A 68667-nucleotide genomic window follows, 5' to 3' on the forward strand; every position below is an offset into this window, starting at 1 on the left:
GCTATGGAAGGCTTTTTACTGGCTTAAACGATAATCAAGAAAACAAAAATTACACTTGATAACGTTTTTGAATAGCTGCCTCTTTCACCACATAACGCCAAAGCGAAGCGGCGCAGAAACACATGATCCTGTTCTTTTTCCAGCATTTTCTTTGTGCTGCGTGTTCAACAAATGTCTCACAGCTGAAGGGCTGAAACACACTGACTGAGCTCACACCAGGAACAGCCATATGTAGGAATCCAAGGTTACGACTTGAGCTGTTCTACATGATTATTGTGACCTATTTCTGGCTGAGCTGCAGGTGCTGAGTGTTTGAATTTATTGTAAGGGGCTTTAAATCCCTTCATGCCCTTTTCACCCCCAATTCTCCTTATTCCTTTTGCAAAATCTCTCACTGCTCTCGTCAAACGTGAAGAATTGCTGTTGGGTTGAGTTAAAAACAATCGAATCTGCAAAAAGGAATACAATATTGCCATCAGCTGACTGCTCTGTGCCATTGCACACAGCCCTGATGAAACCTCAGGATTGTGCTACGCTTGGTGGTATTTTAGATATCTGCTGCTGTGAACCTTTAACTTCACTTTCCCCCCACAGAGTCTTTAAGGCGAAATCATTAAATTCAGATGCTGGGGTGCTGCTCTGTCTGTGTGTGCAGGTCGTGCATTAGTGTGTGTGGCTGCTTGATGAGCAGAGATGAACTCTGGGTTCATCTGGAGGTGAATGCTCCGTGAGCAATCGGAGCAGACAGGCCGAGTCCTGGCAGGTGATCCCCGCTCGGCTCGTCTCCTCAGACCGTCTCAGACGTCCGTCCGTGAAGCTCTCTGACTATCTGCGCTGATCAGAAAGCATGTGCAGATGTGTGGGATAGGTGGAGGCCGGTGCATGTGGATGCTGAACATGAGGACGGATTGCTCTGGCTCTGTGTGTGAGTGGGCTGCAGTTATTTCGAGATGAAGCCACTGTTGTTGTCTCGAAACGAGGGTGTCCTGTCTGTTTACTTCGCCTCAGGGCTTCTCAGCGTGTTGCCAAACAGGAACCCTTTGAATGAACATTTAGCATGACAGACAGCTGAAAGAATAATACACAGCGTATGCTCCTATCCGCCATCCTCCGTCCTTCACTCTGGAGCATTTCATCAGTGTTTGAGCGCATGCATGCTTGAGTGCATGTGTGTTATTGTGATGGGATGCACAAAGATGAAGCACATTGAACATCCATATATGTATGAAATGTACCTTTTAAATGAAGCTTGACCTGACTTGACTGCTCTGTTATTCAGTGGCTGACATCGCTGAACTCGGTGACTTGTGATACTGTGACGTGAGGAACTATAGGGCCTCAGAGACTTCTGTGTGGTGGGGCTCTGAACGCCAGTTGTAGCCCCCACTGAGGAGTTCAGGTCTTGAGACAAAAGCAGACAAAAGGCCTAATGGATTTATGGGGCCGCTGCCAGGACCGCGTGACACCAGAGGCAAACTGGGCCTCGGCATCCACCTGGCCGTCTGGCAGCAGAATCAGGTAATAGCCTGGTCCTGCGATGCTGTAGCTGCTATAGGTCACTGCACTCTCTGCGCACAAGGGCTCAACGTCCCGGGGCAGAATTGGATTTGCAGCTGACTTTTGGTGCAGATATATCAAAACTTTTCACTTTTACAGAGTGTCAGAGCAAAGATTTGTTTTTGCTGCTTGACCCTGCGCGCGTGGTCGCTGCGTAATGATGTGAGCTCACAGTCACAGATAGCATCGGCTGCTGTGAGTTCCTGTAGATGTGCTCTGCTCGCGAGGTGCAGGCTGGCCGGGGAAACGCTGTTATTCTGCATGGAGAGCTTTCACCTGAAGAAACACAGACGTGACAGCAGTGGTGATAATGCACATGATCACAGAATCCGTCTTCTTCGGGTGAGTTAGGGTTAGCACATTTATATCCAGTCTAACATCTCATTTCCAGGTTGTGATGCATGAGGAAGGATGTGCCCTGAGGCTCTCCCATTTGTCTCCATCTGACTCAGTGAAGCATCCTTTGTGCCCCTGTAGTGGGCACATAAGGCCATCTGAAAGCCGTGGCTGTGTGTACACCAGGAGCAGCCAGAGTCTATTTTTAGAGTGCCACATCTTTAAATGAAATAGGCTCTGTCTGCTGTCTTCAGGCCGGTGCAATGGCTCATTCGGCGGGGCCTTTTAATTAGGTGATTCTCCCAGATCAGCAGAGGGAGCCACAACTCTTATCTAAGACTTCCTTTTATTTGTGGAGACAAAGCGTGGCCATGTGACAACAAAGCGGCAGACTGCAGCGTGACCGCCCTCGCTGTCTGGACCGGGCCTGAGCCGTCTGAGAGGCCTACGCACCCCCACCCCCAATTTAAAATCATAATCTGGATGACAAATGCTTCTGTCAAGGTGAGAATATCATCGTTCCAAAGGCGGGGAAAACATTAACTCTGGCTTTTGATGTTATTCTCTCACTATTCATCGACAGGCTGAATGTAAATGGATGTTTTTGTTGTGGGTGAAGTCCAGCGTTTCACCTCAGCATCAGCTCGGTTGTAAACTGTCAAGGTTATCATGGCGGCCTGAGTGGAAAAGCAGATAACAAGCAGTGCTGCTGCTCTGGAGATTAGATTTCTGACACTGAGTCCAAAACAGTATATCACTGTGTTTTGTGTCCTCCTGAAATGTAATATGCATCTGTTGTAATGGAAAGCTGATATTCTTTTCCTCGTGTAGACAATGTTTCATGATCCTGCCTTTAGACAGTGTGCTGTTATACTCCAGCAAGACATGAATGCCAGTTTTTTTCCATTTGCCTCCACCTGTTAAACACACCTGTAACAAAACTGTCAAACTTAGGTGTGATTATTTAATCCGGACACGTGTAACCACTAAAACGTGTGACGCAGAAACTTTTCTTTGGAAACAGTCATGTTTATTCTGTCCAACACTGATACCTACTTCTCTTACCTGTTCACAGGAAACCAGCAGCTGCTGATGTCTCCTGCTGCACCTTCAGCTCTTTGTTTTCCATCAAAGGATGGGGGTCTCAGAGGGCCTCAGTGATGGGCCCCCGCCCCTCTGATGCAGTGTATGCCCACATGAGGGAGAGCTGTGAGATTTATGTCCTGGTCCAAACGTGACGGATGAAACTCAATATCTGAGAGATGAAATGTGATAAAAATAATACAGCTTTGCCTTGATATGCTGCATTCACAGGGGATCAGTGTCCCACCGTGACCTGAGACGCACCACCACACACACACACACACACACACACACACACACACACACACACACACACACACGCACACACACACACACACACACACACACACACACACACACACACACACACACACACACACACACGCGCAGCATTGCAAGCCCAGAGCTGCATGAAACATGAGTGATACATGTGAGCACCTGAGGGAGTTTTCATGCATCCTGCTGCTGGTCTATCACGGCTTCAGCACTCTGTCTGCAGCGCTGTGTATTAAAACCCAGCCGGTCGTATATCATTAGTGCACTTTTAATCAATAAGGAAACATTAACAGTATTGCTATCTCTTTGAGTGCTGAAAGGTGTGCGTAAGCGAAGCCAAAGTAGACTTTCTGATGATTAAACTGAGTGCTCCTTTGGACTGGCTGCGCTCTTACTGTAGCAGCAGAAGGAGGAAGGTGGTGTAGCTGAGCTCAGGGTGGGGTAAACTGAGGACAAGGATGGAGCAGAGCGGAGACGGAGACTGCAAACAGACTGGGGCTTCGCTCTGACACATGCAACACGAGCACAGGCATGCACCACATGGACAAAAGGTGCAGCAGTGTGCACATGTTATTGCTATACTGTAGGATAAGAGCACACTATTTCAAAGTGTGCTTCAGATGCATGACACAGGAGCACACTGACTGTGTGTTTGTGTAAATGCACGAGCAGACGGAGTGTGTGTGAGCGTGATATAAGAATTGTGTCTCTGCAGACGCCTGAAGGAAGCTCCTGGTCTTTCAGTCTCAGGAAAACACTCTGTCCTCTGTCAACATTTAGTGCAGTGAGATATTTCTCCTCTCTCTCTCCCTGATTCCTCCTTAATCTCCCTCCCCGGTGAAATAATGAAATTGCTCTCCCTCACTCTGGCTGTCCTGCGTGAGTTGACACTTGGCCAGATTCTTTGGTGCAGCAGACTCGCTGAGTCATAAAGGTTTCAGAGCGCCCTGATTTATGGACAGTGATGAGGATGAGGGTGAGGCAGCAGGAAAAACACTGGTGTCAGCTCGCCGATCACACGGAGACTGTAGGCACAGGACAGACACGAGCTGCTGACTTGAGATAAAGACAAAAACATCGCTGTAACTCATTCTTATGTGTTAGACTTCAGTGTTGCCAAGTTAAGAGAGATCTGTTGAGGCTTTGTTAGCAGATCGTGTTGAAGATGTGAAGCTTAATGCTGTTTGAAGGTTTTGTTTAATACCTTATTTTCATGCTTTGGTGTCTTCTGCAGGAGACCTTAAAGAGCTCAGACTCGCTGAGCTGCTGCTGGTCTGCAGCCGCCCTCCCTCCCAGTCAACGGCAGACTGATTTATCAGTGTGGACAGAAGCAAAGGCTCCTTGGCTGCCGTCAGTGTACTCTTTAAATTAACCTCCATTAACATTCTGCTGAAAAAGGAACATTTTGTTTTAAACCCTGAATGAAAATGGAGCCGCGGGCTATTTACCAGCTGAAGCTGTCGATCCTTTCAGGGGACAGTGAGTCAGCTGGGACGTAGAATATGATTTCTGCTAATCTGCTTATTTATGCTAAATGTTATTTGATTTAATTGAGCTGTTCCACATATAAAGCCTGGGGCCAGATTTAGGTTGACAAGGCTTCAAGGCTTTATTCAAGTTCAATGCAGCACATCATGGACTTAAAGGCCTCAGCGAGGACTTGCAGTAAGGCATTTCAGACGGCGTGTTGCACATACAGACAGGTGTTCAGGCATGTATTGGTGACAGTAAAGCACACAGGTGTTTGCAAACAAATCTCCACAAAGCAGAATTTCTACTGGTCACATCGTCCCATCGTAAGTGATTAGCTTTCATGTTTTTTAACATCTTTGCGGGTAGGATGTGCGCATGCTGCGAGTCACTCGAGCCGACATGTTGTCTTCTGATTTTCGTTTTCTTTGGGTGAGAGAAACATCTCTGTTCAGAGCACCACAGAAGACGCCCTTCAGCTACAATGCTAGCAGGTATTTTTAAAGCATTCACATTTAAACTTTTTTATCTGAGGTCTTTCCATCTTTCTCTTCAGCCTCCGCCTCCTCTTGTTCTTCAGCTCCTTCCTCGCCCTTCTCGCCCTCTTCATCGCCCCCTTCCTCTTTCTGCTCAGCGTCCTCCTCCTCCTCTTGAGCTGCGCTCTCCTCTCCTCCCTCCACCTCCTCTGCTTCCTCTCCGTCCTCTGCTTCACCCTCTTCATTTGCAAAACCATGTGAGGAGGGAGAGAAGAATTAATTTACTGCCACACACACACACACACACACACACACACACACACACACACACACACACACACACACACACACACACACACACGGACACACACATATCAATCAAACAGAATCATACACTCACCTTCTCCGTCTGCTTCTTCCTCTCCCTCTTCTTGTTTTTCCTCCTCCTTTTCTTCTGCTTCCTCTTCCTCTTCCTCCCCCTGATCTCCCTCTGCCTCCCCCTCTTTCTCTTCTCCCTTCTCCTCCTCCTCTTCTTCCTCCTTCTCTTCCTCTTCAACCTGCTCCTGCTCCTGCTCCTCCTCCTCCTCCTCCTCTTGAGGAGGGCCTGCCTCTGCCTGCTGTGCTTGGCTTGCAGATACCGTCTCCTCCGTGGAGAGTGATGAAGTGTACAGACGGGAGCTCAGCAGGTACGGAGCTGCGGCGCTCAGCGGAGGCTGCATGGAGAGCAGAGATCTCCCATAGGACGGAGCGGCGTACATGGCCTGGGAGTAAACGCTGACAGAGCCCGGTCCCACCACACTCAGACGGTTCTCCTCCCCTTCAAGGAGCTTCCTAACAGAATAAGACACACATCCCAAGTTATTAGTGTCAATGGCATTCATTTAACTCCCCCAATTACAACACAGAACACAAAACACTCACCTGTAGGCTGCGATTTCAATGTCCAAGGCCATCTTCACATTCAGGAGATCCTGGTAGTCTTTCAAGTAGCGAGCCATGTCGTTCTTGTTAGCCCTCAGCTCGTCCTCCAGCTGACTTATTGTGTCCTGTATTGAAAAGGTGAAGTCACAGTGCAGTTACCATCTCAGGCTCCTCTCCTGTATGTAAACATGTACTTTCATATATTTTATTTTCTCATTCACAGGACACTGAGATATTTGCAGGCCTGTTGCTTTACTCTCGTTACTCACCTGCAGTGCAGAGATCTCAGCACTCTGCTTCTCCTCCACTTCCTGTAGTTGGTTTTCCAGAGCTTGATTCATCTGACAGCAGGCATCGATCTCCAGCGTCCTGGACTTGAGGAGCCGGCGGTATTCTCCTGCCTCATCTTTGGCATTTCGTGCGCTCTCTGTGTCGCGAGCAGAGCCGACTGTCATCAGATTCATCTTGCTGCAGAACCATTCTTCGGCCGATTGACGGTTGTCTTGCGCCAGTTTCTCATACTGGGCTCGGATGTCACGCAGAGCAGCCGATAGGTCAGGTTTGGTGACCTCCATCTCCACTGACACCTCCGCACTGTACTGTATTTGGGCCTGCAGCTCTGCAATCTCACTCTCACAGAGGCGCTTCAGGAAGGCCAGCTCATCCAGCAGGGTCTCAACTCTTTTCTCGAGCTCAGCCTGGCCCAGTGCAGCCTCGTCTGCTCCCTTCCTGGCATCCATGAGCCTGCACTCTGCTTCCTCTCTGCCGAGCACTTCGTCCTCATAGCGCTTTTGCATGTTCTTCAGCACATCTTCCATCTCATCCCTGTGGCTCTGGGCCGCTTGCTTCTCATGGCGGGCCTCTTCCACAGCAGCACGGAGCTGACGGATCTCATGGTCGTACAGGGCCCGAAGGTTGGATGGCTCCGTCTGCCTCTGCCTGAGCAGCAGGAGTTCGGTCTCCAGCAACTTGTTCTGCTGTTCCAGTTCATGGACCCTCTCAATGAAGCTTGCAAAGCGGTCGTTCAGGTCCTGCAGCTCAGCCTTCTCCTGGGTCCTTATTGCTTTGAACTCAGAGCTGACCTGGGCTGCTTGGTCCAGGCGTAGCTCAGTGGCAGCTGCAGACACTGGAGCAGAACGCACGGAGGAGTAGCTGGAAATAGCTCGGGCGTGTGTTGGATAGCTTCTTCGTGAAGATGCATAGGAAGTTATTGGAGCAGAATGGCTGAAGTAGGCAGACCTGGATCCTATTCCTCCGCCAGCTCCATATCCTGCACTGCGCACAACTACTCTCCTCTTGTAAGTAGAAGGGAAGTAAGGGTCAAAGCCGGTGGATGTCATGACTCGAGAGACGGGCTGCTCTGCGCCTGGGTTGACTGCACTGTGAATCTGCATTACCCCGGCTTTTATAGAGCCAGTAATGACTATGACGTAAGCTACTTTTTGCAGGCATGCTGACAGAAGGAATTGATAATGGTGCCAGCGAGCCACTCTCAGCCAAGGGAGAGATGGGGCAGGATGAGGAAGAGTGTGGGGGGTGGAGGGGGCGGGGATAAGCAGTGGAGCAACAAGGGACTGCAACAGACAGGGTCACTGAGGACAAGTCAGTATACTGTTACTCCTAAAAACTGCAGAAGTTGGTGCAATTTTCCCCATAAATCCTGACAAGGACATAACGTATCTGTCATGTAACTGGACAAAACCTGCCTGATGGAAAAGCGTCTTTTGTAAAAGATGACGCTGCTTTGCACTCTTTTGTATCATCTGTCTGCTGTGTTGAAAAAAATATTAACAACATCATCATGATGATCCAAGTAGTTTGGAAGATCCTGTGATTAGAAAAAAACACCACATCAACCTCAGAGAAAACCTTTTACACAATGAGAAAATAAAGGTTTGCCCTCTAGTGGTTGTCTGTTTGCCATGCAGGGTACGAATACTGTGCAAGACACACAGGAGGACATCGATATGAGATGATTATCTTTTTTAGTAATTATTAGTATAATAAATTATTTACATGCACCCTTCCTCGTTCTTCCCTGATTTAGTCTACATAAACTGCATATTTAATTAACCTAATTCCTCAGACACTAAAGCAAAGCTGGGCCCTGCTGTAGAAATGGTGCAGGCTGTTGGATGTGGTGGCTTACTCAAAATAACATCCACAAATAAATATAAGTTAATAATTGTACTTTAAGCAAAGCTTTAACATAATGTTGACAGGTTTGAAACTTCGTTCAACGAATCAAGTTAGACTAATATTGTTGTCCATACAATAATAATAATAATAGTTTTAAGTTTTAAAATTAAAAATAAATAAATTAAATTAAACTCAAGTAGGTTCTAAAAATAATTTTTTAAAGAATGACGATGTCAGAAATGTCACAAATTTGGCAAATAATTATAAATGTATTAAATGAAGGAATTTAGTGGTAATTTCTTTCGGCTAATTATTACAGTCTCTCTCTCTTTGTGACATTTCCGTCCTGTACGTGATGACGATGTGACTTCTCCAAATATCACGACATACGATTGGTCACATGAATACACCCACAGCTGATTGACCAATGAGTGACGACTTTACTAATTGGCGGGTAGCCAACGTCACGCTGTGACACAAGCGCTCCCAGCGTTACCAATAACAAAGGATGATGAATAAATGAAGTTTGAAACTTGCTTCGGGCTTCGTGTCCACTCATGGCCGCAGTGTTTTTTCACAGTTCGCTGCTTCGCTGTCGTAACAGCGACGTTGCAAAGGCAGTTGAAGCGGGAATGAACGGTAAGACAGCCGGCTTTGGAAGCGACGGTCACCCGGTGAAACGGCAGCTAACGTTAGCTCTAATAGCGTGTTTGCTAACAGTAGCTAGCTGAGGCAGTAATGTGAAATGTAAACTAACTAGCTGGATTTCCTAGCTCGTCAGGGAGATGTATTGATCAGCTGCTGTTCGTGTTGTTCGCCGGTGAAGTTAAACGCCAGCTCGGGACAAACTGCAGCAGCTCCAATCCGCAGAGCTAAGCTAACCAGGCTAAGTTTTGAGTGGAAAGGTTAGCCAGTCAATGCCTAGCTCCTCTCGATTAGCAATTTCGCAAAGTGACTAAGTTAAACCAGGTCCGTTTCTCTTCTCTCTGTCGAGTTCGGGTTTATTTTGCCTGGTTTATCGCACTAACTGACTGAATTATCTTTGTACTTGATCCAAAAACGGCCAGCCTCGGTGGACCGAGCCTCTGTCGTTAGCTGTCTGGCGATGGGACATAACGTTACGACACAGCTTCCTCTCTGTGTTTTTCATCTAACTGCTCTGATCTTTGTCTCTTTGCTCGGCCTTCACACATTTCTACAGATCCAAACAAAAGCTGCAGAGTGTGAAGGTGGAAAGTCTGCGTCCCACATCGTAACATGGTAAGACTGTAAACCGGTGGCTGCATCCTCCTCGGTGGTTGTTTCCTATTAAAACACCTTGCGGTTGTGCAGACTGCTCCACCCCGATGTGCATATGTGCTTACCAAAGGGGTTTACCTCTTTTTCTGTGTTGCTCTTCACAGATTCGCATAGCAGCACTAAATGCTGCTTCGACAGCTGCAGATGAGTCTCAGGACCCCTTACGAAGTAGTAAGAGTCAGACGAAAGAGGCCCAGGTACAGACTGCACGCAGATGAGTCAGCAGCGTTCAGCCTCTGCAGATCTGAATAAGATGTCTGATGTCTTTTCTTTGTGTCCACAGGAAGCCGAGGCTTTTGCTTTGTACCACAAAGCTTTAGATCTGCAAAAGCATGATAAGTTTGAGGAGTCTGCCAAAGCTTATCATGAGCTTCTCAAAACTCCTCTGCTCAAAGAGGTATGTGATCACACAGCGTGGCGTCCTGATGTAGCTGAGACCATCTCTCACACAATCGCCCCAATACACCTCATTTAGCCAGCGAGGATAATTGCTTGTTACAGCACAGATCTAATTCTGCGTGATATCCAGATAAGGCCGAGATTTATGATGCGAAATGATCTAATTTATCTTCATTATCACAAAATTCAGATTTGTAAGCTTTAGTGAAAACTCATCCAGAGCAATTAGAGCACAGATAGTCGTCACAGTTCAGATATATCACACACATTTCTGCAGTCGTTTGGTTTTTAAGTCCATTGACTGATCACATGCATTCATTTCATGAACTGAGTCCTCACTTCACACTGAAGTCGCTCTTTGGTTTGTGATCGGTCTGTTACAGATGTTCGTTCATTGTCAGTTTAATGGTATTAAGATACTGTTAGCTGTCATGTGCCAAATGTTTCTCTATGTTCTCTGCACCAACACCAACGTCCTTGTCCAAAAATGTAGATTCAGTTTCTCTGATTTAAATTCACAATCTGAGTTGGTCATGGAAGCACGGACCCTGCCCACATAGAGGAGAGTTAACTGCGTTTTACTGTGTGTGTCGTGTCAAACGTGTCCTCTGATGTTGTAGGCAATGCCCTCGGATGATCAGAGAGTGGGTCTCAAGCATCCCGGGCTGATGCTGAAGTACTCTACTTTTAAAAACTTGGCTAGTATGGCTGCAACGCGGGATGACCTGGAGACCGCCATGGAGTTTTACCTGGAGGTAAAGCAGTGAAGCAGCATCAGTTTGTCTCCATGCTTGGCACTGCGGTGCTGGGTGCAGTTCAGCGTGTCCTACATGCACATGGATACCACTGTGGTGAGTGTTCATGTGCTTTCTGCTCTCTTCTCAGGCAGTTATGTTGGACTCCACCGATGTGAACATGTGGTACAAAATCGGTCAGGTGGCTGTGCGGCTCGTGCGCATTCCTCTGGCCCGACATGCCTTTGAGGAGGGATTGAACTGTAACCCAGACCACTGGCCCTGCCTGGACAACCTCATAACTATCCTCTACACACTCAGTGACTACACCTGTACGTAACACCTCAGCAGAGGCTCTGCCCTCTGTGTCCTCTTTCATTACCACTGCAGGAGCTACAGTGCAGAAAGAAAAGTAACTCGTCTGTGCACATTTTTCCAGGCTGTTTGTACTTCATCGCCAAAGCCCTGGAGAGGGATCACTGTTACACTAAAGGCCTGGTGCTGAAGGAGAAGATCTTTGAGGAGCAGCCCTGTCTGAAAAGAGACACGATGCAGATGTTCATGAAATGGTGACGCTGCCTCGCGTTTTATCCCTCCACCTCTTTAACACTGTGCTCCGGCTTGCAGCTCTGTACTTGCCCATCGCTGACGCTCTGTGCTGTGGTTTGCAGTGACATGTCTATCCACTATGTGGAAGTGGAGAAGGAGGAGCGGGAATCCATTGTGGAAGAAGCTCTGGAGATGCGGAAGCGCAGACAGGCTCTCTCTCTCTGCGAACCTAAACCTGACCTCGTCCTCATCCAGCCCATCCGCTGCCTCTCGTGAGTCCTGTGAATGCTTTGGTTTTCCTGTCTGAGTGGTTGGATTTTGAATATGCTCGTTGCTTTCATTTAAACAAGAGCAGCAGTTTTGAGCGTGTTATTTCTTTTTGAGGATTGAGCAGTTAATGCCCAGAGCTGCTCCTGCTTTGAGGCTCCTGGGCTGAGTTTTGTGACTGTGGGTTGTAACATCTGGTTTGGCTTCTGTTTGTTCTTTGCAGTGAATCTGCTTTAAAACCATCTGAACTAATGTTAACAAGCTGTTTTTGTATCACAGATGGAAACATGTGGGCGAAAGCCTGATTGCAATGTACAGACATCAGACCACGTGTGAGCCCCCTCGCCCGAGCCTCGGCCGCAGAGTTGACCTGTCAGAGTACCGCGACCCGAACTTCCTGCAGAATCTCCCCCTGCCCAGCAGCCCGGTCAGCATGGGCCAGACCACCGTGCTGAGCAGCAGCCCCAGCTCCTCCCTGCCGCCGGTGACCCTCCCTGAGCCGGCAGCTCTGCCCCCGCCCGGCGCTCAGCCTCAGATTACCCCGAGCCAGACCACCGTGGAGGTGACCACCTCTGCTCCCCCCGTCGGTTAGTTGTTATCACAGAGAAAACTCTCTTTCTAAAAGCCTCTTTTTTAACTGCTGTGTAACTAATAAGGTTTCCTGGTTTGTTTTCTCGCTGTGTGCTCACAGCCACGGCGATGGAGGTCTCACTGACAGATAAAGTTAAGAAAGCTCCGAAGAGGAAACGCGTGGTGGAAGACAGCGGGGAGACGGCCAAGCGCCGCTCGGCACGAGTTCGAAACACAAAGTGCAAGAAAGAAGAGAAGATTGATTTTCAAGAACTGCTTTTTAAGTACCTGCCCTCCAGGTAGCTGCCACTAAACCAGACATACAGTACATGAATAAATAGGTCGTTATCGGCCTGTAGTTAAAGAGTCTCTGTGGGTTTGTCTCAGGCTGAAGAAGTTTGATCCTGATAATGATGACGAGAGTCTGAGTAACCTTGAGACGCAGTGTGACGGGAAGGAGGACATGCAGCCTCTGCATGGGAGCTGCGTGCCAGTCGTCGAGTACATGGAGTCTGGTGCGTAGTTCATCGTGGACACGTGTTTTCCAGTACACTGTCAGGCCTTGTTGCCACATCTGTCACATTAAACTGTGCGTGTCCTTCTGCAGAGCAACAGGATGTCCACAATTTCCTGCTCAGTAACATGAGCAATGGCGGTATACTGGACCTGATGATGCGCTACCTGAAGGCAGTGGGTCAGAAGTTCCTGGAGGAGTGGCCTCGGGGGCTCTCTGCTGTGGTGCTGGAGGTCTATCAGGCCTGGAGGAAGCACAGCAGCGGTCTTCCTAACCCTCTGCTTCGGGACTGCAGCGACCAGCACATCCGGGTAAATGAAAGCTGCCTGATTTCCTGTTCACTGAATTCCTCTAAGCCAGAGACACACCAGACAAAATGTCACTGCAGTATGTCATTTATGAAATGTCCTTCACTGTTAGAATTTCAAAAGGTTCACTGTGGTGTGATATTAAATGGTAAATCTTTGTTTTTGTGTTGTGATTGTATTAAAATCCCGCGCTGTCTCTAGACTCTGGACCCAGTTTTGGAAAAGTCTACAGACTGATAGTCTAATAGAGCTGAACTGAGGGACGTACCTGTAGTTTGTCATCAGAATGAGCCTCATATCTTGCACACGTTGACCTGTAATAAGTGTCTGTATCTGCTGCGTCTACAGGAAATGTTGGCGATGAGCTTAGCGTGTATGGAGCTGCAGCTGGAACAATGGTCTCACAACAAAGGGAAGACTGGTGAGACCCTCATTTCTGATTTTAGCCAAACTGGGTCGACTGATGCTTCACAGCGCTGAGCTGCAGTGTTTGTTGGTTTGTCCATGTGTCACATCTCAGAGCTGCTCACAACATGTTGGCCAAACATAGACGCTTTCTTGGATTTTAATACTCAGACTGATTGGCCAAAAGGGGGCACTTCAGTTCCACATCTAAAGCTGATGACGTGCGGGATTTGTTAAATATTAGCCGGCCATCTCTGGAGAACAGCGTGTTTGCTCTTGGCTTGTTATAATATCGTTTTCCTCGTTTAGTGTCTCCCAGAAGAGGCAGCATTGGCCCCTGCAGCGACGCAGCCGACTCTGAATTCCCTGGGCAGCACTTCCAGGGTGATTTGTTACTCCTGGCTTTAGGTTCATCCCAGAAGGATCTGTTTGAGGATGCGTGGCTGGATGTCATGGTGCGTGTCTACTGGCTCAAGGCTCGCTTCCTGGCCCTGCAGGTACAGTCGACGTCTTGTCTTTCCTCCACTTTTGATCCTTTCTGCTCAGCTCAGCCGGATGTGACATGTTAGTCTTGTCTTTTGTCAGGGAGACATGGAGCTGGCCCTGGAGAGTTATGATGTCTGTATAGGCCTTTTGCAGAGCAAACCAAAGGCACCTGAAGGGAAACATTACACCATCAACCTGCCTAACCTGCGTGTAGATGCAGCGATCTCTGTGGAGGAGGTCAGCGCTCTGCCTTATTTCTGTTCTCAGTATGACGTAATAGTTCATTTTTAAAATGAAGTTCATGAGTTATGAAAATAAAATGCTGCCAGTCCCTTCTTTGAGATAGCATTGTTTTAAAAATCGAGCTCCCCTGTAGAGCTTGTGGCTGTGTTGACTGTGGCTTTCTTTTGGATTTCATCCATCCCCGTGGACAGATTGACAAGCGGCTGAAGTCTCTGGAGCGTTGTCAGTCTCTGGAGGAGATCCAGCGTCTCTTCGAGTCTGCAGACTTTGAGTCTGTCGTGCGCCTGCTGCAGCCCACTCTTAATTACGGCGGCAGGAGTAAAGCTCTGGAGTTTGTGAGCTCGGCACCGGAGCGGCCTGCTCAGCTGATGCTGCTGCAGGTTAGATACGCTACAACGTTATCGGCTCGTGTGTCTTTTGAAAGCGTGATGGCTGACACTTCTCACTCTCTGAATTTAACTCTGGTCTAGAACTCGCTGCTGAAGATGCAGGACTACCAGCAGTGTTTGGAGTGCAGCGAGCTGGCTCTGAACGAAGCCCTGCAGCAGCTCAACTCTGCCTCCAGCAGCTCTCCCCCGAGCAAGGAGGAGTGGGTCAGCACCATTGGAAAGCTGCTGGAGGGCATCGAGGCCTGCTTCACCAAAGACCTGGTGCTTCTGAGCAGCGTCCCGCACTTCTCCAGTATGGCTCGACTGGCAAACAACCTCATCCAGGTGAGACGGCGCTGGCTTTCCTAATGAAGCGCTTAAAGGAAGGAGCTGACGCAGGTTTATGGGATTTTAATTCAGCGTGCGGTTGCTGTTGTGCTTTCAGCTGATTGATCTCAGCATGACCACCTCCGACGATCCCAAGGAGCCTTATTTCTTCTCGGTTCTGCCTTGGATCATCCTGTATCGCATCATCAAACACGAGGAGGCTGCTTTCGACTGCATGCTTCGACAGCATATGTCTGTCGGAGATGATGAAGGTTTGTTGATTTCTTGTTTTGGTGCGTTCACTTTTCCCTTGGTGTCCATGCCATGGTAGCTGTTACACCGAGTGACCCTGTCAAGTCTCACTTTCAGATGACTCAGACACTCCCATGCTGCCCTCCTCCCTGATGCTTCTGAACACAGCCCATGAGTATCTTGGCCGCCGCTCCTTGTGCTGCAGCTCAGACGGCGCACTCCTCAAATTCTACGTAAGTCTGTCGAATTTTCTCTGCGAATGCTGCGTTTTTGTACGTGTGCTGCCTGCATGTATGCCTTTTAAATTGAAGAGAAAGAGAAAGATTTTGATATTTTGTGTCCATTATACATCCTTGTAACTGCAGACCTGACGTGCACTGCATTTCTTTGTCCTGGTGTGACTAAATGAATCTGTTTGGGACATTTGAACCGTGTGACAGGGCTTTATCCTCATCTTCATTGTAGGTTCAAGTCTTGGAGAAAGAGCTCACCGCCTCTTCCAAAAACGACTCTCACCCGTACAAAGAGGAGCTGGAGATGTCTTTGGAGCAGTGCTTTTTCTGCCTGTATGCCTACCCCAGCAAGAAGAGCAAGGCCCGCTACCTGGAGGACCACTCATCTCCACAGGTCAGACACTTTCAAAGCTTCAGTAAAACAAAAAACTCTGCAGTGAGGTGAAGATGCCTCGAGGCTTTCACTGATTGGTCTGATTTCTCACCTGTATTAGCAAACTTACATAAACAGTGTTTGAAGAGGAGCAGACCAGTGACGCACACATGTTCCCTCACAACACGGAGGAAGTCTGCTCTCTCCATTAACGTTGTTTTGTTGCAGGCTACACGTCCGGTCTCGCTGAGATAAATTGAGGCTGTGAAACAGCATTAATGGCATAATGGCATTAATTTACTGGGTGAGAAATGTGTACAGGTTTAGATGAACCGCAAACAACATGCCTGCACAATCAGTCCTGCAGCGCTTCAGTCACTGTTGTTCAGCTGGTTGTGTCTCCACCTTCCTTCCTCTTTGACAGCAGGGATTCTTTGTGGATAACTAGATTTGTTCTGAAGTCAGAGACCATCATAACTCTTATGATACTGTGAGGATTTCACCACTAGGGCGACTCATAGCACTGTGAAGCTTTGTGGATACGTCCTCTGGTCTCTTGTGTTTTTGTAATGCACAGTCCAGCCACCAGGGGGGTGTCATTCCCACAGCTGTGTGTCAGCATGTTCAGATGCCCGACATTCTGCTGTAATTAACACCACAGTGCAGGAGGAGAGTCCTCAGGAGACCTCGGAGCTCTAATTTGGTCTGGTGCTGTGTGTTACACTCTAATGAACTATGATTCTGATGTTTCCTGTGGAACTAATCTGTGTGTGCAGGTGGAGCTGCTGTGGGCTGACGCCCTCTTCATGTTCCAGTACTTCAAACCAAAGTCGCTGCCCGAGTTTGACAGCTACAAGACGAGCACGGTGTCTGCAGAGCTGGCCAATCTGCTGAGGAGGTTCGCTGGCATCGCCCCCTCAAGTGACACCCCGGTCCTGACCATGGATGAAGTGGCGGCCTACATCGAGGGCATGACAGAAAAGGTCAGCTGGTGGACTGCTGGTGCAAAGCAGCAGTGAGTCAGACGTGCTGAACAGCTTTAAGTCTGACTTTACGTCACAGCCTGAACGCTCCTGTGGTCTCTTTCAGGCTCCGTGCCTTCCTGAGGGCAGTGCTCCTGCACCTCCAATCACAGATGAGATCTACTACCTGCTGGCCGATTATCATTTCAAGAACAAGGAGCAGTCCAAAGCCATCAAGTTCTACATGCACGACATATGCGTGTGTCCCAACAGGTGGCTCATCCCTCTGCACTGACGCACATCTCAGTCATCTGATTTGTTTTTTGAATGTTTAAAGCTAACATTGGACCCTGGCTGTGCTGTAAGTGTAGATGTGTAGGCTCTGTTTTACTGCAGTGACTGAAAGCTTCATCCTTCCTCAGGTTTGACTCCTGGGCAGGTATGGCTTTAGCTCGGGCCAGCCGTATCCAGGAAAAGCTCAACTCCAATGAGCTGAAGAGCGACGTTCCTATATGGAAACACTCCCAGGCGGTGCTGAACTGCTTTAAGAGGGCCCTGGAGATCGACAGCTCCAACCTGTCCCTGTGGATCGAGTACGGCACCATCTCTTACGCGCTGCACTCGTTTGCTTCGCGGCAGCTCAAGCAGTGGCGCAGTGAGCTCCCGCCCGAGGTGGTTAAACAGGTGAGACGCACGTGAACGTGAGCGGAGTCTGCTCAGCGTTCCCCGTCAGGTGATGTCAGGTCCGCTCTCGTGCCAGATGTTCTGTGTGGGAACCAAACAGGCGTCGCATCCCGTCACTTCTCACTGTAGAGTAAACTGATCTGTTGTTTGCTTCAGATGGAGGAGAGGAGGGACGCCATGCTGGACACGGCGCTCCAGTGTTTCCAGGGGGCTTCCCGTTGTGAGTGTGACAGCGATGAAGAGGAGTGGCTCATTCACTACATGCTGGGGAAGATCGCAGAGAAACGCAAACAGACTCCTGTGGAGTATCTGCAGCTTTACAAAAAGGTAAAGAGCTTCAGGTCACAATGACCTCATTTTTTAGCCAAATGAAAAACGAATACTTCTGAGTACTTCAGTGTAATGAACACACGTTTACAGACGTCAGTGAGGTAAACTGGGAAATGTTCAATTGTCATGATGATAAAAACCAGGGAATGAAGCACCTTGGTTGAAAGTGATTGGAGGAATAACGGTGCGGTGTTAAATGGACTGCGGATGCTCTTCTTCTCGCTCTCTCTGGAGCTGTTTCGTAACCTGCCTACAGACACAAAGGTCGCTGCCCTCCCGCCCTCGCAGGCTGTTCTTTCGTAGAGAGATCAATGTATGGAGTTAGTCATAGCTCTGTTGTTCTGATGAGATCAGTGGAGGCAGATGAACCTGCATGAAACGCAGAGTCGAGGAGGTCAGCGGAGGACGCACTGAACCCTGAAGCCAGCACACATCTGTCTTCCGCTCCTCGTTTTACTCCTTCCTTCCATCGTACTTGTTCATTTCTGTGCTGTGCTGCTCTGTGTGACCGTCGGCTCAGTGACTCTCTCCTCTTTGTATTTATAGGCAGCACACTATCTGCATGAAGAAGCTGCCAGGTACCCCCGGAAAATCCATTACCATAATCCTCCTGACCTGGCCATGGAGGCCCTGGAGGTAATCTGCCTGTGACTGGGAGCTCGGATGCTTTGGTGTTGTGTCACATTGATTGTGCTGTCTGACATAAAGACAGGTCGACTCACCTGTGGATCATTAAACGTCTCGTTCCAACTTCTCCCCTCTAGCTGCATTTCCGCCTCAGCGCCACCATCCTGAAACTGCTCGAGGCTAATGACCCCGATCTGGAACACGAGCTCTTGTTCAGTTTACTGGTCGAAGCTGCCACGGGGCCGTTTGCCAGAGGGGAAGAGAAGAGCATGCCGAGCATGCCGAGGTCCCATGAAAAGTAAGCGGCAGATGCAGAACTCAGCGGTGGTTCGACCCCACGGCTGAACGCTCGATCTCATCACTGTTCTCGATTCCTTGCAGGGAGAAAGCGCCCTCCATGATGGATGAAGACTTTAACTGCTCGTCGGTTTGCATAGGGAACGCCCTCAGCGCCTCCCTTCCATCCGCCGCCACCCCAGGTCTCACATCCCCTCCTTACGTGGCCACGCCGTTTGACCACGATTACGCCAAACGCAAAACACTCCGACGGCAGCAGTGGCAGCAGCAGCGGCATGAGGAGCAGCAGGCTGATGGTACAGTCCCAGTCCTAGACACTGCCTCTGGGGTTGGGCTCTTTGCCCTTTCTGCACTGGGACAGGAAGCCCACTGGGGAGCGCTCAGATTGCTAATCACCATGCTTAATGGCTGTGGTTTCAGTTCCAATGATCCCCGTGCACTGGGTGATTGGGATGTGGTGAAATGGGCAATATGGCTGCCGATTATTTGAATAATTCACGACGCGTGACAAAGCAGCAGTGTTGAAAAAAATAGATTGAGTCTTGCAGAGAGCATTAAGGCCTGCGTGTGCGTGCGTGTGTGTGTGTGTGTGTGTGTGTGCTGAAATAACATCCATTTCTAGTCGCTCTCTTATTGCTGGACTTTTTTCTTTCCTCGCCGATCGTCTTTCCTCTCCTGATGTTTTGCAGTTTGCTGCTTCGTTCTAACTTCCTCCAGCCTTTAACGTTTGTGCAGCTCTCAGTGTTGTGTGTTTTGTGGCCTCGGTCAGGTGCTGTGGACCGGTGCCACACCACAGGTAGCGAGAGAGCGTGGTTTGCTTTGGTGCTAATCCAGAGCGATTTACCAACAATAAACAAGTCTCAGCTACAGTCACCATTTATCAGGAAGCACCTCACTTAGCATATGGTCAAGTTAATCTGGTGTTTAATGTAATTTATTGGAATTAAGATTGCTTAGAGCAGAGAACAGAGAGACAAGAGCCGCACACAAGCACATCATATATTCAATCAGAAATCTGTAACGAGGCTCCAGAATCAAACCTTTACATTCATCCATGTGATTGGATTATAATTCAGCCCAGTTCTAAGTTTCCCTCGTTCAGTGTTCACTGCGTGTCAGTTACAGGCTGAAGTGATGAATGAAGCAACATTCTGACAACTTGGGGGATTTATTGTTTGATCAAGAATACCAGTTTATGTGCTGTGTGTTTATTTTAATGGATCTGGACTTGACATGTGTAGGTTTGTGTGTCTGAACAGACTTTCGTGCACTAACGTGTCAGTCGTTTCTTCCAGTGACGCTCGTCTGGGACAGCGAGCTCTTCTGTTCACGCACTCACCGTCTTTACGGAGCTTCCTGCTCTTGCAGTGTTGCAGTCCTGATTGTCTTTGTGAGAATTTCAGAGCAGACGCTTTCTGTGTGTTTGTCTAAGAAGCTGTTTGTGGTGTTTTATCGTGTAACCGAGATGTCGGAACGAACACACGGCAGAGTTAAAGCTGCCTGGGTTTCATTTCCAGGCGCTGAAGGCGACGTTTTCCTGAGCTTTAACTGTGAAGTCTGTTCTGAAACGGAGGCCTAAATGCTGCTGGGAGGAAACGCTCCTGGTCATTCTCTCCATGTGACAGAAGCAGTGACATCTGTTCACCCCCTCATGTGTCATGTTTAGCTTGAATGTGCAAATAATGCAGCCATATTGCCCATGTTGCCAGTTTTGTCACCCTTTCCAGATTCCTTCCTACCTACCTACCTGCCTGCTACCTCTTTGCCTGCTTGCTTTTTACCACCTGCTTTGCCATTGATATGCATGTAGTTCTAATGGGGTGAATGTCTTCACGACTGGACCAGCTCACTGAAATGTCTGCTGTATGGTGTGGTCACATTTTATTTGAGTTTGGGCTTAATTTGACAGAAAGTCGAACTCCCCGGAGATATTTCAAAACTTCCCATGAATCATGTGTTTGCTATTTTCCTCTAATTGGATATAATTTCCAGTTATGGCCGATTAGTGTGAAAATGCCAAGTCAGGGGGAATGTGGTCGGCCTGTTGTTGGCACGCGGCCCCTGAGACTGACGTCAGAAAACACCCCACCATGCACATGTTTGCTTGTAGGTGTATGTTTCTGGCTGGAGTCCTGCTTTAAGCGCATCCAGGTGAGAGGACTGAAGGCCTGATTCAGACATCCCTCCATCAGACCAGAGCTCCTGTTCATCCTCTGAAGTATTCTTTCAGGATTTTGATCATGTTTCATCTTGCTGCTGCTCTGTTGACAGTGAAACGGGAGATCAATGGCGTCTTAAGTGCTTTCAGCTTCAGATTTAATCCATTGATCAGAAACTGAGCTCAGAGATACTGAAAGTTTCCAGACATTTGAGGTAAAATCAAAGATGTCTGAATCAGGCTCTGCGTTTTCGAGGGGAGTGGTATTAAATTTGTACTCATTTGTCTAGAAATTTAACTGATTTGGAAAATTTAATTTATCATAAATTCTTAGATACAGCTTTTCTTGATTCTATTGTAAAACCAGCTCCCCGTATCTCCAACAGCCTCACCAGAGTTTGACCATGATTACTGCCTGCCCAGGTCTCCAATGTGGCTGGCTTCCCTGAATGGTACTGCTCTTCAAAACCCACCAAACTCTATACGAGGCTGTTTTTAACCCTGAATGAAGCTCACATGAATCTACAGTGCTGTAGTAGCTCTGCTGTTAACTCATGACTGTGCCTCCTCTGAAAAGTCCTTTGTGTGCATTATTCACTGAAATAGCAAACGCTTGTTGCCCCCCTGACTCTGTTTTTTACAGTTCTCTGCCAAGGACTTTTTTTCCTGCTTTGTTTTTGCTGAGGCTGCACAACATGGCAATTAAGAGGAAAGCTGGCATTTTGGTTTTGGACCACTTACAGAAACAAACCATCTCTCTTCATAACAGTGCGTCGTTAGGGATGCACTAATAAGGATTTGTGGCTCGTGACCTATTTTTGTTTCATAATTGTATTTATTATTTTGCCCCACGTTATGACAGGGAGTGCTGGGCTTTTAAAACAGCTCACCAATCAGCATCTTAAAATAGGCGACACAGCATGTTAAAGCATGCAGTTACACATTTTGGTTACAGCTTATCTGTCATTGAAAGATTACATATGTAAACCCCACTTTTTGCACAGAAAACACACATTTGTAAGTGTTTTTAACCACGATATCTCCAAAGGCTGAAGTCATTTGTCTGCTCTGGGTCCGTGCGACCGGCAGCGTGACCCATGGTGTTCTTTGTTTCGGCAGAGCGCAGTCAGGACAGCGAGGTGGTGATGCTCTCTGACTCCAACTCCACCCAGGACGCCTTCACGGACCCCACCAGCTCACAGGACAGCAGCCACAAACCTGCTTCAGGGAAAGTCAGTTCATCGTCATCCGAGAGCACGACCCCCGTGAAGGATGGCCAGTCCGCCTCGGAGGACACAGGTGCTCCGGGTTTACCGCTGCTGTTGCATTGTTTAAGTTCATTTGACAGCACACATGAAAAATGTGCACAAGAACTACATTCAGAGGTGTTGTTGAATTGAAGTGTTCAGGTCTTGTGTTTAAATCCTCCTGTAGCATCACATGGAGAACATTCTGGCATCCAGACGGAAGAAAAAGTTATCCAGGAAGTAGAAGAATCGGTGGTGACGCTCCCTGAGGCTTCAGCTCCCAAAGTCTCCGCAGACCCTTGTCCTCATCCTCTGCCCGTCCCAGCCACCCCTCCGAAGCCGGCCCCCTCCCAACAGGCTGCTCCTCAGACCCCAGCTAGCGAGGGGAAGAGGAAGCCCGAGCCCCCCGCGGAGGTGATCGAGGTGCCCAAAGCGCTGCCTGCAGAGCGGGCTGACCAGAGGCGAATGCTGGTGGAGATGTGCGTGCGCGCCCTCTTCCTCTGCCTCGGCCGCTTCCCTCAGCACTACAAGAGTCTGTACCGCCTGGCCTACTTCTACACCAGCAGCAAGACCCATCAGGTCAGTGCGCCCCGTTAACTGAGGGCACCGCCGTCCATTAGACCCGAGCCGCACACCTACCATCAGTGTCCCTGCTGCTAACGGTGACATTTACACAAGATGCTCCAACAGTTTCCTCAGAACTCACATGAGCATTTTTAGGATGAATCAATTAATTTATTTTAATGTCCTTGTGGGTCTGAGCTCAGCAGTGATGCACGAGTTTCTGAAACAGCCTGTGTTGGCTGTGAGGCTCTGTGGGCAGAGGTGTGCGTGGGTGTTAGCGCAGCGCTCTCTTAGCCAGTTTGGCACCGACACTTCGTGTTGAGCTTCACTGCGGCGGCGGCGTCCTTCTGTCAGCACTTCATTTGTTGAACCTTTTTAAACAACATTTGTCCATACTCGATAAAGGTGAGGACGTAGCTCACTCTTCATATGGGTTACATATATATAGGTTAATGCGCGCGCACACACACACACACACACACACACACACATATAGGTGGGAAGGTTTCCCTCGGTTCGTGCCTCTGATGGAGGTGTCAGCGGCCTGGCAGCGACTCGATGACAGTCCGTTGATGTGATGCCGTTGACACATGTTGCTGAGCTGCAACACCCCGACACCTCCCACCTTAAACCCTCTGTGGTCCGCTCACTCGCCCGGCCGGCTTTGTCCTCACCCCCGGGACGGAGGCCGGTGATTTCACGCCACAGGCTGCCGCTCTGTGAGAGATAACGTGAAGTGGCGTTCGCTCGCTATCTTCTCGAGCAGCACTGGAGTAGATTTGTGAGTCATCACACTGTGGAAAGAGGTCTGCCTCTTCCTGATTGTGAGCACATTTTCCTCCTTTTTCTGCTGTAGCAGATGTTAAATAGTGCATGCTGGGATGCATCTGTGTGTGACTGATGGTGAGGGCTATCCTCTGGCTTTTCCCTGGAGGAATTCTGTTGTGTGTGTGTTTATATGTAACATGTACATATACATGCGGATCTCTTCATGTATTTATTTATTTATTTATTTTTTTCCCACCACAGAACCTACAGTGGGCCCGAGATGTGTTGCTAGGAAGCAGTGTCCCATGGCAACAGCTGAAGCACATGCCAGCACAAGGACTTTTCTGCGAAAGAAACAAGACAAACCTGTTCAACGTAAGTCAGGGCTTAACCTGCCTGTGTGTGTTGTTCCTTCTGTCCATGTCGTCGTGTCACCACACGCTGCTTCGTGCGCTTTGGAGACACCTGTCATCACTCCTGCATGCCTGTACACTGACGCCAAAAACTGTTAAGGTCTCGTTAACGTCTGTTCACGAGGCAGGACCAGCAGGAAATATCCAGCTGGACTGACTGTGATGTTGAGAAAGTTGTTGATTCTCAGAGAGGCTTCAGGCCGGCACTGCTTGAGGGGATCTGGCCGTGTGTGGATGAATGTAGTGGACACACTGGGGCTGGGTGTCATCAGAAGAGGTGCTGTCATGAGTATTCTTTAGTTAAACTGAACTGTGGTTATCAGACGGTGGCTGCGGCCTGCACACGTCGATGTCAGGTCAGGACGTGTTGGTGAGCTACTCCACAAGCTAAATTATCTTCTTTCTGTCCTGTTGCAAACAGACAAACTGCCTTGTTCACGTGCACACCGCAGCTGTGGTCACGCCTGACTATAAACTGCTTAAAACGACCGTGATGTGTCCATGTTACTTGTTAAAGTTTAGCCTCATCCTCATCCATACCTGCCCAGCAGCAGCTGATGGAGACTCCCAGAGGACGAACCTGCGAAGCTCTGAAGTGTGTCCTCACGTTTGTGACTAACGAGCTGTCTGAGCGAGTGATTGGCGTACTACAGTTAGGTTTACCCTTTTCACACACATTATTTACATAATTCGACCGGATGCACAAAAATCAGCCCTAAATATGGATCAGTGGATACAAGCGCTGCTATAAATGGAGCCACACAGTGGGGGGATTGTTGAATTATCTGCCTCTCAGAATTACAAGGCCTCTGTTGGGTTCCAGTGGAGGAGATTACTGTCTGAATCTGTCATCTGTTCTGCATGTCAGTTTATTTACCTCCCTCCACTTGAAGCAGACATTATGTCTTTTCAGCGTGTGCAGACATTGGCTTGCTTTCTGATGTCCTCCTTGTGCGATTTGTCAAAGCTCGAATGTTCCCACTGTTGTTACGGGGCGGCTAATGCGAGCGGAGTGTCAGATCGTGTCAGCGCCTCTTATCAGTCAGCTGTCAGGCCATATTTTTGTGGCGCACGTTATTTTGGACATAGTGGATTGTGTCGTCTGTAGAGTCGAATGCTGACTCCAGAAGGCTTCTGGGAACAGACTGTAGAGGCGGTGTGGGCCGGGTCTGAGCTGGAGCAGAGCTCTGCAGCGCTCTGGCTCCCACTGGGTTCTCGCAGAGCCCCTTCTGGAGGCAAACCTGCCGCCGCGGCTCACCAACTGTTGGAGCTTTAGTGTTCCCTCCAAACGAAGCCCCGTCTCTCTCTGTGCTGCAGGACAGTGCAAACCTTCCTAAGTATTAAGCAAACATGCCTGTTTCCATTGAGTCCGTGAGTTGAATAAAAAAGCTGCCGAAACGCGTTAAATAGTGTTTTCTGCCTTCAGACGGTGGGTGAGAGCTTTCCCCTTAACATGGACAGAAAGACGTCGAGTCAGTCTCAGCTGACAGCTGACGGCTTCGAGCCTCGGCCGTCTCTCAGTCAGCGCTTGATAAACATGTCGTTTATGTTCGAGTCATGTGAGCATGTCAAACATCAGGCCTCACTCATGGCACCTCGATGTCAAGGCTTGACTCTCAGCTGAGGACGCACCTCAGCGTGTCCGCTGGTGGACGCTGAGTCCCCTAATGTAGGTCATGATGGCCTACTTTTCCTCCTGGCTTTGGCTGGGCTTCGTTAACTGGGGCCTGCATAAAGTAACCTATATAGTGCTGTTTAGAAATGATCCAGATGAGGTTGTGTTGCATAATTTATTGGTGCGGCCGTCAGCAGGAGCGCTCTCCAGGAGGCCCAGCTCAATTTTAAACCAATAATAAACTAATAATAGTGATGTCGTTGTTATCGGTTCAGCGTGGTCTTGGATTAGGTCGATGTTTCCACAGTCACAGACGTCCCCTGTCGCCCTGCAGTCTGTGGCGATGATGGCGATGAAGAGGCTTCGTCTCAGCTGCTCTGTGGTGCTGTAAATGAATCTGCTCGGCTGTTTTAAGGGAGTATCCTCCTCTTAAAACACAAACATTGTGACGTAATGTAGATATTTCAAGCTACTACAGAGTGCACGTGTGATCACGTCGTCACTGCTGGCAGATTGTCTCGAACGCCGTGGCGTAAACCTTCCTGCTCGTAGCAGAACATCGAGGCTGAGTCCGGCGATGTCGGTGATAGTGCTGCTCAGGCCCTGTGGCTGCTCAGGAGCACCGTGGAGCGATCGTGAGGAGTCCCTGTGTGCTCGCTCAGGCACGGCGTCACCTCCTCCCTCCTCACCCCAGCCTGACACACCACACGCACACGCACACACACACACACACACACGCACGCACACACACACACACACTCTCTTGCTTACATATTCTTCCACCCACTCGCACGCTCACTCTCTGCGACGCTCAGAAAATGGATGTCCTCGTCGAAAATCCAACCCGGTCGTGTAACTTTTCAGAGAGCCTGTTCTGTGTAGCGAGCGCTCGTGTTGATTTGAGTGTAACTTTGCTCGTCGGTGAGCCTCTGCGCCTCCTCATGTGAGGGTAGGATGGTCTTCTGGGCAGCAGTTACACTTGCATTACTTGCCGTGGTTTGATGTATGACTCAAAGCTGTGTGTGTTCAGCTGTGCACGGTGGAGGAGGAGGAGGAGGAGCTCCACTCAGGAGAACCTTGTTTTATTTTTTTCTGAGGGGAGGAGTGTTGGCCCATGAACACGTTTTGTAGAAGTTGATATTCTGATTTGCATTTTGGAGGATTGAGTCTGGCTGCCAGCATGTTTTCAGTTGCCTTCTTCAGCTGAGCTTTTCCAGCACTTTTCTTTATTTTTCCTCTGTCACACAACAGGAAGCAGGAAAAACAAGGTGTGTTTGCTTAATATGTTTATGGTGTCCGGCTGGAGGGGCACGAGCGGAGTGGAGAGGAAGGAGGTGAGGGCCGAGGAAATGCTGCGTGTGTGTTTGTGCTTCAGCCTGTGCTTTGTGTGCTTCATGGGGGGGGCTTTCCCCCGCAGTCTGTCCCCTTTTCACTCAGTTTCTGGCTCTTTGGCACTCTCTGCGTGCCACCCCCCTCATGCCTCCCCCCACCCTGATGTGGTAGCACGGAGTTCATTTTTCAGTCAGCGTATGCTCTCTTGTTCTTTTCCTGTTGCTCCGTCTTCAGGGCGATCACGCTCCACCCCTCCCCCTGGCTTTCATTCGCTCTACTCATCTCCTCTCTCTGTTGCACTCGCTCTGCTTCCTCATTACTCTCTCTCACTCCTCTGTTTGTGTGTGTATTGTGTGGGTGTGCACTAATGGGCGGGAGTTCCTCCGGCCGCCTCCGATTGGCTGGCGGAGGCCTGTGAGGATTGGCTGTACGCTGTGTATAGTGCGAGAGAGAGCAAGGGAGGAGGGGGGAGGACTCCAGCAGGCTGGGGTCAGGGGGAGCGGAGATGGAGTGCGTGGGTGTTTTTGTTTTGAGATGGCAGGGTTTGAAAGCAGCAGAGGAGCGCCTCAGCTCGTCTGTCAGCGGCGCGCTGAGCCCGTAGGCCCGGACTCCGGCCCGCTCTCTCCTCTCGCCGCGCTCGCTGCCGTTCTCCTGCTCTGCTCCTGCTCTGCTGTGTGCAGCGGTGCCTTCCTCCTCTCTTCTCCTGCGGCTCTCGCTGCCCTCGCACCCAAATGCAGCCCACCCTCTGCTCTCTGAGCGTGAGCCTCTTTCAGGGTGGAGGCGCTGCCGGTGCTGCTGCCGCCAGCAGGAAACTGTCCAAAAGAATACTAACACAGGCGCCGTGGAGTAGCTTTCTTTGGTGATGGTGAGTCTCTCTCTTTCCCTCTGACTTTCACCGAATCGAGCACAAGTTCCTGTTGAGGAGTTCCTGTGTGTCGTCTTGCAGAAACGCTCGTGTTGTACTTGTGTGGTGTTTTTAAACCAGCGGCGCTCTTGGAGAAACAAATGTACTCCTCCTCAGTGGTTCTGTATGTAGACCTGCACCACCCACCTGCCTGCTAGCATTAGCAGGTGACCACCCCGCTGAAATCTGAGCGTCAGAGTTGTAGTTGGCTGGTGAAACGGTGAACCTGTTGTTACCGATAAGGACGCTGTGCGACTTCCTGCTGTTAACAAGTCTGACCGTTGGTCACTGATGCCGTGTTAAGACATGAGAGGGTGAAGACAACAGGTCGAGAACAGGTCGAGGGTTGTCCTCCAGAGACGGCCAGCTGTGTGTTGTGGCCCCGGGGGCCCATCAGGCCTGAGGCCTTGCTCTTCACTCCTCTGTTTCTGTCTGGAAGACATGAATAAGTGACTCATTAGGACTACTTAATGGTGTGATGTGTCCACGGTCTACTTTATCCTCATCCTCTACAACCAAACAAAGAGACTGAGGATCACCAAACAGTCTCTTATCATACATTTATCCCATCATGCCTTGCTTGCTGTGCATCTTGTGTATTTATCTTTTTGTGTGAGGTATTGGCCACATCTGTGCCAAAGCTGTTGCTCCAGATATCAAGCAGTGGTCATATTTTCTCTCACAAAAAAGGGAAAAAGATGCTTAAAATCAGCAGTTAAAGTCTTACAAATCTGCTTTAGCTGTTGTGCTACAGCATAATCTGTGCAAAGCCATGGCTCTGCTCTCCCTAAACAGATTTGCTGTGGTCGGATGGTTCTCTGATGAAGAACAACTCTCCTCCATTAGAGATGTTTTCCTGAGCGAGCCGAGCCCACCCCCTTGTCGTACTTGTCCCGCTCCTGGTGGGGGCTTTTGATAATCTGTGCATTGAAAGGTTAAAACCTCCTCGAGCCTTCCTGATCGCATCCAGTGATAAGAATGATAATGACAGTTGTTTTTGTTGTTGTTGTGACTATGACCTGTTGTTATTTTCATCTCTGTTGTTCAGAGATTGTAGTCGACCACCTGATCTGATCTGGGGTCAGTTCGCCCGTCGCCTCCATGAGCTGAAAATGACAACACCTCCTTGATTTAGGGCTTTTCAGAGGAAGCGTTGGATTAATCACGCAGGGGCGGGTTTCCTGGGACGGGTTTGTGTCTTACATCGTAGACGTCCAGATCAGACACATCCTCAGGAATGTGATTTGTTTTGATAGCTTTATTTGCTTCTCCTTCCTGTACCGTTCCTCTCCAGTGGCTTTGAAAATGTCATCTGTCAGCGAGGAGGAGCCCCACACTCCTCCTCGCTCCTCCTCGTTTGTTTGGTTCCATCCTGAGACGGTCATCTTTGTTTGGCCTCGCACACATTTTCCGGGGCCAGAAGCTGCACTCTGTGCCGTGTGCTTTGTGACTGTACGCAGCCTAGGCCACCATCTGCACTCGCATCAGTAGCTTCAGAGTGCAGAGCCTCGCCTCGCTTCACCCGCTGAGAGGACATGTGCTCGCTGAAAAGGTGGACTCGTCCATCAGAAAAAACCTTATCACGCTTTGTGCAAAGGAGGCTGTGTTTGTTGGCAGCCGGTCTGCTGCTCTGTTGCATCGCTTGGACCGAGCTGAGCACTAATGAGGCTGCCTATCATGTGTGCCCAGAGAGAAGGCCCCCCCATCCCTCCCTTCCCACCTCCTACATGGCCAGCCAGTCCACAAGATCTCTCCTGCCGCCTTTCCATCCCCTCATTAGGACTTTCTTCTTTGAATGCCATGTTTTTAACTCCCATTAATTCCTCTCGCTTTCAACTTTCTTTCCTTTCGCTGTTTCCCGTGTCTCTCTGTTAATGGTTTGCGTGTGCTTTTGAAAACCTGAGCTAGCAGCGGAGAGCTCTCCTAAAAACAGAAACTTTGCAGAGTTTCACAGATTAGCTTGTTGGTTTGTTGTCTAGTTGAAAGTGAAAGCGGTGACACGGTGCCTCCATGCTGCGTCTGCGCCGCGTTCCTCCAGCTCTGCTGTTTGTCGCTCGCTCCGACTCAACTCCACCTTCTGCTTTTCTGTCCTCCTCGCTCCTGCAGGGCATCTGGCGTATTCCAGTAGACGAGATTGATCGCCCAGGAAGTTTTGCATCTCATATGAACCGATCCATTGTCCTCTTGCTGGAGGTGCTGTCTCAGCTCAAGGATCACGACACTCTGCTGAAAGTGTCTTTCATGCTGCAGAGAACCCCTGACCAGGGAAAGTAAGGACCGTCTTTGTGTGACGCTGCAATGGCTGTTGTGTATTTGCTCCATGACAAATCCTCTCTTGCTTCTTTCTCCCCCATGAAGGAAGTATTTACGGGATGTTGATCGCCAGGTTTTGGCCAAGAGAGCATTTTTCCTAACTGTAAAAGTCCTGGAGGACAATCTGAACAGTCTCACAGGGGTAAGGAAACACAAATCACTGCTGCACGCACATTAAGAGCCGCTCGGCGCTCGGCGCTGCGGCCGTCTGGCTCGCTCCCGCTTCGTGTTTTGACAGGCTCTGCTCTCTTTCAGGTGTCTGAGCAGCTTCACAAAGCGCCGGCGCCCTCCATGGGGGAGATGACCACGACGGACGCATCCAGCAGGCCCAGCTCAGAGGACAGCAAGCATGTTCTGCCTAAGAAGCCTGGGCTCACGGAGGGGGTCTGCGCCGACGATACGGGGCTCAAGGAAGCCCCCCAGGCACAACTCATCCCCCCACCGCCGTCCATAGATAAAGAGAGTAAAGTTCAAGAGAGCTTCCCTGGGAAGGTGGAGACTGCTGGGAGTGAGGGGCTCAAAGCGGGGCCGGAGGAGCCCATGGAGCTGGACGGGGGCAGCTGGAGGAGACCCCCCCCTGCCTCAGATTCTCAGGGCAACCAAACAGAGGCTGACACCTCCCTGAGCGCTGTGGAGCAGAAAGCACCAGAGAGCAGCCGGACACCAGAGCTGTCTCTGGAGGAGCTAAGTATCAGTTCCAGGCAGCAGCAGCTCCAAGTCACTGCGCCCAAGGTGACGCCGGCAGCTGGCGGCACTGATCAGGGGTCAGTGCGGCGGCCAAACAGGAAGAGGAAGCTCCTCGAGGACGTGGAGTCTGGAAAGACGTTACTGCTCGATGCCTACAGGGTGTGGCAGCAGGGCCAGAAGGTCATGACCTATGACCTGGGACGCATCGAGAAGATCATGTCAGAGACTTATATGCTCATAAAACAGGTAACGCTGTTCAGGCTGCACACACGTCGCCTCACACCATCTCACTGTAGTGACTTTCAGTACTGCGTGCATCATACATGCTGCTTCTTCGAGCACAGTGGGCTCGGGAAACCCCTCCTCTAACTGAATTACTAACCCTGCACCCACTGCAGAGCGGGGACTTTCCCTCTTTCACTCTGCGGTCGTGTTTTTACTCAGAGTTAACCCGAATTCAACCTCGCTGACTCTGGACTTTGTGCTGTCACTCCTGCAGCAGGTTCTTGAAGTCTAAAATTAGCCTGCAGGGTGTTTTTAGGATGAACTGTTTTTTTGTTTGTTTTTTTACATGTTGTCACGAGCTGCAGTGGATCGCTCTGATGCCTCTCGTCACTGCGTCCTCTCAGGCTGCAGGTTGAACACAGCGTGGAGTCTGTCAGACCGTTTGTGCTCACAGAGGCTTGTACTCAGGCCTGAAGCCTGTCGTCACGCAGTGTCGTCACAATGAGATTACTGCAGAACTGTAGGGTTTTCATCCTTTAAGCAACGTGTGCTTATGTGACCTTTGTAGATCATTATATCATCCCTCTCCTGCACAGGAAGTGTCAAAGCAGCGAGACGCTTCTGTGCTTCTCTGTAGAGCAAAAGTTCCTCAGTTGTTGAAAGTTGGTCGGACTTCACTTCTCCTCTCTGTGGCTCTGATGCAGAAGCAGAACAGCCCACATCGGCTTGTAGCCGTATTGAGCTGAAGATCAATGCCGGCCCCACAGAAGCTGCCTCGCCATTGGCCTTGAAATGCAGAGCTGTAGCTGGAGTGGGAGGGCAGTAGGCGAGGGACAGCTAAAGAGCAGAAGAAGAAATCGGAGGAGATAGGATTTACTTGTCTAATTCAAAGAGAACACGCTCACAGATGCACCCTTAAGAGAGAGTAACCACAGCCAGGCACGACGCGCTTCCTGTCACCCAGCGAGCGACGCAGCTCGGACATCTTCCAGAAGCATCTTCTGGTTGCGCTCCTGCTTGCACAGACTGCAGATGCGTCGTGGTTTCGTGGTCTGCTGCGTTGCACAGCTGCATGCGCCCCAGTTCAGCCATGCACCTCGCATCTTTGTTTATGTTGCTCTTATCACTTCCTCATATTTTAGACACGTTTTCCTTTCCTTTCAGAGTCGTGTGTTCTGGCCCCACCTGCGAGCGCCTTGTTGAACTTTGTTCGTGATGTGAAGTTGATAAGTCATCACTCTCGGCTGTGTGTGGTTTGACCAGGAAGCTGTCAGTCACACAGACGAATTGAAAGCAGAGGGCTCCTGTGTGATACGCTCAAGCTTGACTCAGTCCGTTTAACAATTGGCATCATTTGAGAATGAAGCTGCTGTAAAAACCCTCCTTTTGGGGGTCCCTGAACCGCTGCTTACAACAGGCTGCCGGAGGGAACGCAGCAGCTGCGTGAGCGAGATTACCGCTCAGCGTACGGTGCTGGGCTGGAGCTGAGCTTGCCAACTCCCACACATCCACTGACTGCACTGGGCCTTAATGTGGCTCTGAATTCACTGCTGTGGTGATCAGAGGCTCTGAAGAAACTCTGCTGGCTCACGTACAGAACCAGAATTTGTTGTTGGTGTCGGCGTAGCGAGCAATCAGCACGGCACGCAAACAGGACAGGTCAGCTCGCTAACACAGGACGGACAGTTGTCCCCTCACTGCTGCGGTGTTGTACTGAATGCACAGAGATGTGTTTAACGCTGTGGGATACAACCATGAGCGTGTGATGACGATGTGTTGCTCTTCTCCTGCCTCAGGTGGACGAGGACGTAGCTCTGGACCAAGCTGTGAAGTTCTGCCAGATACAGTTGGCCACTTCTGCCCAAAGACAGGTAAAACTCTCACCTGACACCCTCCTGCTACCTGTGACCTTCCTCTCCCCTGCTCATCCTGTGCTCCTGTCTGTCCCTGTTTGTTCCCTCCTGCTCCAGCGATGTAAGGCAGCAGCAGTATTTCAGAGACCTGACGAACTCCATTTTTGCATTACAGTTAACGCCAAAAGAAAACATCCAGTCATGAAATGAAACTGAATTATTCATAACATTACGTTTTTGAACTGACACTCAGGATTAATGAAAGGATGGAAGCGTGTGCTTCACCAGACGAGCTACGATGGCCTGAGTCGTCCTGATGTTGTTCTCTCCCCTTCTGCCAGTCCTGTGGGCTAAATGCTGATGTTGCCTGCCGTTCAGCTCATAATCAGTGTATGGATGGATGTTCTGTGACATGCGGGGACGTAGCGTGTAGCATCTGCAGTAAAATGTGCTAAACTGAAAAGAATGGTGGTAATTCCCAGAATTATTCTGGTCTGTCCAGTTCCAGCCTGCCGTGCTAAATATAGCCCGGTGCGTGGTGTGAATGCTCCCTGTCGTCCCCTCAGCCTCACGCTGGAGTTGCTGAACTTGTCGTCGGCCTCAGCTGAGCGTCGGTATGCACGTCGTTTATCTGCACACAGTTTACAAGACAGAGCGGCCGAGTGTGCGTCTGCTCTCAGCTGACGCTAACGCAGCCGTTAGCTCAGCTCTGTGTTGACATTCCTCGTCGAGCCGCTCGGCGCTCTGCCTCATCCTGTGTGGGTTACCCCCCCTTCCTCACATCCCTCCTCCTGCCCACACAGTCAGCGAGGGTCTCTGCCCACATCCTGCTGTCACGGCGATGTTCCCCAACCCCCGGCTCACGAGAAGTAGCTGTGGACAAAATAAACCTCTTTTGTTGTTTTCCCACTTCACTGATCCTATCATCTGATTTTCTGCTTCAGTCTCTTTGTCGTCTTTTGCATTGCGTGGAGATGATGAAGACGAGCAGCTCTGTTCACATGTGCTCATACATGTACTGAGACAGCTGTGAGGGGAAATCAGCCTCCTGCTTTGTGACTGTACATGAATGAACCTTCGTGCTTCAATGCTCATCTTAATGTTTGAAGGTGTCACATTAACGACCGTGTGCTCAGTGGCCTCTCGTGATTGCAGTCGTTCACAGTTTCTGACAAACTCTTTTCTTTGACCTTTGTGTGGAACCGCCTTTTCACGCCGTGCGTTACGACCCAGCAGAGGCCACGGGCCGGAGCCTCTGCTCGCTGCTGGACGAGAGGCGACATCCACACAAAGGTTTGCTCTCGTCTTCAACTGGAGCATCTGCAGATTTAATCCGTCTGATATGTTTTGATCCACTAAAGTTCAGCATGATATCAGATGAACAAATCCTCGTCGTTGTTATCTTTGCTGCTGTGTTGACTGTGAGGGAGCAGAGAGGGCAGCTGAGAGTTGAGTGTGCTGAGTTATGAAGGAATAACAATACTTAACGGAAGAATTTGGTCTTATTGTCTCAGTTTCTATAGTTGCTTACTAAACTGCACCAGGCGCTGCTCCTGAGAGTAAACTGAGCCTGTGCTGCACAAAAACACGATGCTGCACAGGAGAAAACTTGCACTGTGTGCTAAACAGAAGAACTGAAGTCTGGCTCTGCAGTGTTGTGGTGGCGCTGCACCACCTGATGCCTCAGGTGTTTCACCTTCCTCTGTTTCAGGCAGACTCACCTGGTGAAGATCTGCACTCTTTAACATGGTTTTAGCTTCCGTGCAGCTGCACTTTACCTTCGACCTTAATTTAATTAAGTGTAATAATGAGGTGTTCAGAAGAAACGAAGATCACTCTCATGATTTGAGTGCTTGTTTTTCTCTGCTGAGCTCTGATCAGCTGTCAGGTGAGCGTCGCTGCTCTTATTATATAAAGTGTCATAATATGTCCTCGTCAGGTGCACTGATGTGGTTGTTGCTGTTAGATGTGAAGATCACCAGCCTGCATGTGCTGTTTGTTTTGATGATGATGAGAGCGGGAGCGTCGACGTTCTGCTGTTGATGTGTCATCATCACGCCACCAGCTCGCTCTGTGGTTGGCGCTCGGCTGCAGTTGTCGTGGGAAATGTGAGTAGGCACCTCGGAGTTCGTAGCTGGAGGACATGAAAAATCCTTGCCTGCTTCTTGCAGATTCACACGTTCCTTCAAGCCCCCACAAGCGCAGAGCAGGATGTGCTGCAGAGCCGGCGGCAGTCGGCGCTCTGCGTGCTGTTTGCTCCCCCGGTTTGATGCCGGATGAGGAGGAGCGCACGTCGAGGCCGAAGGGCCTGTGAGCTTCGTCGCCGTTCTCACTCCCGTCAGCAGACTCTGTGAAGATGTTGAGGTTTTAATCCAGACATTCGCTTCACAGAGAGCTCGTGTCAGTCCCGTTTGAGCTGGCAATTTAATTAAAACGTCCGGTCTGCCGAACCTGTGCACGACATCCACAGCCGCTCTAATCTGATTTAAAGCCCAATCTCGATAATTGCAGAGACCCGTCTTTCAGTTCAAACGGCGGGACCTCAGTTTGGCTGCCAGCAGCCCGCTCTAACCCGGAGGAGGCTGCAGGCTGGCTGAGGGTGCGTGCTGCGACGCTCTCAGGTGCAGTGTTTTTCTAACGCGCAGTCCAGTTGACTTGTTGGAGTCTTTGTTGGTGATGTTTAATTCATGAGATATGAATCATCAGAGCCGGCGTCGGAGCCGGAGCGCGCTCTGAGCCGCTCCGTGTCGAGCTGAGGGATCTGCTGCTGTCTGAGCGTTCGGAGGGCTGCTCTGTTTGGCTCGCCGTGTGAACCCCGGCGGGAGCTTCATCGTGCTCAGCTCTGACTCAGAGCTCAGTTTGACTTCAGCTCTCAGCGGAGAGAGACGCTGCGAGGGCTCGGCTCGCGCCACATCTGTATCTGTGACAGCCTGCTCAGCCTACAGATGTGGAACGCGGCCCTAAAGTCGCCTCCAGGTGTTTGAAATCTGGACAAACTGTAATCTGTGATGACCTGACGTAGCTCCTCGTGACATGATGCTTCTCATCAGCCTGTTGAAGTCTCAGCTCATACTCGAGGCTGAGGAGCTGGACTCAGAGGCGTCTTCGGCTCCATTTGATCCACTTTTCACCCGTGTTGAATAGAAAACTGGAGAAGGTGTGTTCATTTCTTTTAACTGCGCTCCTCTGCGTTGCCATGACAGCGGCTGTTGTCGCAGGTTGTTTGTGCAGCTCTTGTGTTTGTAAGTGGTCCTCTGAAGGACACGCAGGGAAGAGGCTCAGAGGGATGTGGTGCAGAGCCGTGCTCCTCGCCGGCGTCCAGCTCCCAGTCCAGCGCAGGACTGAGCCTCTGAACTCTGTGAAGGATTTCATTAGTTCTTATGGGAGCGAGTGAGCCGAGACGAGTGCTGACAGGTGTTCTTTGGAAAGTGCGGCGGCATCAGCTGACTTTTGTTTTTATCTGGCGCTGAGTTTCTAATCAGCAGGTACAGCTCTCAGAAATCTGTCTGAGCACCGGAGGGTTAACGCTGCAGATGGACGCCCAAGGTCAGTCACACCTCCTCACGACACTCTCCTTCTGTCTCCAACAGTCTGCAGGCGATGCCCCGACCACGCCGAAGTACACCAAGGAGCACCGAGACATCTTCTTCCCCGCCTCCCTGCCGACGCCCGTCCTGCTCAGCCACACCGCCTGCCACCCGCTGTCCGCCCAGGACGGCCAAGCCAAAGCGGTCTACGAGCCCCTGAGCAAGCTGCCCAGACCTCAAGCCTCGGGCTTCCACGATCAGCCTCTGCACAGGAGAGCGGCCGCCCACCCCGCTGCAGCCATGGCCTTCCTGCCGCACACAGGTAGGGCGGAGAGCGAGCTTATTCCACTTTGTGATGAGGGAGCATCTCTGTTGAGGTAACGCTGCTGAGGTGAAGCTCTGTCAGCTCACATCCTGGCAGGCTTTGGTCCATGCGGCCAGCAGGGGGCGCCCGTGGGCTTCCTCTCGTGCCTTATGTAACAGCTGACTGTGGCCTGGTTATATTCTGCCTTTTGGGTTTTGTCAGTCCCCCAGCGAGAGTTTTAGAAATCAGTGTCCTGCAGATTGTGAGTCCTCTGCCTCCACGAGCTTCTGCGGGTTTGATGATGTCTGCTGAGCCTCGTTAGGAACATTCTGCTTGTTCTCCTCATGTTTAATATCTGAAGCAGGTCGTCCGCTCAGTGCTCTGAAATCCAAACTCAGCCTCGACTCTCCGGCTGTGTTCTTCTTCAGTTGAACCTTCTGGTCGTTCTTAGATTTGATTGTTTAAGATGTTTTCATGGTTCAGGATCACTAGATGCTTGTAGGAGGGCAGTATTGCCATTAGGGGGCAGTAAAGAGCATGTGCAGCTGCTGAGGAGCCCCTCCAGCTTTCATTTGGCTCCTGACTGAGCAAAGCTGAGGAAGATGAAGATGCTCATCTCAAAGGTTTTACTGCAGAGTTTAAGTCTCTGACATCCTGCAGGTGACAAACTTCACACAGCAGCTTTTTATTTGACATCAACTCGACTCCACATGACATTTATTGACCAATCAGCTGTTTTCTGACATTAACGTTTCTCATGCAGCGATTCAGTCAAAGGCAAAACCTCGCTTCTCCTTCACTGTGATGTTTTGAGCAGATTCTATTTTTAGGTTGTTAAGAGTGAAATCATCTGTCAGGTCTGTGCGACACAGAGCTGCTTCACAGCACACGTTAAATCCACACAGCCGTGAGCTCAGGTGGGCTCACCGAGGGTCATGTGATCGAGCAGGTAAAGATAAAAACTGCAGTGTGTTTGCGAAACAAAAGCTGACTGACTGAAGTCGAGCAGAGTCAATCAGACTGAAACCAAACGGATGTTTTCCTCCTGCAGACTTCGACTTCATCAATAAATCCTCCTCATCAGGCTGTGTGGGCGCTGCATTACCTGAAGGTGTTACAGATACAGGCAGAGGTGTCTCTGCACACACGTACTGTATATCTGCATGCACACACGCACACGCAGGTTAGCGTCGAGCATCACTGCAGCACTGTGTGTTATGTAATGGTTTCCTAGGCAACGTTAGTGGAGAAGCCTGAACGTGTTAGATCATTTTTGTTTTGGTTTGAGTCGGAGCTGCAGGTGAGCTCACGCGTGCTCGTTTCGTCCAATGAGGGAAGTTTAAGCTGCGTGTGGAGAGAGCTTCAGGAAGCTTTTCACTGATCTGAGCAGATGGTTTTTATCCTCCGTCAGAGGTGAAGATCGTCGCCGTGATTGTCGATCGATCGGGAGTCTTTAACGTGTCGTTTCTGCCCACAGAGGAGCGGGAGGAGCCTCCAGAGGGGCTTTCATACCGACAGCAGGAGTCGCACCTCTGTCAGCAGATGAAACTGGCCACCGTGTCGCAGGGGCAGGAGGCGGCGGCGGCGGGCTGGTTCCAGGAGGAGACGGCCACATGTAGCAGCGCCGCGCCTCGTCCAGGTCAGGACGTCTGCAGCGGGACGCGCTGATCATTCACCGTCAGCTGCAGTCACACGCCTTAAACGTGTCCTCTCGTTCCCTCTGCAGACCAGCAGCAGTACGCCAGCAGTGAGCAGTCGAAGCTTCCAGACCCCAACCGAATCCGCTCCCGCGTCCCGCCCAACATGCCAAAGCTCTTCATCCCCTCCACCGTCACCAAGTTCCCGCCAGAGATCACCGTGACTCCTCCGACGCCCACGCTGCTCTCCCCGAAAGGCAGCATCTCAGAGGAAACCAAGCAAAGGCTGAAGGTATGCAGTGTGTGAGTGTGTGGAGAGCGAGCGAGCGAGCGAGTGCAGCTCAACACTGACCCCTGCTGTCTGCTCCCGTACAGAACGTCATCCTGTCCTCTCAGTCTGCAGCCACAGTGAAGAAGGACACTCTGAGCCAGCCGGCGCTGGAGGTGCAGGAGACGTCCAGCCAGGAGTCGTCTCTGGAGAGCGAGTCGGACGAGGAGGAGGACGATTACATGGACATCTGAGCCCCCGAGGGAGCCGCCGTGCACGCCGAGACGAACGGGGCCGGGTCCTCGGCCTGGCTCCGCCGAACCTCTGCCCTGTCTTAAAGGAGGGGCGGTACATGTGGCTGCAGCTGTCTGTGTTCATGCTGTCCTTCCCTCACGTGCATCAGAGGACAAACAGTCCAAACTGAAGAAATGCAGCATTCTCATCGTCCGTCACGTCGCTGCGGCGCTCTGCTCATCAGCGGCGGCGCAGGCGGCGGCTTTAGCCTCACAGCATGTCTGTCATGTGACATTTATGCATCTCACACATCAGCTTATCGAAGCGGCCTGAAGGGCGTCGAGCCTTTAAAGCCGGTCGGTGGCGTCTTTATGCACCTGACCGTCCCTCCACGCTGCAGCTCAGCCCTCTGAGGACGGGCCAGTCTCAGGCGCCTCAGTCTGGACTGACGCTCAGCAGCATGTACCCGCCGTCCTCCGCTCGGATCATTTACTCTGGCATGAGGTTTCACCTGCGGGACGCACCAGCAGGCGAACACTTTCAGCGGACACGGGGGTGAACGAGGACAGTCGCGGCCTCACAACCTGTAGCAGATTGGAAATGTTTACACTCAACGTTTGGGATGTTTTTCAGTTCACACTTAACTTTGTGCTATTTTTGTACTCACTGTACTTCTTGTAATATTCTGTCCTCTGTACTTTTCTGTCCTTGGCGTGCATTCGTAGCTCAGAGGGACAGTTGTCACCAGCACTGACCTGAATGATCCTGAAGGGTTTTGTACATACGTGAACGGCGCAGTCGAGCATCTTTCCATGTTTGGCTTCAGCGTGAAGCAGGAGGAGCGCGTCGCCGCGGCTCCGGGCGGCTCAGGAAGTGACTCGCCAGCCTCGGCCGCGCTCCTTCCCGCCCGCCCGCCCGCAGCGGAGCTGAGGACGCGGAGGACGCTGAGCAGGACAGATGCCTTTCCACTGACACCGCTTTGGTCAGTTTGTCTCAATCCTAGCTAAACTCAGAGGAAGACGGCCGAATGTTTTTTACAGATTGTTTTCTATTTGCAGAAAGATGTTTACTGATGTGTTTGAACGCTGAAAACTGGTTTTTAAAGATGACATCATTGGAAACTTTCACCCCTGATATTTAAAAAAAGCTGTTTTCTATTTGATTTCCTTCTTTTTGTTTTGGTTTTTTGGTGTAAAATAGTTTTCTATTGTTCTGCTGAGCTTCTGGGAATGTGCCACAGCTGAAGAGGTGACGCCCCCCCTCCCCCACCCCCGGCCCCCCCGGCTCAGCCTGCTGGAGGGGAACTGTTGTCTGTCTGGACTGAATGCATTATAGATGTCAAACCAAAAATATATTTGAGAAACACATTTTTTCTCTGTGTGCTCCTTCAAACAACATCCAGAGTCCAAACAGGAAGTGATCACCTGACCTGATCCTGTCTGACAGGAACTGACCTGGAATCAGCTCAGTCAATATCTTTAATGATTCTCCTCATCAGCTTCATTGATTTCTGTAAATATCTGCTCCAGAAACACCTGTTGGATCATTCCACAGGTAAACAGGCTCGTTGGTGACAGGTGAGAGGATCATGATTGGCTCAGTCGTTCATAGAGGATGGAGCGAGTTCACCACTTTGTGAACACATGAATGGACTCATGAACAGTTCAGAAAGCTGCTGTCAGTGAACGATCTGATTATTGATGATCGATTCTGGTTTTATGTGTTCTCAGCGCTCAGACGCAGGTTTCTAGTGTCCACAGGGTTCTTTTCATGTCATCAGACGGGTTTCTGCTCGTGGTCTTTCAGCAGAGTTCAGACCTTCACAGAAAACGAACAGAGTGAGTGAACGATGCTTCATGGGTTCATCGTGTTTGCAGCAGTGAAGCAGGTTCAGACTTCATGCTGCTGATCAAACATCCACAGAAAGCTTAGAGCAGGTGTGTTAGACTCATTCCACAAAGGGCTGTGCGGCTGCAGGTTTTTCCTCCAGCCAATCAAGAGCACGCAGTCTGACCAATCAGCTGTCTGAAGACTGAGATCAGCTGATGGAGTGCTGCTGTTTGGTTGGAGGAAAAACCTTCAGCCGCTCGGCCGTTTGTGGAACGAGTTCGACGTGTGCCTTAGAGTATGTCATCAGAGTGGACAGAAAGAAGAGTCGGTCAAACTTCAGGGACATCAGTCTGTCCCTTCAGGACACAGGTGATTTTGACTCACCTCCACCTGCTTCGGTGCAAATGAAAGTGACAGCAGGTGCAGCAAGAGGCAGAATAAACACAACCCCCACAGAGACAAAGGCAGCGTCTGCATGTGGAGGTCACACAGCCGTCCTCCTCACCCTTCCTCAATGACTCTTCTCTAGTTTGGACTTCTGTTAGTGTCTTTGTCACCTGCACACTCTCAGCTCGTCCAGCACGTCCGTCCATGCAGACTGCAGAAGGTTTGCTGTGTGTCCCAGCACAGACTGCAGCGTGGAGGAGAAACCAGGAGGCCGCCGTTACTCCACATGGCTCCAGTTTGACTTCCTTTATCTACACTTTTGGCATCACAACAGAGAAACGACACACAGCTGATGAACCCAAACGGACCCACGGTGACGGGCGTCACGAGTCCTTTAAATGTCCTGGACAGTTCCTCATACAGTTTATCCTTGGCTTTAACTCATGAAGTCCCTCAGTGACACATACTGAACATCCTGATTGGTCATGTGACAGGTCATGTGATTTCATGTTCCCATAACAACATTTCCACGATGTCTGTGTGCCAGGTTACCACGTGACCGAACTAGCTCACTTTAAAAAGCTTGTTTTTTGCTGCTGAAGGTGAGATTCAAGCCATTTCAGAATGCTAATGCTTACATCACGTCCTTTATGACATTTAACCTGCTGTGAACACGTGTCTTCAACAAATTGTTATAAAACAAATCAGATAAATATCGTTGTGACATACGTGTCCCATCAGGCCTTTAACCTTAAAATTGTCACAGAAAACTAAATGTGACATGTCACAATAATAAAAATATGATCTGCTCAGTTAATTTAGCTCATTCAATTCAAGCCCCATAATTTTCATTAAAGGAGAAATGAGTCTGGGTTAAATTAATAACCTTCAGCCTTAATAGGAAGCAGGAAAAGTCCATTTAACTTTATTAAACCAGGAGGAAGATGAAGAAGAAGAGCAAGAGCATGAAAACGAAAATCCAGTAAAAACCCAGAAAATTCACCTTCTATGAAAGAAGAGTCAGCAGCTTTTAGTGAAAGTGACCAGGTTCAAGCCACCTGAAGAGGTTTCACGTTCAGCACTGGGACCAGAGCACTGGGACCAGTAAGAGGAAGGTGATGGTTTACTCACTGAAACACAGCAGTCGTTTCTGCCACCAGTCGAGGCCACACAGCGTTTCAGCAGTGACAGCGAAGGTCCTGACTGTCAAGTTTATTCTCAGCGTGTGTGTGTGTGTGTGTGCGTGCGTGCGTGCGTGTGTGTGTGTGTGTGTGTGACCGTAAACACTCTATAAATTTCATGAGGAACAAACTCAGTGTTTGAACCTGATTTCTTACTGAAACAGTAAAACATGAGACCTTTATTTTCTGCCTGATTAAACTCTGAAAACTCACAGACTCATTTAAAATATTTCATGGCAGAAAAATCAAGTCTGTTTTATTTTTAGAGCCCAAAATCTGAAATCTGCCTCACAGGCTCAGAGGAGGAAAGACGGCCTCCGTCTTCAGATAAACTCTGAAAAAGGGAAGCGTGTTTGTGAGCTCTGTCTCGGTTTGTGAAGCGTAAAACAAATAAGAAGTGCAGTCTTCCTCCAGGCCAGCCTCCAGCGGACCACCCCGCTGACCACACTGCCTCTGCGCTCAAAGGGCTCGTTCACTCTGGTGTGAAGTCTCCGACACGAGGGAAGTCATTAGTCTTCATTAGCAACTTCCAGGAGTTTCTTATGAAGTGCTGTGAAGTTGTCATTTGCCCCCTTTGCCCGGCGAGCTAGAGTGAGGTTTGTTTTCTTATGTGGACCAAATGTGAGCTCGGCGGCCCCTCGGTGCCTGAGAGCGGCTCGGCATGCTCTTCCTCAGAGAGGACGTCTGTTCTTTATTCTGTCAGGAAAATGATGAATTCATCTGAAATCTGCCTCTTTAGTTCAGTCTGCTTGTATGAGACAGGATAAACCTTTGTGGAGCCTCAGAGGAGGCGTCTGAGTGTTTGAGCAGCACAGAGACAGACATAAAGATGAGGATGGTTCATGACGTAAAGAGCAGTTAACCTCCGAGACGCAGCCGTCCTCCCTGACCTCCAGGCGGCCGACCTGTTGCAGGTAAAGCCTCCTCTGCTGCCGCTCGGCCTCCTGTGACATCATGTTGCTTCCAGCCGCGGAGCTGCTATCTGCAAACCCCTCAAAGTGGCCAATTAAGCATCAAAAGGGCATGCTGCATGGCTAATGTGAGCGAAAGGTGTGAGATTTCTCGTCAGTCCACTCCGGGGGCTCTTTATTGGGCTGCTGCAGAGCCGTCTGATCCCCGGCCTGGCTGTATATTGGCAGCTGTTAAGAGCACGAGGGGATCTGTGCAGTTAAAGCAAATGGCCAAAGACTGACACCTGGGAGGAGGAAGATGGCTGCTGAAGGTGAGGTGGAGGCAGAGACACAGACGTGAGGCATGAGGGTCCACGTATCCGTCCTGAAGGAGTCCTCTGTCCTTATTTGCTTTCAGACAGTGTGTGTGGACTTGTGTTGCTTCTCAGTCCATATGAATCGTCCCTGAAGTGTCCTCCAGGCTCAGTCCCCCCCCCCCCCCCCCCCGTCCTGCCTCTTTGTCCCAGCCTTCTGTCCCCAGGCCCTGTACTGAGGCCTTTACCAGTCACACCTGTCACCTCCGGAGCGGCAGCGTAATGGGATTGACGCTGCCGCTGCTGAAACGTACACCTCAACTCCGACGCTGCCGCTCGAGCCAAAGCGACTCCACCATCAGCCTCTTTATTTCCCACGGCGTCTTCCTCCTAAACGCTGAGGGAGCAGCGAGGCCTCTCCGCCTGAAGGGGGGCCCCGTGCAGGAGCAGGCCAAGTGAGGAGAGCCACACTGAACCTGTGATTAATAACTCCTCGACAACACTTGGTTTCACAGGAGGAGGACAAAAACACATCGCACCTCCTCAAGGCCAATGCTGTGCCGCCGGGTCCTGCGTCAGAGCGCTTAACGCCAGCTAATGACCACGCAGAGATCTCTTTAAGTGCATCATTACAAGCTGAACGCCACTTTCCTTTTTATTCTGCATCGACTCAAACAGCAGCCGGTCAATATTTTCACAGGGAAGACTTTCCACAGCGAGCGTCTCTTCAGGGACGCTTTACTGCTGATCCTGCAGAGTGCCCCCACACCTTTGAAAGCACAGGACCGTCTCTGAGCTGCACAGCCTGCCTTTAAACATCGGTCGGTTTGTTATCCGACCTGTTATCCATACAGTTATACAGGAGCAGAAGCGGTCCTTTGTGCAGGGGTGCGAGGCAGCGGCGCTCACAGAGGCTCTGTATGCAGCAGCAGACAGCAGAATACAATGAGAAGTGGAAGTGGAAGTGGTGTGTGCGTGCTAGAAGAGAGGCCGAGTGAATTCAAACGTTCACGTCAGTGGAAACAGACGTGGTTTAATGCTCCTCTCTGCTAACGCCTGCCGTGTTTAGCATTTGTTTTGCCCGTGCTAACATGGTACGGAGACGGGCCTGCTCGTGGATTTGGCCTGGACGTGGCTGCTGGGAGGACGGGTCTTTATTCTCAGACCCCCCCCGTCCCATTCAAGGCTGACTTGGGCTTGTGGTGCTAACTGGCTGTTAATTGCCTTCCTACAAACAGGCCTTTCTCTGCATGCAGAGAGTAGCCTCTTCAAGGGAAACTAGCCTAATGAGATTATCTATCAGAGTATGGGCCTGTCTAGACATCCCAATACACAACCCCTGCCTGCAGCCCTGCAGCCCCCCCAGCACGCCCTCAGGTAAAGGTTACCTGAGGAAAGAGAGCATGATGTCATTACGCCATTATGGCTTTACACCGAGTTTCCCACCCACTGCATCGTTTCTCTGATGGAGAATCAGCTTTATTTAGAAAATACTGTCCAATCATAGCAGACCTCATCGCATGTGGGTCAAATCTAAGCTGTTTTATAAGGTGATCATGAATTTGATGTCATCTGATGTCAGATCAATATACCTGATGGGCTGTTAGAATGAAAGAACACACACACACACACACACACACACACACACACACACACACACACACACACACACTCAGGATCTTCACTGTTTTCCCATCAGCTCTGTCAAATGTGTTGTACTGGGTATTTACCTCGTTGCACACACACACTAAATGCCGTTTTCATGTGTGTGTCTGTGTGTGTGAATGATATTTGCACAGATTGTGGTGCCGCTGCGAGTCCCGATGCAGCGTGGAAGTCCGTCCATATTTGTTTTAAAGTCTCTTAGCAGTTAATAAAGATGCATTTCCTCCGTCCCCCTTCCTGTGGGGATGGTATCAAGGCTCTGTTAAGTCTCTTTGATTTCCAGCACCCTCCAATCACAGTGGGGCACTGGCTCATCTTTGTGCCACTTCAAAGCCTGGGAATGGCTCTCTTGACCCCACCCACTCTGTGGCTCCCCTTAAAAGTCACGGTCACCTCCTTCTGCAGGACGAGAGCTCTGAAATATCTGCTGCGACGAGCCGAGCGACCCTCTGAGCTGCTGGACTCTTTCTGTTTTCATAGAGGCAGGACGCCACGGAGGGACGGCGGAGCTGAAGAACACTTGGATATCACAGATTCTTGGACTGCTTATTGGCCCCCAGTGCATGACCCCCCTGAAGCTGTGACTGAGCCTGCAGCATGCAGTCCATCAGAGGTGAGTGTGGCTGACTTTCTCTGGGTTTCTTCTGGGCTTTTTGTCTTCAGTTGTGTCTCCATCGTGACTTCTGCCTCTGCTGTAATGAATCTCATTCATTTCTAGACTTGAAGCCCAACTTCAGCGGCCCCCCTCCCTCCTCCATGGCTGCTGGCCCTGATGCCTACCTCCAGGGAAACATCAGGATGACTCTGGAGGACCCTGAACTCTGGAAGACTTTCCATGAAATAGGAACAGAGATGATCATCACTAAGCCGGGCAGGTAAGAAGCCGTTCAAACCACATTTAATGCAAAGTGTTTGGAAAATCCTCTGCTGCTGCATTTGCTGATTTTTCTGGCGTTCTGTGTTCCAGGAGGATGTTTCCACACTGTAAAGTTCACCTCTCCGGCCTTATTCCATGTGCCAAGTACATCTTACTGGTGGACATGGTCCCTGAGGACGGTTTCAGGTATAAGGTAAGACTGCGCTCCCTTATAGTGAATCTCACCTTGATTTCTTTGGCTGAGCAGTGAACTCGGCCTCGACTCGGCCTGAGGTGTCCCTCAGTTATCAGCTTCCCCAGACGAGACATCCCCTGTTTACCCCCCCCCCCCCCCCCCCCCCCCGACATCGTACATCAAAGGCTGCTATCTCTTCCTGTTTTTCTATCCCCTGCTGGGAGCCCACTGTACTACCCCCTGTCTCTGTGGGTGGTGCTGGCCAGCTCCACTCTCCCCTCTGCTGTCTCACTGTGGGAGGGGAAGCAGATGAGGCTCCTTCTGTAAATCACCTTTCTCTATGACGGACTGACTGACTGTCTCCTTCCTACAGTGGAATAAAGAGAAATGGGAGGTGGCGGGAAAAGCGGAGCCCCAGCCGCCCTGCAGGACCTACCTCCACCCCGACTCTCCGGCCCCGGGGAGCCACTGGATGAAGCAGTCTGTCTCCTTCCTCAAGCTCAAGCTCACCAACAATACACTGGACCAGCACGGCCATGTAAGTCAGAGCCCTCCAACCGGGAGCTTATCAACAACTCTGAACCTCCAGATGATCCAGAAAACTCTGTCTGAACAGAAACGCTCTGAATTAACCACGGCCTCCTGTCCACAGATCATTCTGCACTCCATGCATCGCTACCACCCGCGCTTCCACATCGTCCAGGCGGACGACCTCTTCAGCGTCCGCTGGAGTGTTTTCCAGACCTTCACCTTCCCTGAGACATCCTTCACCGCCGTCACAGCCTACCAGAACACCAAGGTCAGTGTCGACCGCTGCAGACTGCGGCTACGACTCACTCATTATTGACATTTTAACTGATTTCATTTCCAAACTCTGCAGATTACGAAGCTGAAGATTGATCACAACCCGTTTGCAAAAGGTTTCCGGGATGAGGGCACGAATAAGAAGAGGTGAGCATCACAGAGGTCACACAGGAACACGGTTTGACTCACTGAGTAAAGATTTGTTCTCATGAACCTGATGTTCCTCTGCAGACGTGCAAACAAGAACCCAGCCGGCCTTGAGAAACGAGCCAGGATGTCAGAGGTTTTGAACAGGGACTCTGAGGAGGACAGTCCAGGTACGGTTTGAAGACTTCCTGTCTTTCTGTCAATGCTCTCGCTCTTCGTCCTGTCCTCCTCGGCTGACCTGATGCTTTGTGTCTCCTCAGATTTCTGCCGCTCATCGTACGACGGTTACGACGGAGAGGAAGGAGACCTGCCCAAAAGGAAAGAGGACGACGCCGTGAAAGAGGAGCGTTACTCCCCGTGGACCGCTGAGAGGGAGCACAGCGTGAGGACCGAGTCTCCTGCTGGGGCCGACCCCAGGGACATGTACAACACCGAGCAGCTGGTCCCCACTCCGGCCTCCTACCAGCCCTACAGGTGAGATCTGCTAAAGATGCTAAAAATGAGAGTGTGATGTCATTGTGGCGAGCTGGATGCTGACCACCTTCTTTTCCCGTTCAGGTTCCACGAGTACGGGAAGTCCCCGTCCCCATCCTCCAGCATCGGCAGCAGCAACAGCGGATCAGGACGCAGCAGCTTTGAGTCCAGAGTCCCTGATGTCGCCACCGTCCCTGAGCACGACTCGTCAAAGCCACGCACGCATGAGATTGGCCCTTCCTCTTGTGGCCCCCAGCACCTGCCCGCTCCCCAGGACTACACCGGGGTCCTGAACATGACCATGGCCCAGGCCGGGAAGCCAGGCGTGATCGGCCACCACATTTACAGCCCGTACGGCGCCGAGCAGCCGCTGGGCCAGTGGAGCGGCCCCGGGCCCGCCCAGTATCCCCCCCCTCACCACCTGACCGCCGACTACACCACGCAAGCCGTGCACCATGGCTATCACCACGGCAACGTGGCCGAGTGGAGCCAGTACCCGCTGTTCTCGTATTCCTGCTGGTGAGGCGGCGCCGAGCGACTGTACGGACACTGCCGCTGATCCCAGCTCTGAGAATGCTGCATGCTCTGAGGGCCCGAGGCCTGCGACCGCACGGGAAACCGGGGGCCGCCGGGCGCCGTTCACGCCGGCGGAGCTCGGACTCCGGCTCTGGAACCACAGCGTGCTGCTTCACGCCCACCGACCGCTTCGATGTTGAACTGTCTATTTATTTTCTATTTCATCTCATCTCCAAGTGAAAATATTATTTTTGTAAAAAACAAAGAGGAAGAATAAAACCAAAGTGTGCAATTTATGTCTGTCTTCAAACTGTGATGTGATCTGAAAATAAAGACTTGAAACGATCTGATGCCTCGTTGTTTTCATCTTCTCTCTGTGCTGACTTCACCCAGCAGAGCTGCTGTAATGACAACATGTAAGCAGACGGATGGCGCTAATAACACTGAAGAGCTCTTCTCCACATCTGTCACCATGTTCACATCCACAGTGACATACTCGTCTCTCAGACGGTTAGCGTTAGCCTCATTCTTCCTCAGGCCTTTGTATCTTCTTCAGCTGTTAGCCACGAGGCTGCTAACTGTGCTTCTGGTTGTCGTTCAGTTCATATTTTGCAGCTTTACTGAACAAATGAGTTTGTTGGCGGTCACGTCTGCGTGCTTGTGCCCGGCCAGCTCTGATAAGCAGCACATCCTTTGGTGGGTTTGTTTGTATTTGCTCTTTGTTGGTCTAATGAGGAGCGCTCTGTAGCCTCGACGGGCCCAGCATGCATTAAAGACGCTGTATTACTGTGACTCCGGCTCACCTGCTGAGGTTTACCCACCGGCATCATAAAGCATTGCACGACCCTCGTTCTCCATCTCAATGAGCCTTAAAAAGCATGAGAATGGGCGGCTGTTGGCTCCTTTTCACAGCTGAAAAACACAGGCTGGGCCCATCGCCTCCACCCTGGGTGGATATGAGCAGCTAATGACTCTGTTGTAAAGACCGGGGGGAGGAGGAGGAGGAGGAGGAGGTCATCACTCATGAACTGTTGTGTCCTGGTGTAGAACATGTTGGAGGCTTCCTGAAGCAGCATGTCCACCGTCAGACATCCCAGCAGCTGCTGAACACACTTCATGACTCATGTTAGGATCAGAGAAGAGAGATTCACAGGAATCTGATGCAGTTATGAGATTATTTGTCCCAGAAGACAGTTTTTAAATTAAAGCCAGTGAAGATAGAATCACACTGTGAGGGAAGAGGAAATTTAAAGAGCTTTTATCTCAGGAGGACACACAAAGAGGGATCTGTGTCCACAGGCTTTCTGCATGAAATCTGTATTTACACACACAGAAGCTCAAAAAGCTCAGTTTAACTAAAGGCTGCTGATGTCACAGCAATAATGAGGCGATGAAGCTTTTTTAACATGATATTATCACAGTAGAGGGATGACGTAACTGAGAATGTACCTGGAAAAAGTTTGGATCCTGTCCTTTAATACTTCTTAACAAATGAGATGAGAAAAGTTGATTCCTCCTTAAACACGATTCCGCCTTAATTTGGTCAGATACGTGATTTTAGTTTCCCTTTAAAATGTTTCTATTTTTATTGTACTACAGAGAAAATATCTCATGTTAACTTGAATTGGGATGCAGTATCAGCAGACTCCTCTTCGTCGTGTCAGTAATGATCATAAGACGTGTTTTAAGATGATGAAGTTTTCCAAACGTGTAAACTCTGAAGTCTGTGCAGCTGCACTCATGCATGCTGTTTGCAGTATACTGCAGTAATTTCATGCATGTCTGTGGTGAATGTTGCACACAAGCTGCAGAACAACCTGAAGGCACCGCTATGATTGAAGGTGATTCGAGGATGAAGATGAAACTTTTAGAGGGAATTTATCCAGAATCTTTTCCTGCAAGTCGAACGTGTTCGGCGATCCGGACATGAGAGAACGAGTCGTTTTTAGGCTGAACGTGTTCAGTAAACTATGATATTATCAGCAGCTGCTCGTCTGGAATAACCCAGTTTATCTCTTTCTTTAAGACTTTGTGTTTGTAAGAAAAGGCAGGAGAAGAAGAAGAAGAGGCTTTTCTGGAGGTCAGCGGCTGAATGTTTCCTGCACATCATGTTCTGCTGATGCACTAAAAATTCTGATTATTTTACAGAAAACACAGGAAACGTGTTCATTTTGAAGACAGAGCTGCAGCAGCTTCATCCACGTCCAGGAGGATTATTGAGCGCCGCACAGCGAGGTGGAGCCTCTCCGGGTCCAGACCTCCGTCCACAGGTGAGTCCCTTTGTTCTCTATTGACGAGGACCCCCCCCCCTCCCCGGCACAGCAGGACAGACGAGAATGAAAGTGAGCACTTAGAGCTGCTTTAATCTGCATAGCTCTACATCAATGGGCAATTTGGGCCTTTTAATTGCTCTGATAATGGTGGAGCAGAGAGCGGCGCATCGACCTGCACTGATGCCTGTGAAGGCCGCTGACGTCCTTAAGTGCATGACATATGTCTTAAGTGTCCCCCAGGTGGTCCTGCAGCTTCACAGTGAAAGACGGACGCATAAAGAGCAGCAGCAGATTGTTGATGCTGGATGTCCACTGCTGAGTCAGCAGACCCCACCAGACAACTTGGCGGGGGCTGGCACAACAGTGTGAAACAAAGGGAGGGAGGGGGCGCTCACTCAGGGCTGGTGGGGGGTAACAGATGTAGATGAAACAGCCTGGAAGAGGAAAACAGCAGTCAGCCTTCATAAAGCCGACGGAGCGCAGGGCCAAATGGAGAGGAACTGCTGGAGACGGGGCGGAGTAAAGAGCAGCGAGCGCCGCCGCCGCCAACGAGGGCGCCGACCACGAACGCATCACAGCTGACACAGTCCACATTTATATAAAATACCTGCATGAGAGGAACCAATCAATAAACCTGATTCTCATCTTTTCTGTCATATTGATGAAAACCATGACCCTCAGCCGGAGTCACAGGAAGGATTTCAGGAATACTGAGCTCATTATTTCACCCAAAACACTGAAAACGTCTCTAAATTTAGATCTTTTGTTCATTTAGTTTGATGTTTGGCTGCATTTCCTGTAAATCTTATTTAAATAAAACCACAACTAATGAACTGAAAGCAAACTTCATTACATTTTAGTTTCTATTCATTTCTAACTTGTTGAATTGAAAGCAGTCTAATTAAAATATCTAAAAATTCTAGTTGCTTTTAATGTAAAACCCCAGAGAGAGACCGCGATGGCGTGAGCGACAGATCTGAGCCCTCACACGACCACAGAGTCATATATTACTGCTTTTATTAAACTTCAAAACTGATCTCATGAGCAGGATTCTGCTTTTGCATATGGTGTGACAGTGTGTTGTGACAGTGCATTTCCTCCTGTTTGTCAGTAGATACGCAGCAGAGCGGCCATCGATGCACTTCTTTAACGCTCCCATCGAGCGGCGGAACAATGAACTGAAGCAGCGAGCAGCGGCGTGAAGCAAAGCTGGACTCGACCTGAAGTCCTCTGAAAGCACGGCGTGTTCTTTGGATTGAGTCGTGGAATAATTTACGCAGCATCAAAGATCAAAGAAACGACAAAAAAATGAGTTTTCATCACACAAATATCAAGACCTGATGTTCAGAAATCACTTCCAGACGCGGCGACGCGTCACGAGCTGACGGCTGCAGCCTGCAGCGCCGGCGTGATGTCAGAGGCACAAACCTAAAGCTCATCTCCACCGACAGAAAACACCCAAAACACATCACAGGATGCTTCACAAAAACAAGGCACGATGTCAATGTGTGACGCCGCTGCCGATGAACAGCGCCGGAGGAGGCGGCGTGAAGCGAAACATCAAAAGTCAGTTATGACCTTTAATTCTCTGAATGCAGCTCGTTAATGAGAGAGTTCTTAGAAAAGGTGAGCGCCACCTCAGACAGACAGACTCCACGGTGCCGTGTTATTGCATAGCCAGTCGTCTTCTATCCTCTATGATCAGCGGCGAAGCAGCGGCGGTGACAGGAAGTGACGAGGGATCGGCGGCGTGCGCGGCGTTAGCGTCCGATTCGTGGACGGAGCGCGATTATCTAAGACGATGTTTCAGAAGTGAGTCCTGAATGACACTTTGGCTCAGAGGCACTCAGAGCGGTCGATGTACAGGAAGGACACGACCTGGCCACGACCGCCGCCGCCAAAACAGAAAACGACCCCGGCGGTGCTTCGACATGCTGCGTATGGAAGTGCACGACAGCCTCCAGTGCTCAGACATTCAGCTCAGCCAGGAGGCTTCAGTCCTCGCTCGAGTCCTCCGAGTTGTCCATGTCCACCTCTTCCCACGAAGGCTTGCTGCGCTGCTCCCAGCTCCGCGCCTCGCCGATCACGGCGGGCGGCATGAGGACCACGCAGGCCGCCATGCCCGACACGCGCTCCTTAAACTCCGTCTCGCTCTCCCACTCGTCCGTGTCGGCGTTGTACACGTGAACGTACTTCATCCGGTTGCCTTTGTCGTGAGAGCGTCCTCCCAGGATGTAGATGCGGCTGTCCAGCACGGCTACGCCGGGCTCGCCGTGACCTGCGGGGAGGGGGGTCACTAAAGACCAGGAGTTGGCTTCAGGGTCAAAGCAGGCCACCTGAAAAACACGCAAAATGGGTTCCTCTACTTCCTGTCAGAAGGCTGTTTTTAGCTCAGAGACAAAAACGTGAGGATGTCAAATGTGTAAGACAACGCGTCTCGTGACATCATACCTTCAGGACGTCACGGCGATATCTGCACTCATCGTTGCTTCCACCAATAACATAAAGGCGTCCGTTCACGGCGGCCGTGCCGTGCCACGCCCGCTCCACCGGCCCCTCGGCGCACGGCGTCCAGCTGTTGGCCGCGGGGTCAAAACAGTAGGTCTCTCTCAGGTACGCCATCCCTCTGCGCCCACACGTGATGTACATTTTCCCATCCAGCACTGCTCCAGCGTGGGCGTAAACCTGGAGGGAAGTTCACACGAGTGTTACCAGGAGGACAGGAGGACACCTGGTCCACAGCAGGAAACCCTCCATTAACAACACACAGGTGAGCGTGTGGCGCCCTCATGTGGATGGCAGCAGTATTACATGCAGATGAGCACCTCTCTCTTCAGGGGCGAGACAAACTCCCAGGTGTTGGTGTGCGGGTCGTAGCGCTCCACCGAGTCCAGCTCATTGCTGTAGTCCCGTCCTCCCACGGCATAAATATGGCCGCCCAGCACACACACGCAGTGGTCGGCGTGCTGCTGCTGCAGAGGCTGGACGGAGCACCAGCTGTTGTGACGAGGGTCGTACCTGGGACAGAAGAGCGAGCATCGATCGATTAATCGATCAGCTGTTAGAGATCTATCAAGCGTCTGCGGGAGGATTTTAAAGGGTGGACAAAGGATTTCTTTGGACTTTGAACTGTTGGTCAGACAAAGCAAACGATCATGTTGAGATGACAGATCAATAACTCAGGGCTTACGCTCCTGTCAGTATCAGCTGACTGCAAATACATCTGTGTCAGCAAAGACGAGGAAGAACTGCAGCAGAGAAACAGCAAACCCAAACGCCGACAGACGGATGATTAAACGCCGTCTCACCTCCAGCAGCGAGTCTCTGCACGGAACCCATTGGTGTTCTTGTCTCCTCCTATAAGATACACAAAGTTGTTGAGCACGGCGACGCCCTGGTTGGACATTCGGGGGGCGTGAGCCGCCGCGAGCGTCCTCCACTCGCCCCAGCTTGGGTGGAACACCTGAAACAAATGCTCGCTGTCGGTGAGGGAGCTGGAGCTGAACATCCCCCCGAAGCCCAGGATACAGTGGAAGGTGGAGCGAGGCCGGGTGAGGGGAGTCTGCAGGACGGGCTGCCAGATCTCCTGCTCGTGGTAGCGCAGGGCCGCCGACACCGAGTCCCTGAGCGGACACGGGTTGAGCCGGTCGAACAGCCTCTGCAGCACGTGCTTCTCGATCAGACAGAAACGCACGGCGTCGAGCATCCTGAGTTTGTCCTTTGGGCCAAAAAGATAAGAGGTTGAAAAAGCTTCGACAGAGAGTTAAACTAAGCAGCTCTGTGACTCCTGCCTTGCTCAGTGTGTGGAGAGATGAGAACAAAACGCAGACACACCTTGAGACTGACCTGCAGGTACACCTGGTCAGTTTCCACCTGCTCGGGGCTGTAGTGGTAGTGCAGCGCCGCCTCGTACGCCTCGTTCTCGCTGTTCACCTGCAGCTCGTCGCTGCTCAGCGCTCTGAAGACCTCGTCCTCTGGGAGCTGCCGGTACGCGTCGGTGCGGGACAGAGTCTGGATGTTCCTGAGGATGTAGGAGTGGACCCTGGCGTTCAGCAGCTGCAGCCCGTAGACGTCGGCGAGGTGATGCACCTCTAAGATGTTGCTCTCGTCCAGCCAGGCGAAAAGGAAATCACAGCAGAAGCTGATGACAATCTCCAGCTTTGAAACACAGAGGGACACAAATCAGCCGAAAAACAACAATGAACACAGCGACGGAGCACAAGAGCAGCAAAGAGCCGAGAGCAGCTCACCTGTACAAGCGTGGCCGCGATCAGGACTTCCTGCACACACTCCAGGTCCAGCTCGATCTCCGACGTGTAGATGTAGTCGAGTATTTTCTTCATGGCCGTGTAGGACACTCCGTGGATCGGGATCTCCTTCTGCTGCGTCTCCCGGAGGCCTCCAGCAAACATTCCCCTGCAGGTGAGCGGCTGTTAAAGGCTTTATTTTGGTGGCACAGTGACAGAGATGAGCGCCAGCAGCCTGTCAGCCCAGTTTCCACTGAACCGTCCAACAGGCTGCCAGCGAACGACTGCACGTCACAGAAGCACCTGCCTCCATCACATGAAGCACAAAGCGACACCCTGTCTGAGCTGAACACACCTGTCTGCATCACACCTGTATGTCTCACGTGCTGCTGCTGAGTGAGGACGTCATAAATGTCACGATGGAAGCAGAAGCAAGAAAACACAGACAGACAGCTGATCATGAAACAGGAAGTGTTAAACTGTCTTTAAACTGGACTCAGGTGTGACACCTGTCTGCACACACCTGACCAGCATTAGTGTCTGCACGTGGAATGAAGCACAACAGGTTCTGCGAAAAGCTTAACCCAGGAGTCACTTTGCTGCCTGGAGGCCATCTGGTCACAGTCAGTGGTATCCACATGAGCACTGCCTGTACTCTGAGCACTGCTCTGTCTGCATCACCTGTGTTCAGGTTGTCAGGTGAGGGCTGATGAAGCAAAGAAAAAATGGGGTGAATGCAGAAACTGAGTGTAAAGCTGCGAGTTTTACCTGAAATAATCACAAGAGGCTGCCAGCAGTATTCGGTGGGCTTGGATGGGTCGACCCTCCACCAGCAGCACCACATCAAACAGGATGCCACCCTGTCTGAGCGCCAGCAGGCCGTCCAGCAGGCTGCGGAAGTGGGCTGAGCTCCTGTAGGTCTGTCGGCCCAGGCGGCCCGACGAGCCCGCGCGTCCTCCCATTGGACTCACCTCTCCAGCCTCAGCCATGGCAGGGCACTGATGTTCAGGCTTCATCACTTTTATCTGTCTGATAGCAACATCATTCCCACCCTTCACACATCTGTCGTCAACTGAAGCCACAGCGGAGGCACAGAAAGATACCGGAAGAGCTGAGCAGCTAGCGGCTAAGGAAGGTGGTTACGGCTGCTTGAAATGTCACTGCGGAGCCAGTGTTACGTTACAGCTCTATATGTGAAGATGAACTCATGATTCACGCCATAATTTCATCTGCTGAGTTATGAGAAAGACGTGAAAGTGCACACTCACACAGAAACGTCCTACCGTCGACCGACAGCTAGCTGCCACTGCGCTGCTAACCCGTCAGCTAACGTGACTTTAAACGGCAAACATCAGCTAGCAGGCTATCATCTGGTTAGCCTGCCTGCTAATGAAGCGCATTATAAAAACAAGCTAAACACCTCAAAACTGAACCAAACTGACGGAACGTTAATATGTTCGTCACAAACGAGCCGCTTCGCGTTGACTGTCGGGTCAAAATGAAACCAAAACCTTTGAGGAAGGACTAAACGAGCTCATACGCCTGATTTTTTGACAGATCAAAACAAGTCTGTTTACTTTTTGGTCAGGCGGTGAGCTCAAACGCTATTGGTTGTTGCTGTCGCATTGTTCCGCCCTTTGCCTAAGAGACAGCCAATCGGAAGCGTCTGTGTCAATGCAGGCAAATCACAGTTTGTTTTTAATACAACAATGAAGAGTTTAACGCGTGCGGCATTAGACACGCTGCTGTTTTTATCTTAGCTTGGTTTCTGATCATTTATATTGATAAAATAAATCTTTATTCGAGCAGATGTTCAGATCCGTGACTCTGTCTGTTCAACACAAGAGGATGCTGTTTCCTGCTCTAAAGGGACAGTGGAGGAGTGAAGTAGTCCCGAGTACATTTACTCTGTACTGAAGTACAGTTTAGAGGTTCTGGATCCCTGCTGAGGAAGTCGACTGGCATTTTTCTATAACTCTGCACGTCCTCCCGACTGCACCTCAGTATGAACAATGGACTTAAATAATGTGTTAGTGGCTGCAGATGCTCGTTATTATACTAAATGTTTAACCGCGCAGCAGCAGTTATGATAAGGACCACCTGATATAAATGATGCATCCATATTATTGGATGAATAATTCAGTGTTTTGAAACGGGCCTTTTATTTCTCTTTTACCGCACATACTGAAATACATCTGAGTGCTTAATGTGCGTGTACTGGACTGTCATATATACGGTATCGCTGCCTCGTTCTTGTACTTACTGGCACACTTCACCTGTTCCAACACACAAATGAAAACACTTTTATCAAAAGTTTATTGAAGCAAGGAACACAGAAGATATCTTCATCGTTAAACAAAACATTTATGTAACACCATGAAACAACACGGCGATAAGAGGAAGAACTCTTCTATTTTTTATTATTCTTGCCAGCTGTTTGCTGGATTTGTCATTTTTGCTTCATCAATATTTGGTCTCCGTCTGATCAAACGCTCTCCGTATTGATTTTCCACTGTTTGATAAGTGCACGAGCTGCCACATAGATTTCCTCGTGCAGCTCCTCTTTTTAAAGTCGAGCTTCCATGTTGCTCAGCTTTTACAGTCTCATTCATCTTCTGCCCAGGTTTCAATCTGCATAGATCATTTCCTGACACCAAGAGTAGAGATTTTTCCACTCGCAGAAAACACAGTTGGAATAATCCATCACTTGATTTATTTTCCAATCTGAAGCACAGAGCAGTGGGCTGCAGGGGGGGCTGCAGGGGGGGGCTCCCCTGGCTTTTTGTCTGGGGTGCAGAAATGCCCTTTTCAAACAGCAATAACTTTTATCTCCTGACACATCAGCTGCATCTGTCACATGGATGAAGAAACGCTCCGCCACAGGTCCTGCCAGTCATTGCACTGTGACTCCATCAAAAGCAGCTTCTGCTCTGTCAGATCATCAACAGAGAGACCTGAAACCATCAATCAACCCGCATCCATTCTGACCGTGAATTCATCATTTAAAAGTGGAAATTTAAGATATTCCCACCATAGTTCCCTGAATATCTCAACAATAAGCCAATAATAGACCAAATGATGAACTGAGAAAAATCATCAGCAAATGAATCAATAATGAAAATAACTGTTCGTCTCAGCCTTTGTTTTGCATTCAACAGCAGCGACATATCAGAAAAAGACATCACTCATTAGTCACAGACAAAGGAGACATTTCAGGACATGACATCACCTGTTTCTGTCCTCTGTCTGAGGTGGTAATGTTCCTATATGTTAACAGTGGAAAGATGCAGCCTCATCACTGAGTTTTAATTGGATATTTTCACATTGAGCCGTGAGTCACTTCACTTTTTAAAGGATCAACATGATTTTAAAATTATTTTCATGCACACTTTCTTACTTGCTGATGAAGCATCCCTGCAGGATTCTGAGTGCTCAAGTCAGCGTCAGCGCTGGACAGCGTGCTTTCTGCTTTCTTTGGCTTTTCCTGGAGGTCACAGAGAGCTTGCTCTCGCCATTATTGAGACTTGGACATTCCAGTGCATTAGCAGCCGACCGTCTCCTCTCATCAGGAAAAGGCTGTGCAGCAGTCGCGCCACAGGCTGGAGGAAGAACTGACAAAGAAATGAAAACAAAGAGGGCCGCATTTCCAGAATTAACTGTCAATCTGCACTACAGGCAGTGCAGACATTAACAAGAGACGTTGGCTACAGCAGTCACCAAGACATTACATTGTCTATGACCTTGAGCTTTTATGAGCATCCTTGTTACACAAATCACTTAACCTTCACTCCAGTAATGACTGAAGGAGAGCGTCTGATGGTGCCATCAGTGGCTGTGCACGGCGAGCGTGGCCGGGGAACGTGTGCTTTGCTCGGCTCTGCAGGGATCAGCACTGTGCAGGAGGCTGCTGGAAAAAATGAGTGCACCAGCCATCGCCACAGGCGGACCAGAGGACAATACAGCTGATTAGTTTGGGACAGCCAAGCTCCAGTGGTGCCATTCATTCCGCCTGCACCCCATCTAAGGTGGTTTCCATGCCAACTAGCTGCCATCTTTAGTGTGATGCTGGAGATATGACTGGCACAAATAAAACCCTGAACCGTTAAGGCTGAATCTGGACGCTGACTGACATGTAAGAGCCTTTCTGTACACAATCTACTCCTCAGCTAATCCATAGATGTTACTGTGGAGTCAGGAGCGAGGCAGAGTCTGTCAGCAGAGTGCAACGAGTGCATGTCAGAGACAGAATTGGACACTTTATAAAGGAAGTGTGAAATGAACTGTTTCTGCTGTGTTATCACCTTCCCTGCTGCGTGATTCATAAGCCCAATGGATGGTTGTAAAGTGACCGAGGTGCAGCCCTGGCAGGTGCAATTTTGCTGTGGCTGCTCGGTGATTGTGAGACGAGCAATCAATTTTCCTCTGGACCAAAATCCTGTAACAGAACAACTTCCAGCGCTGCAGCTTGATGAAACCTGCCAAGCCATCCTCCTCCAGTGATGAACAGCGGGGGGTCGTTTGCACTGCCACAGGATCTGGACCCATCAGTAAATTTTGTTGTGATTATGATTCATTTTGTGAGAAATTGCAAAGGCACACCACAGTGGGAAAAGAGCGTTCAGTCAGGAATCAGGATAATCAAGTTTACATGGGAAAACACTGACATTTATTGTTTGACCATAACAGCAATTCCCAAGTCAGCTTCAGTGGTGTCTCTGTCCTCCTCGGGTCTGTCTCTCGCTGAGGTCAGGGACATTGGTTTGGGAAAAGCCTGGGAGATTTCTCTGCCTCACTGGGGACTCAGAGAAAACAAACCAACCCTGCTGAAATATTTAAGCATCCCAACAGTATGTGTTGCTCTGCAGGACGCAGGGACGGTCAGTCGGCGTTGATGTAAAGAAGAAAACAGGGAGTAAACATGGAGCCGTGCTTGTCTGGTGATTTAAAGGCTGGACAACAGCTCGTGGAGGAGGACAGAGGGTGGACCGTCACCTCTTTTTCTCACATGTGGAGGGACGCAGGCTTTCCCCAGAGGAAAGCATGAAACACGACAGCAAGCAGAGACTTGACAGCAGCGGATTTCTGGGCTGGACGCTGCCCTGACAGCTGCTCTCAAAGGAGAGCTTTGCTGTGCGTCGTGTGCATTTGGCCACGCTGCTAATGGAAATAGCATTCACGTCCTGCTCCTCAAAGCGTGATCTGCGTGCGTTTTCTGAGCTTTCACAAGTGTTTCAGAAGCACAGCCATGTACAGTAACCCTGGTAACTGCCGTCCTCCCCAACACTCGCAATGAGGCCAGGCAGAAAGGGACTGAGGGTGGATCAAATTTTAATTGGGATAAAGCTACGCAGTGGCCAAGAACCTGAGTGGGTGGGTGTCCTATCTGCCATGTGTCAGTGGATCTGGACTCATATTGAACAAGGCCTCTGTGGATCAATAGAGACTTGCTCTATCACGTTACGCTGCCTCTGAAGTCACTTTTCACCCCTGGCTATTGGGACGAGGGCTATTTTGGGGTGTGACATCCAGCATCTTATCCGCTGTGACAACGTTAGCGTAAATTCTGAATCATATGCCGACACACAGGAACACAGAGGTAAAAGCGAGACGCTAAGAGAGAATTGTCTGCGCTGCTGGCCGATGTGACGGGAGCTGAGCAGAATACTTATGTGGCTTTGGAAAGCAGGAAGGACGATGCAGAACATTTGTATGAATTAAAGAAGGAGGGTCAGCAGGTCTAATGCACACTAGATTGATTCCACCCTTTGGTCTGCTAATGCAATTGTGTTTTAATAAACCCCAATCTGAGGCTGCTCTGAACTCCATTTCTCTCTCTCCGTCCTTCTGTTGCTCTTTTCTCAAACGAGTTTATTCCACTACACTCACTGTAATTCCTGAAGTCGGTCTGTGTGTTTCCGTTCATGCTTGGCAGACTTTATGGTCCAAAACAGAACACTAAGTTTCCATTTTGGTAATGGATGCGGAGAAAACTGGTGGGTTTGAAGGAATAGTTTTGAGAAATGTGATTATTTGTTTTGTCACAGAGAGAAAATTTATACCACTTTCATATCTGGATGATAGCAGCCAGTTAGCTTAGCATAAAGACTGGAAATAGAGGCATTCCTAAGCTTAGCTAAGCCTCTGCTGGCTGAGTGAGAGTGGCATCAATCTGATCATCTAATTCTCAGCAAGAAAGTGAGATAATAGCTTCATACTGTAGTATTTCCCAAAAAGTCAAATTATTCTTTTATTAAAGTCCTGGAGGTTTAAACCTGCGACCAGCACCAGACGCTGTGACCAGAACCCTGAAGTATAATCATCTTTTCAGTTGGTAAAAGTTAGAAAGCAGACATGGAGCAGGATTAGCATTTATTTGGAGCTGCGTTTACTACCTGTTGAAGTCCAGCGTTCCCGTTTAGCTCCCTTGCTGCTCTCTGCTAACTCCTGAGGGGAGTATCTGGCTCTTTGGCTGTTAAATGCTGACCTGTGTTCACCTGCTGGCTGCTAGCTGTGTCAGGTCGCAGCTCGTCTGCACAACAACAAACATCATTAGTGATGAGAGCCGTGAGACTCAACTAAAACACTTAGCTGTGGGCCAGAAATCCAGAAGAACGAGCTGAGAGGTGATCTAAAGCTCTGCAGAGTGGATGGAAACTGATAACTCTGCAGGTTCGTCACTCAGTACGTGAACTGTGTTTCCCTTTAATACTCAACAATGTTCTGCTCCCCAAAGTCACATTTAAACCAAAGAGCACTGGGGTGAGCTCGGTGTCAGATGGGATCTGTGCAGCTGATGGGGGTTGTTTGTCATCCATGAGTACCTGAGGCACTGTGGCATTTGTTCTTGGCTGGGGTTATTTAAAGCCTCGGGGGATTTACGGGACCGCGCTGCAGCGGCGGTGTCAAGGATCACTTCAGCTTGGTTCTTGTAAGGGGCTGTAATACTGCGGGGAGGCTGTCCTCCGCTCAATGAGGAGCTCCCTGCACACCATGCATATGGATTCAGGTCTGCAGCGACAGAGCAGCCAAAGGAAAAATCAAGCCACATGATCAATAGGGTTTCTGTGTTTGATTCGGGATGATGAATTACACTTACAGACTTCCTTTTTCTTTCCAACACGACACAACATACACTCCACTACCAAACAGAATGCGCATTGCATAACACACACGGGACATAAATCATACATACATTTCTCAAAATGTACAAATAGCTTCCTGTGCAAGAGCTGCAACATCGTGTTTGTGAGTAAGTCAGGGTAACGTGCGCAGCTTTTGATGAATGCATCAATTATGTTGCTGTTTTCTTCATTCAGCCTGCACATAATCACACACGTATGCATAAGAATACCTGCCACTGCCCCACATTTGGGATTTATGCTAGCTCGTATATGACCAGCAGCATGAAGCGGTGGCACAGAATAACGTTCAGGTTGGACTGTAAATCTTTTATTGTGATGTCTTCATTCCTTCATTGCGGGCAAGTAATCCCAGAACAGACCTCGACCTCATTTGATGGTAACACGTGAAATTTGCATAGAAATGTGGTATCCTGTGTTATAATTTACTTTACTGCTCACTGTAGGAAGTCAGGAATAATGCATTTCCATATTTATCAATACGACTACAGCAAGGCATCGTTCACGTGTCAGCACCGAGCTGATCGTCCAGCAGAAAAGCACATTAACGACAACAGGTGGCAAGAAGAGCGTCGCATTTTACAGCCATGATTTATACGTACAGCATGGATGTCTGTTCTGCCTCTTATTTATTCTAGTTATTATTTTATTTATTGGTTTAGACTCTTCATGGTAACAATAAACCCTTTGCTCTGACAAAACCAAACATGCTTTATGAACCCTTCCATGCTAGCTTCATGTCACCTGTGCTGCTTACACCCCACAGTAGATCTTAAATGGCTTTTATTGATGCTTCTGACTCTTTTCCATGACTCGTCAGCCAGTCAGCGCTCATTTCCTTTAATGAAAAGCACATTTAATTCAAGCATCGCAGTGACTAACTTTTCACACCACATAAACGCTCCTCTCACATCAGCGCCAAGTGCTCATTTCAACCAGGTTAATAAATTATTTCCATATTATTAAAAGTGTCAGAGGCAGGGCATCATGTGCTTTTCTTTCTGTTCCTCCTTTAAAACACGGCTGAACAGAGTGTGAAGTTTCAGAAATTTGCCATTTCTTTCTGTTTTAGTTGGCTGCTATTAAATCCCATCTAATCTGTTAGAGCGAGAGTTTTTTTAGATCACACAAAAACAGCCAATGCTCTTAAAAACACAGAAACAAATGATCTCAAATTACTGCTCAACGTGGATATATGCAGCTCCAGCAGGGGAACGGTTCCTCGTTAATGGGGCACAGTGCAGCACTGATTTACACTGGCAGTGACACATAAAACTATTCACTATTTTCCCACAAGAGCTACGTAATACGAGTCTCTCTCTGAATCCAAATATGGACATATATTTGACTCAGGTTGCATTATGTGCTGCATTCACGGACGCAGGGTGGGAGTCTAAACAGCTGATAGAGAGTACTGAATAAAATAAGTGATCAAAGAGCCATCAAATATTTCATGTGACAGCGAGATAATGCTTCGGACATGTTTGGGACACGTTATCTGGCCCGGCTCTGTTATCACCTGCGAGATGGAACAAAACTCATCTGCTTCCTGTTTGTTTATGCACATTTTGTTCTCTGAGACAGAAATATTAGTCTTTTCCATGACAGGATTATTCCTCTCCAGACAGCTTCTCTGGCCACACTTCACTGTGTGTCCTCGAACGCACCGCCGTGTCACTTATCAATCACAAATAAACTGCAGGACACACTGAGAAAAAAAAAAATCACTTGTCCAGACGTTTCAGACTCACTCTAAGAAGTGTTGTCTTGTCTCTCCTCCCATCAAAACAAAGGCAACTGACAGAAAAATCAAGAGTGAGTGACAGTGTTTGAGAGCAGGAGGGGAGCTAAACCAGCCATTCCACGTCTCAACGCACTGCTGAGCAGAGGCAGAAACATGTCGTCCTGCAGCCCCTTCACGCAGCTCTGTCAGCATTCCTGCTTTCTCTCAAAAACATCTACAGTACATGGATTCATTGTCTTGAGTGACTTGACATCCGTGTCTCCGTGTCAAGTCGACACCCACAGAGCTGTTGTTGTTGGTGGCAAGTCACTGCAGCGCTCTGCCTCTCAGACAAACAGCTATTACTGTTTGCTCAGGCGGCCTCCACTTGAAACAGGAGTGTGTGGGGACAGTGTGAAGAAGCAGTTAACAATCTGTTGCACAAGCAAGGGAGGTGCAAAAAACGGGTTTAAAATAGTTCGAGGTGTTATCTGCGGAGGGATCAGGACGAGCGTTTTCATCCTGATAAGGTTTTAGTGTGTGTGAAGGTGGGAAGTGATGCAAAGGTTCAGGCTGCGCATGTTGGGAACGTGTGCTTCATTCAGGCTTTTAATCAGCCTGAGAGAGCGGCTGATGACCTTTATAACAAATAAAACACTAAGCACATAAATCAATGCCAATTTGTATCCGTCAGTGTTCATTATTGAATTCTGGAAGCTCAAATCTTTCTCAGATTTATGCATCACAGTGCTGCAAACATCGTGAAGGTGAAGCACGTCCTGCCTCCGCCTGCACACACAGACTTTCACAGGAGGCCAAAACTTAACAAATCTGTCTCTGTCCATCCACAGGACACACTTCAGCCTCCCTGTGAGGACAGAAAAACAACATTTTTCAGAGGCACCACACTGTGCAGACGCCGTGCAGCACTCACAGAAAGCCTGACAGGAATTTGAAACGTTGCTCTGTAACATTTTCATCCGTCTGTGATCTCACTGAGGTTTTACAGCCATTCCTCACCGGGATGTATGAAGGAGACCAAATGACTCATCTCATGTCACTGGTACATTTGGGTGAAACAGACCATGTGTACGAATTTCAAATAACTCAATCTCCCGATTGGCCCCCGTGTGGGAGCGTGCCTGTGCGCGCGTGCGTGCGTGCGGGACGCGGACAGTTTATTATGTAACATGTAACACCAATCACATCCCAGCATGAGTGTGAGGCTTTAAGGTCGCTTGAAGACATATCTCAGTTCCTATCAGTGATCCGGGCTGTGCACCTCCCATCGTCCGCGAGACCTGGAACTCCGTCTCACCTGAGGCGGAGCGGCGCGCGGACTCTGTCAGGAAACCGGATTTCGGTAAGAAACAGATGTTTTGGCAGATAATTAAAATACAGGATTTGATGATCGCAACTCTTTTTGTGGCTTGCGGTTTACCTGAAAGTAAGAAATGACATTTCCATAGATGGTGGGCTGTTGTTGTTGTTGTCATGTCTCAGTCTGATCTGTCTTTACGCCTTCTTTTGGAGCGTTTTGTGAGTTTTAATCGCTGCTGTTGTGAACGCTGTCATTCTGCAGCAGCTTCAGTAGATTTAAGACATGAGTAGTTTTCCTCTCACTTGCCGGACAGTCTGTTAATTAAAGTGTAAGTGACGCCGTTCAGTGGGTCTCCCCCCGGACAGGAGAGCAGCGAGCGCACACGGCGGAGCGGCGGGGGACAGAGGAGCCTCCTCCACCTGTCCGGAGCGGAGAAAGCGCGCCTCTCTGCCGGCACACACGCAGCTGCAGACTGGCGGTGGATCCAGGACAGCAGCAGACGGACGCCAGGACACACATCCAGTCACATCACGGCCCTCAGCCGCCGGTGCGTGATGTCCGTCATCATGCTTGCATGAGCGACTTGTGTGTGTTTTGTGTCAAAGTGGTTTGGTGAGGTGGCTGAATTTACACGAAGTGATGGAGAGATTAAAAATCTTAATTACGATTTGCAAGCATCTCTATTTTGAAACAAATCCCTCTCTGCTAAAATTCCTTTTTCTGTTTTTCATGCAGTATATTTTTAATATGTCTTTCTGCAGATAATAATCTGTATAATTCATAACAAGTCTCATATCAAATATTAATAATATCCTTTGTAATTTTTTGCTTCTTTACCACAACGCAATGCATCACTTTAAGTGTCCATAAATAATCAGCATCAGGGCTGCAGAATGATGTGTGGACCACACATGCAGACATTCAGGCAGCTTTAGTCAGGCTGACGTCCAGGAGGGGATGAATGAGCCTGAGCAGACGCCTGTGAGTGAATTCACAGGGTGTTACTGTACTCAGCTGCAGGTACAAGTGTTTACTCTTATTAGGGATCCTCTGGCTTTGTCAGTAATCACCGCAGATGAAACATAATTGGAAGTTTTGCTGATTATAGAGACAGCCAGCAGCAGTTAGTGTGTCAGCGTTTATCATCGCTGAGGAGCCCTCAATTAAGAATGATAAACCCTTTAAATCCTGCAGATTTCACTCTGTTGGCATAGCTGTGCTGCAAAACTAATTTCTGGCGAATTGAGCTGTGGGCAAAACATCTTGATCAGTGCTGCACACACACACACACACACACACACACACACACACAAACACGCACGCACGCATGCACACATTTGCACACACTATTCAGATAAAATTGTATTTCTGTTATGTTTCCAGTACATTAATTCGCGGCAGATTGTAAGGACCACACGTGCTCCAGAAGCCGAGGAGCTCGGCGGTAATGAGAGGTGTCTGTTCCTTTATGGACAGAGGCAGAATCGATTCACGCTGTCAGGAGGGGAGAGCACAGCGAGGGGGAGTGATTGTCTCTGAAGGAGCAGCCATTATCACCGTCATTGTGATGGAAATTTAAATCAGCGTGCCATTACAGCGATGCCACACAGTCTGGATCTGTGCTGTTTTCTTGATGATGTGCCATCAGCACATCATTTGTTCTTATAGCCGTTCCTCCAGGAGATAGAAAATCTGCGCTCTGCCAGCAGCCTCATGATATCTGCATACCAACATTAATTATTCCCTTCAGAAATCTCTGTTTTTATAACACTGAATCCACCGCCAGTGTGCGCAAAGGTGAAGCTGGTCCACTAAATCCATCTCAGCACCAAAAAGACACTTGTGGAACTGCATTCAGGAGACAATCAGTCTCTGCGCCGTCCTCTTTTAAAAAGAGTCCAATCATGAAAGAGCTCTCTCATCAAGTGAGGGTCAGTTTCTCGTCATGTTGGTTTTTATGTGAGCTACATTTCCACTTAACATCTGAAGAGAAACTTTTCACGACTGGAAAGTTGTTTCTCATTTCTTTTTCTGTTCCTTGCAGGCGGCACATGAAGACAGACAGAGACTGAGGATGAAGTATTCATGAAGTAATTACAGCCAGTGTGACACGACAAATTAGTTCAGTTAGTCCTTTGAAGTGAGCCCAGGAAACGCGTCATGGAGCCGCAGCACAACACCAACCACAACCACGCCCTGTGGAAGGAGATACCGTGGGATTTCACGGAGGACTGCTCGCTCTCGGTCGGCGGCACCACTTTCCTCATCATAGCTTACAGCACAGTCATGGCCGTAGGTCTCATTGGGAACTCCTGCCTCGTGTTTGTCATCACGCGGCACAAAGAGATGCACAACGTCACCAACATCTTCATCGCCAACCTGTCCTGCTCTGACATCCTCATGTGCATCGTGTGCCTGCCGGTCACTATTATCTACACGCTGATGGACCGCTGGATCCTGGGAGACGCCCTCTGTAAGCTCACGCCCTTCATCCAGTGCATATCAGTCACTGTTTCCATCTTCTCCCTCGTCCTCATCGCCATGGAGCGCTACCAGCTCATCGTCCACCCGACCGGGTGGAAGCCCGTGGTGGCGCAGTCCTACTTGGCCGTGGCCGTCACCTGGATCGTGGCCTGTCTGATCTCGGTGCCTTTCCTGTCCTACAGCATCCTCACTCTGCCTTTCCAGAACCTGAGCATCCCCCTCCCAGTCAGCGAACACCTCGTCTGTATGGAGCGCTGGCCGTCGGTTCAAGAACGGCGAGCTTACACCACCTCCCTGCTCGTCTTTCAGTACTTCCTCCCTCTGGCCCTCATCATGGTCTGCTACCTGCACGTCTACCTGCGCCTCAGGAGGAGGAAGGACATGGTGGAGCGCGGCAGGAACTCCACCCAGAAGAAAAACAAGGGCTCCACGAGGATCAACGCCATGCTGATCTCTATAGTGGTGGCGTTTGCCCTCTCCTGGCTCCCTCTCAACGTCTTCAACACGGTGTTTGACTGGAACCACGAGGCCATCCCCTCCTGCGGCCATGACATCATCTTCTCCTTCTGCCACCTCGCAGCCATGGCCTCCACCTGCGTCAACCCCATCATCTATGGCTTCCTCAACAGCAACTTCCAGAAACAGCTCAAGTCCACCCTGCTGCGCTGTCGCTGCTGGGGGGTGGCGGAGAGGTACGAGAGCGTCCCGCTGTCCACCGTCAGCACGGAGGTCACCAAGGGATCGATCTTGAGCAATGGATCGATCAGCATCAATACTTAGACCCCGGCCTGTCGGCTCAAAGACTAAGAGGTGGGGGGGCCTCTCCCGCCCTCATTGTGTCATCCGTTGGAGCTTTTCTTGCTTCACTGCATCCAGAAGCAAGTTGACATTTACAAAGTTATTACCCTCACAACAGCAGCCCGGAGGGAGTCGATGAAGACACTTAACCAGCATGGCACCGTGCCCGGTACGAGTTCACATGTAAGAGGAAGCAGATAACAAAATGACGGTGCAAAGGTTGGACGAGTTTAAGTGTTGTCGGGCCACTGAAGGCACTTTACATGAGCACTTTTCAACTGTAGTCTGTATAGTTCATTGTCTGTGGGCGCATGCGGATGAAGACGCAGCATTTATGCGTCCGCCATGTTTTCCTTCTCGAGTTTAAACGAGTGTCAGCTGCTTAGGGTTTGCTTTTCACGCTCTTACCTGCTAACATGAGCAGAATGAAGGACAGTTTCCAGGCAGCTGCAGATGCTCTTTTAGATTTCGCTGTTTTCTGTTATTAGTATTGATGAGAATATTAAGGGATTGTGAACTGTGACGTGTTAATGAATATCAGCGGAGTAGTTTATGACATAACTGAAGGAGAGAATATTAGTGCTTTAAATGTGGCTCCAGGCGACGATCTGCTGCCATCATCTTAATGTGTTTCTTATGACCTGAAGTCATGCACGATATAACGATCTTTCACAGAAAACCTCGGCAGGAGCCGTGTATACCTCTGTCAAGGTCTGCGCTGCAGTATATTAAACGTGTGGGATGTTTTTTGTCATAAAATGTGCCATACAATAACCATATATCAAAGTGCCATAAAGCAGAATAAAAGGGGCAGTGAAGGACTTGGGCAGAGCTGCTGTATATAACATGACTGAACATATGTACAGCCTGTGACTTGCGTGACACAGT

The 68667-nt window shown here is 49.8% G+C and overlaps 5 protein-coding genes across 6 annotated transcripts in view; 3 read left to right on the plus strand and 2 right to left on the minus strand.

Moving 5' to 3' along the window:
- Window positions 1-4839: 4839 nt before the first annotated feature.
- On the minus strand, window positions 4840-7607 carry neflb (neurofilament light chain b). Its single transcript, XM_070964803.1, has 4 exons — window positions 6389-7607; window positions 6120-6244; window positions 5599-6029; window positions 4840-5437 (listed from the first exon to the last, which is right to left on the minus strand). The coding sequence occupies exons 1-4, from the start codon at window positions 7511-7513 to the stop codon at window positions 5238-5240; spliced, it is 1881 nt and encodes a 626-aa protein (XP_070820904.1). The 5' UTR covers window positions 7514-7607; the 3' UTR covers window positions 4840-5237.
- A 1100-nt stretch (window positions 7608-8707) lies between these two features.
- cabin1 (calcineurin binding protein 1) lies at window positions 8708-39897 on the plus strand. Its single transcript, XM_070964289.1, has 39 exons — window positions 8708-8897; window positions 9460-9518; window positions 9662-9754; window positions 9841-9954; window positions 10577-10711; window positions 10842-11022; window positions 11130-11259; window positions 11362-11511; window positions 11786-12093; window positions 12198-12375; window positions 12464-12591; window positions 12684-12901; window positions 13247-13319; window positions 13613-13800; window positions 13889-14026; window positions 14224-14412; window positions 14503-14745; window positions 14846-14999; window positions 15097-15212; window positions 15445-15606; window positions 16362-16568; window positions 16675-16820; window positions 16970-17231; window positions 17388-17558; window positions 18108-18197; window positions 18326-18486; window positions 18570-18781; window positions 21030-21095; window positions 21763-21942; window positions 22078-22469; window positions 23484-23597; window positions 29593-29756; window positions 29845-29941; window positions 30055-30732; window positions 32508-32582; window positions 36155-36413; window positions 37873-38034; window positions 38122-38324; window positions 38408-39897. Exons 2-39 carry the CDS (start codon window positions 9516-9518, stop codon window positions 38552-38554), a joined length of 6687 nt encoding a protein of 2228 aa, XP_070820390.1. The 5' UTR covers window positions 8708-8897; window positions 9460-9515; the 3' UTR covers window positions 38555-39897.
- Window positions 39898-43421: 3524 nt separating this feature from the next.
- On the plus strand, window positions 43422-48133 carry tbx16 (T-box transcription factor 16). The gene is made up of 9 exons (XM_070964789.1): window positions 43422-45414; window positions 45520-45676; window positions 45769-45871; window positions 46227-46391; window positions 46506-46652; window positions 46734-46804; window positions 46889-46974; window positions 47065-47278; window positions 47363-48133. Exons 1-9 carry the CDS (start codon window positions 45399-45401, stop codon window positions 47799-47801), a joined length of 1398 nt encoding a protein of 465 aa, XP_070820890.1. The 5' UTR covers window positions 43422-45398; the 3' UTR covers window positions 47802-48133.
- A 2929-nt stretch (window positions 48134-51062) lies between these two features.
- On the minus strand, window positions 51063-55885 carry klhl22 (kelch-like family member 22). Of its 2 annotated transcripts, none has more exons than XM_070965487.1 (7): window positions 55083-55782; window positions 54318-54483; window positions 53902-54225; window positions 53376-53785; window positions 52893-53085; window positions 52519-52752; window positions 51063-52403 (listed from the first exon to the last, which is right to left on the minus strand). In XM_070965487.1, exons 1-7 carry the CDS (start codon window positions 55328-55330, stop codon window positions 52062-52064), a joined length of 1917 nt encoding a protein of 638 aa, XP_070821588.1. In that variant the 5' UTR covers window positions 55331-55782; the 3' UTR covers window positions 51063-52061. The 2 variants fall into 2 exon arrangements, with proteins under 2 accessions (XP_070821588.1, XP_070821589.1); XM_070965488.1 differs by having other exon boundaries at window positions 51065-52403; window positions 53914-54225; window positions 55083-55885.
- An 8495-nt stretch (window positions 55886-64380) lies between these two features.
- npy8br (neuropeptide Y receptor Y8b) overlaps window positions 64381-68667 on the plus strand; it is a 4404-nt gene continuing 117 nt past the window's right edge. The window contains exons 1-3 of the mRNA XM_070965468.1: window positions 64381-64539; window positions 64863-65044; window positions 66542-68667. The exon at window positions 66542-68667 is cut by the window's right edge and continues 117 nt beyond it. Of these exons, the coding sequence (XP_070821569.1) occupies window positions 66658-67761 (1104 nt within the window). The 5' untranslated portion in view covers window positions 64381-64539; window positions 64863-65044; window positions 66542-66657 and the 3' untranslated portion in view covers window positions 67762-68667. The remainder of the gene's footprint in view (window positions 64540-64862; window positions 65045-66541) is intronic.

Source organism: Chaetodon trifascialis, chromosome 6 (assembly GCF_039877785.1).
Source record: "Chaetodon trifascialis isolate fChaTrf1 chromosome 6, fChaTrf1.hap1, whole genome shotgun sequence".
Taxonomy (NCBI): Eukaryota; Metazoa; Chordata; class Actinopteri; order Chaetodontiformes; family Chaetodontidae; genus Chaetodon; species Chaetodon trifascialis.

What these genes read in the sequence shown, in the direction of transcription:
- neflb (XM_070964803.1), bottom strand. Translation starts at nt 7,513, where the DNA reads ATGCAGATTCACAGTGCAGTCAACCCAGGCGCAGAGCAGCCCGTCTCT. An exon ending in ATTGAAATCGCAGCCTACAG is followed by an intron (nt 6,030 to 6,119) that starts GTGAGTGTTTTG and finishes TTATTCTGTTAG; the next exon opens with GAAGCTCCTTGAAGGGGAGG. An exon ending in GGAAGAAGCAGACGGAGAAG is followed by an intron (nt 5,438 to 5,598) that starts GTGAGTGTATGA and finishes TTGCAAATGAAG; the next exon opens with AGGGTGAAGCAGAGGACGGA.
- cabin1 (XM_070964289.1), top strand. An exon ending in AAACTCCTCTGCTCAAAGAG is followed by an intron (nt 9,955 to 10,576) that starts GTATGTGATCAC and finishes CTGATGTTGTAG; the next exon opens with GCAATGCCCTCGGATGATCA. An exon ending in CGTCGAGTACATGGAGTCTG is followed by an intron (nt 12,592 to 12,683) that starts GTGCGTAGTTCA and finishes GTCCTTCTGCAG; the next exon opens with AGCAACAGGATGTCCACAAT.
- tbx16 (XM_070964789.1), top strand. An exon ending in CAGCCTACCAGAACACCAAG is followed by an intron (nt 46,653 to 46,733) that starts GTCAGTGTCGAC and finishes CAAACTCTGCAG; the next exon opens with ATTACGAAGCTGAAGATTGA. An exon ending in GCCTCCTACCAGCCCTACAG is followed by an intron (nt 47,279 to 47,362) that starts GTGAGATCTGCT and finishes TTTCCCGTTCAG; the next exon opens with GTTCCACGAGTACGGGAAGT.
- klhl22 (XM_070965487.1), bottom strand. Translation starts at nt 55,330, where the DNA reads ATGAAGCCTGAACATCAGTGCCCTGCCATGGCTGAGGCTGGAGAGGTG. An exon ending in TCTCGCCCCTGAAGAGAGAG is followed by an intron (nt 52,753 to 52,892) that starts GTGCTCATCTGC and finishes ACTTCCCTCCAG; the next exon opens with GTTTACGCCCACGCTGGAGC. An exon ending in ATCGCCGTGACGTCCTGAAG is followed by an intron (nt 52,404 to 52,518) that starts GTATGATGTCAC and finishes CGTGTTTTTCAG; the next exon opens with GTGGCCTGCTTTGACCCTGA.